The sequence below is a fragment of the Lonchura striata genome, chromosome 17, assembly GCF_046129695.1.
Source record: "Lonchura striata isolate bLonStr1 chromosome 17, bLonStr1.mat, whole genome shotgun sequence".
NCBI classification, from domain to species: domain Eukaryota; kingdom Metazoa; phylum Chordata; class Aves; order Passeriformes; family Estrildidae; genus Lonchura; species Lonchura striata.
Window position 1 is genome coordinate 14,800,621 of NC_134619.1, and position 60,183 is coordinate 14,860,803.

The 60,183-nt window shown below is 41.2% G+C and overlaps 3 protein-coding genes and 1 non-coding gene across 7 annotated transcripts; 3 read left to right on the top strand and 1 right to left on the bottom strand.

Moving 5' to 3' along the window:
• Nucleotides 1-3,174: 3,174 nt before the first annotated feature.
• Nucleotides 3,175-3,246, top strand: TRNAE-UUC (transfer RNA glutamic acid (anticodon UUC)). Its single transcript has one exon. It is a non-coding gene; the product is annotated as a tRNA-Glu (tRNA).
• Nucleotides 3,247-5,342: 2,096 nt separating this feature from the next.
• Nucleotides 5,343-36,138, top strand: RBM39 (RNA binding motif protein 39). The gene is made up of 17 exons (XM_021536661.3): nucleotides 5,343-5,635; nucleotides 8,779-8,841; nucleotides 10,687-10,736; nucleotides 13,631-13,825; nucleotides 19,228-19,293; nucleotides 19,399-19,449; nucleotides 20,821-20,938; nucleotides 21,536-21,688; nucleotides 22,248-22,385; nucleotides 23,865-23,930; nucleotides 24,958-25,162; nucleotides 25,378-25,455; nucleotides 30,956-30,988; nucleotides 32,007-32,082; nucleotides 32,234-32,339; nucleotides 34,978-35,056; nucleotides 35,146-36,138. Exons 2-17 carry the CDS (start codon nucleotides 8,791-8,793, stop codon nucleotides 35,244-35,246), a joined length of 1,566 nt encoding a protein of 521 aa, XP_021392336.1. The 5' UTR covers nucleotides 5,343-5,635; nucleotides 8,779-8,790; the 3' UTR covers nucleotides 35,247-36,138.
• A 1,346-nt stretch (nucleotides 36,139-37,484) lies between these two features.
• Nucleotides 37,485-40,006, bottom strand: ROMO1 (reactive oxygen species modulator 1). 4 transcript variants are annotated; one of them, XM_021536672.2, is made up of 3 exons: nucleotides 39,942-40,006; nucleotides 39,244-39,374; nucleotides 37,485-37,676 (listed from the first exon to the last, which is right to left on the bottom strand). In XM_021536672.2, exons 2-3 carry the CDS (start codon nucleotides 39,372-39,374, stop codon nucleotides 37,568-37,570), a joined length of 240 nt encoding a protein of 79 aa, XP_021392347.1. In that variant the 5' UTR covers nucleotides 39,942-40,006; the 3' UTR covers nucleotides 37,485-37,567. The 4 variants fall into 4 exon arrangements, with proteins under 4 accessions (XP_021392347.1, XP_021392348.1, XP_021392349.1 ...); XM_021536673.3 differs by having other exon boundaries at nucleotides 39,957-39,980; XM_021536674.3 differs by lacking the exon at nucleotides 39,942-40,006 and adding an exon at nucleotides 39,628-39,721.
• Nucleotides 40,006-54,074, top strand: NFS1 (NFS1 cysteine desulfurase). The gene is made up of 13 exons (XM_021536662.3): nucleotides 40,006-40,156; nucleotides 40,254-40,321; nucleotides 41,064-41,180; nucleotides 42,527-42,610; nucleotides 43,247-43,399; nucleotides 44,328-44,421; nucleotides 46,970-47,104; nucleotides 48,131-48,288; nucleotides 49,688-49,793; nucleotides 49,965-50,046; nucleotides 51,376-51,459; nucleotides 51,587-51,676; nucleotides 52,301-54,074. The coding sequence occupies exons 1-13, from the start codon at nucleotides 40,048-40,050 to the stop codon at nucleotides 52,362-52,364; spliced, it is 1,344 nt and encodes a 447-aa protein (XP_021392337.1). The 5' UTR covers nucleotides 40,006-40,047; the 3' UTR covers nucleotides 52,365-54,074.
• Nucleotides 54,075-60,183: the final 6,109 nt, after the last annotated feature.

Here is a 60,183-nt window from a genome sequence, read left to right on the forward strand (position 1 = left end):
TAGGCAAACCCTTTTGAAGGCTGTTCTGTGTTAGTTTTTTAAACATCTTGGAGATCTACTAAGCAGATCAACTCAACCAACAGGTTCTCATATTTTGAGTGCTGTGCACTCAGACTGGGTGCTGACAACTTGAACTTGTACGTCTCTGTCCATGTACCTCTGAGGCTGCTCATTGTGAACAGCTGCTGTTAGAGGAGAGTGTAAACACTTGGGATTACACCAGAGCAGTGTCTCAGGGGACTACTCCATGCAACCTGCAGGTAGTCCCCCAGAACAGCGCATCTGCAGAAGGTCACGGTCAGCCCCACCATGGTGGGGCTGTCTCATGGGTAGCCCAGACTGTTGAGCATGTCATAGGGATGAGGCAAGTCTGAGGTCAACCTGGAAAGTCAGTCTGCAGGCTGGGATCAGCATGAGGCCAGTGATGGTGACCAAGGACAGGCCCAGCCCATAACAGGTCTGTACTAACAAGGCAGAGCTGAGGTTAGGTCAGGCAGGCAGGCTCCAGCTCAGGATCAGAGAGACTCTGGGCTGGGCATGGCCATGGGCATGGGCACATTGGTGAGAGCACTGGAGACAAGCACACCTCAACACAGCTCAGATGGGGACTGAGGGTCCAGGGCTGATGTGAACTGGGGCTCCTGGGCAGGGCTGGAGTGCAAGCCCTAAGTGAGGCTGGCCTAAGGGCTTGTTAGTGCTTTTGGGAACCTGAGAACACCTTCACAGACAGGTGAGATTAATAGGATGAGAATGGGCAGTTGAAATAAAGCCAAAGTTCTGCCTCCCCAAGTCCTGATCTTCAGGGATGGTTAACAAAGGAAAACCTTTGCTCTCCTCTCACATGCAATTCCTAAGCAAGCAAAAGTGGAGGGGCGTATATGCAGGCACTGCTGCTCATATTGACATCTCACTAAGCCTTCTGGAAGGAGACAGAGATTCATCTAGTTCTGAAACTAGAAGAGAAGCTCAGAACAGGCAGGTTGATACATAGAAGAAGCTCAAATCTCTCCACCACCACTGTCAAGTCCTTGGGGAGCAAATTTCCCCCTCATGTCAGAGACAGACTGTTGGAACTCAAAATGTCTCTCAGACATTTTTAGACGTTCCAGGCCTTGGTCAGAAGCATTTTGGATCCCGGCCCGCAGCTGGAAACAGCTGTGATTTTGAGTTTGAGCCATGGAATGAGTTACCAACTTTGAAGGTGGAACAAGCGGTCACAAAGGGTTAGATAGTATAGTAAAAGTAGTTACAAAACAGAAGGAAAATTTTTTTTGTATTGTACAGGGGGCTTTTAGCACCTGTACAGGAGGGTTTTTACTTTGTACAGGGGGGTCAGAAGTTCTAAGATGGAGGAAAAGTGGGCTGATCCTGTTCTTCCTCCTTCTTCTTCCTTGCCTCCATGTTCTTGGTGATGCTGGCATTCACAGATTGGTTTAGAGTACAAAAGCACTTCGTAATATAGGTAGTAGGTATTGGGGGAAAACTGTAAACATGTTATACGTAACATATCATATAAAAGATAGCAGCAGCCCTGGGCGGGGGGAGAGAAGAAGAAGACACCGGACAGTCAGGGTGTCAGGAGTGTGTGTGTGTCTGTCTGGGCTGCTGATCAAATAGCTGCAGCCTGAGAAGACAATCTTTTAGATAACTCGCAATAAACTGCCTTGAGACGGAACAACAAGAGGCTGTGGAGTCTTTCTTTGGAAGCTCGGGTTGGAGGAGAGACTTCACCACCACACGAGACCCCAGACCAAGCCCGGGGTTCTCACAACAGACTAAGATCATGGTGTGCCAAAAAAGCTGGGCTGTCTGGCTGTCAGCCAGTCCTTGTCCATGTCTTTAGCAACCTCATGCAGGTCAGTGGGTTGTAATTTGGATCCATGCAAGGAAACAGAATCTGCTCAAATCTACCTTCTGTAGTTACTGTCAGATTAATTTGATAGTTTATAACCTATTCAGGATTTTCTCTTCTGGCATATGGACATGGTCCATATGCCACCTATGCCATCTTCACATTTTGAAGGGTGTTTTATCTTTAATTTAATATTTCCATAACCTTTTTTATGGTTCTTTGTAGCCATAGCTTTTTTCTTTGTGGTGATACAAGTGTTATGAGTAATTTTAGAATCCTCATGCTTCTTGCAACCATGGTATCATTTTGATTTATTCATTTTTTAATAACCTCTTGAGGTAGGAATTTATTTGTTGATGTTGTTCTTTCAATGTCACAAGATTTAATACATTATACTCACTGTTATGCATGACTGTTGTAACAGCCCTTCACACAACTCAGCATTAAACCCAATTGCTTCTTTTATGTTCTCCAACCAGCTGCTCCAGAAATCAAGCCTTTGTGATATCTAAATGTAGCAAGCACATAATATGCTGATGTGACATTTACTCACTTGGTGTGGGTGTAATTGGAGACTTTTCATAATGATGTTTTCTGCCTTGGTAGCAACTCTGACCTCCTAAATACATTACTGTCACCACCACTGGTTTTACACTCTTCACAATAGTCCTAACTCTCTCCTTTGCCTATTTAGGTGTGAATTTTCCACATATTCCATTTTTCACAGTTCAGTGTTACATATTGGAAGATTAAAATGGTTTAAGTACATTGATTCTGAAGTTTCTTCAACAATCCAGCATCACTCCTCCACATGCTCAATAGTCAGTTCTTCCTGCACATCTGCAGCCAGCCACTTCAGTGTGCCACCTGTTACCTGCATTCTACCAGTGTATGATAAGGTTGTTTTGACTACTTCTTGTAGTCAAAACTGGGTAGTGCAGTTGTTCTGCCTGCTTTTGTCGTTGCTCAGATTTGTTTCAGAGCACACCGGTAGCTGATACAAAGTTTCTGTGCCTTTTTAGGCCATACTTCATTTGTTCATCTTCCCATTAGCAGTTTCCTACTTAAGTTTTGTCAACCTCCAACCTCATCTTTTAACCGAGGGAGTGGCCCTGCACCCCCCACCCCAGTGCCTGATCCTGACCAACGGTGCGGGCAGAGGTCAACGAGCAGTGAACGGTGGTCAGCGGGCAGGGGGCAACGAGCGGTGGGCATCGCGCAGCACGGACATGCAGCGACGGAAAACGCAGCGAGCAGGGAACCACGCTGAAACGCTGCAATGCAGGAATTAGTGGGCAAAGGCCAAAACTAGTGGTGTGCGATCCCACATGGTCTAGCGGTTAGGATTCCTGGTTTTCACCCAGGCGGCCCGGGTTCGACTCCCGGTGTGGGAAAGTGTAGACTCTTTTCTTTTTTTTTTTTTTTTTTCGGTCGCCTTTTGGTTGTAAATTCTGCGCGATCCTTCCTACCCCTCGCAGCGCGGGTAATTACAAAAAACTCCCGCCCGCAACCCTGGCACCTTAGGCGAACGAACTTCCTGGCGCGAGTACAGAGCCAGGTTTAGAGGAAGGAACACCAGCGATAAATCGCCATTATGTCTCAGCACTGCAGAGCCAGTCTGTCCAGATCAAGCCATCCCACAAATAAGAAAACGTTTTTTAGGAAATGTGGTACTGAGAGCTTCCGCTCAGCTCCAGAAGTGAATCCAGCCAAACGTGTAGTGACCACACCAACAGCCCTGCGGAGATGAGTGTCGACAGCCGATGAGCCGGGGCATTGCTGTGATACACAGGGTCTGACAACAGGGCTGGACGTGCAGCTATTTGCTACTCCAGATCCCTCATTAGCAACCTTCACCTTCTCTGAGTACTGTAAGCGTGAGGGTGCATCTTTTCTCCCACACTGCCTGGGTGCCAGCTAAGGGCAAGTGGTGTGTTAGTGGAATATACAAAAAACCCCATGTCTGTGCACTCCTTCCAGAGCCTGGCTCCACAGGTAAATGATGACAAGAGAAGCCGTGGGTAAATCCACCAACATGAGCTTATGCACATACTTCAGTCGCAATCACAAGGTGAGGGAACAAGGGACATGGAGGTGGTTAGACCAGACCTGGTGGCTAACTGGAAGCCGAGGGGTTAAGGGAGAAGCAGCCAGAGCAGTGTATGGGAACATATACAATAAACCTCATTTTCTCTGTGAGAAGACTAGTAATTTTGTTTACAACCAAACTGTACAGAAATTATTAGGTTGGAAAAAAAACTATTATAGTCATGCTTGGTTTTTCATTTTAAACAGATAATTTTTCCTAAATGTTCCAAACTCTACTAGTTGACCACTTCATCTTAGAAAAACTTGGACACTCCAGGCAAGAACTCCAGGATCATTTTCTGCTATTAACATTTCAGGAACTTTGTTAGAAATTACATTAAATGAGACAGTAGACTGGGATTTTCAGAAAAATTATAATTTCAGGAGGAAAAGTTTGTTTAGAATTTCTCTTTACGTTGTTTCAGATTTCTAGAACAACAAAACACCAACCTAAAATTCCCCAGCAACAATTTATTTCATGCTGACTGCAGGAGAAAACTCACTTAATGCTTTCTGTCCTACCTTGAACAATTGCCCCAAATGTATTATTAAATTTAAATACAAATTAACCATTCTGTGAACTCTGAGGGAAACAAATCACTATTAATGAGACAAGAGGGGCTTTTTTTCACAAAATACAACTTCCCTTCTGAGTTAAGCTTCAAGGCTCCAGCAATCTGCAGTGGCTTGGGCCAAAAGCTGCACCAGAAGAGCAGGTCATTGACAGATTTGCTTGGAATTGAACTGGCTAAAAAATCTGCAAGACACTGCTAGCCCATGAAGGAATGTGTAGTTTCTGGCAGAAGGCACGACTGAACACCTTCGGGCATTGTTAATCTGACTGAACTACACCAAGCCCTCAGCCAAATAGGCGAAGACGAGACTGCAGACCCATTAAATCATCTCGTCAGCACAATCTCTGGTGAAGGAACACAGTAACTTCATCCTCCTCTTCACTCCATAACCTAATCCATTTTAGATTGCCGGAAACAAGAGCCTATGAAAGGCCTCGGCATGGGGTGCAGGAACGTCCTGAAGGATCTGGGACAGGGGTCTCCCACAGCTAGGGAAGGAACGGGTGCTCCGAACGCACCGGAATCCCACAAGCCCGCAGGCACCCGCGCCACGAAAGCACTTGGGCGGCGGCGCTCGGCGCAGCCCGCAGGGCCCGGGGCCTCTCAGAGCCACCCTCAGAGCCGCCGCCCGCGCCACGGCCCCTCCCGCCGGGCGGCGGGCGCGCGTGCCAGCCCTCGCGAGAGAGCGGCGGCGCGTGACAAGGCCACATGCCTAACCAAATCTCGCGAGCATTTGAGCCACTGCTTCCGGGCTCGATATCTCGCGAGAGACAGCGAGTCCGAGCGTGCAGGGGCTTGTTTGGACGTGCGTCTCGCGAGAGCCCCTGCGCGGTGCGCTGGTCACCCCCGTGCCGTGCGCGGAGCTGCGAGCGGCCGGACGCCATTTCGGGAGCAGCCTCGGAACCATAGACGGGGCCAGACCGGCACCGGGTCCGACTCACGGCCGCGCCGCCCCTCGCCGCCCGCTCCTCGGGGCTGCCTGAGCGCCGCCGTCCATCCGGACTTCTGGAGAAGGTGCTCAAGCCCTCGGGTCCGTTCCGCACAGCCAGGGCAGTGACGCCGGAGCCGCCGCTGCCGGATCTCGGGGCCCTAGCGAGGATCGCACTGCCCGCGGCGCAAGGTAACTGCGGGTTGGCCCTGGGCCCCGCCGCTGGGCGAGCGGCGGCCTGGTCCCCCGGGGGCTCCGGCCTGGGCGTCTGCGCCCCTCCCGCTGCCATGGCCGCCTCGGCCCTGCCCGCGGGGCCGCTTTGCGCCTCACTGGGGCCAGAGCGCCCGGTGATCCCCGCCCCGCCACCGGGCTCCGTGCGGTTTGGTTGCTCCCGTGGCCACGTCGCGGGCAGGCCCGGCTGCCCCGCCCCGGCTCCCCCCACTCCAAGCTCTTTCTGTCTTCCCGCGATGGCGCTGTGCGGAGGGACCGGGCGTGAGCAGCTGCGGGGCCGTTGGCGCAGCGAGACGGGGTGGAGGTGGGGGAGCGGCGGGCGGGGAGTGAAGGCCTTTGGAAGAAGCGAGGTGGGAGGGCGGCCGCGGCGGGGCAGCCAGCGCTGGGCATCACTGTTTCTGGGAAAGCGAATTCGCTCCGCTCGATTGTGTCAGGAGCATGTGAGAATTGAGAGAATTGGGAATTGCAGGCTGGGGACCTGCCCGCAGACATACGGGTCCTGCTGAGAGGTTAGCTCCCCTTCTGAGGCGTCGGAATCCTCTCTAAAGTTTACTGGTGCTCTTCCAGGACACCACATGCAAAACGTGTCGAATTGTCTGTCATTCGTTGGATTTCTAAAACAAATAATTTTGAGAACGGGATCCTTTAAAATTCCTTTTATCTAATATAGTACAGCAGAAAGAGAGTGATTTGTTTCAAAATAGAGATTAGCTCAGTTGCAGTAAATTTCATGTCCCTTTACATTTTCTGTAGATCCACGAAGTTTCAAATGTAGTTAATTCCTTTTTTAGCTTGATGTTTTGGCTTTTTTTTTTTTTTTTTTTTTTTTTTTTTTTTTGTGTGGTGTTTTTGTTTTCTTGTTTGGGTGGTTTTGTTATTTTTCCTGTCTACAAGCAAATTAGTCATATATAGCTTTTGTGAGAAAGCTGAAAGGCTTTTAGGAAAATTATTTGGAGCGTTCATGTTTAATGAAAGATACTTCAAAAACTGTCAGGATTTTCTAGTAATTTGAAATTATTAGCGCTTTAATTTGTGGGTTTTTTTAAAAATACTTCCAACTTTGTATGCATCATATGCATTACATGTATGCATTTCAGGGCTGTCAACAGGACTGTGTTATACCTAGAGAGAAGGTACTCTGATAACATGGTATTGCCCCAGTGGAACTGTTTTGTAAAGAGTACAAAGATTGCAGATTGCTGGGGTGAGGCCAAAGGTGCGTTCAGCTCAGCAGATTCAATGATGGTGGCCAGCAGTAAATGCCAAAAAAAGAATGAACAGCGCAGTCACACGTTGACAGTTCTCTCTGTGTGCACTTAGTTAGTTGTGGTTCAGGGTCACGAGGTGTGCCTTTGTTTTATGAAAACCTTTTTCTTTAAACTTTTATGGGTTTTTTGTTTGTTTGTTTTTTAACATTGTGTGTGGTTTTTCTTTGTTAGGATGCACAGTGCTCTTCAACAGCGAGTTCAATGGCTAAATGTTTTGTTAATAAGGACCATTGTTTTGAATCCACTGGATGATAGTTCATTCACTCATTATTTGGGTGAATGCAGTAATAGTCATTCCCTCTGCACTTTTGCATGCAATTCAGGATTTGATGGTCCCTATTATGGTCACCCCTCTTCAGGATGAAGAATTCCTCCCCAAGTTTAGCCCGATATGTTGGCTAAATTACACATCTGGAAATGTAATCTTGGGTGGGAGTTGTCACCGGTGGGAATTTTTTTGTAGAATTCTGGTTTTGCATTTTTCATGCCCTTAATCATACTGATACACTATTTATACTATGTACTGGTAGAACAGCTGTGAATTAAATCATGTGCACGTATGTAGATGGCTTGAAAAGCTGACTATAAATACTGTAGTATAAAGTAAAATTGAGCCATTACACTTAAAAGAAGGACAGTCGTATCTATAAGCAATAACATCATAGTTCAACAATTTGAAAATTAGGTTAGTGTGCCTCCCTTAAGTATTGAGTGTGAACTTCTGGTGTTGTGATCCTGCTTGAGGATGGTGTTTTATTCTAGAAGGTATCCCTGGGCCAGGGTCAGATGTGCTGCAGCGTTGGTAAAGCATTCTCAATTATGACATTATAAGTGACTGGTGTAAAGGATCTTGATGTGTTAGAGCATTTTTGTTATTCTGCCGAAGTTTCTGGACAGCACAGTTCTACTGCCTGTAGACAAGGTGCAAGATCTAACCTGTATAATTAAAAATCCATTTTATTTTGCACACACAAATTTTCAGTGTTAGGCTGTCAGGCTTGGATCTAGAGGACTGGCCATTCTGGAGCTGAAGAAAGAAAAAGAAGAGAAACTTCCACTTAGAGATTTGAGGAAGTTGAATATCTTAAGTTTAATGCCAAGAGTCTTGAGGGGTGCTTAATAGCATATCTGCATAGGGAAAGGAAAGCAAGTGTCAAAGTGATTCATAGTATAGGGGACATAAACTTATATTAAGGGGTTGAAATTGGAAAATAAGAGGAGCAGCTAAACCCAAAATGTCTTTGGTGTCAAGTGTTTTCTGGTGTGGTGGATGTTTTTGTTTTGAGATGTGAAGTTCCAGACTGGATGGACTTTGTGTGTGTTTTAGTAGCTCCTAGTGCTGGAATCATAACTGTTTTCCTGTGACCCCTGTTAGGGAGGAGGCTGCAGTTCTTAAAGCACCGTGGTGTCCACATGCTGAGATTGGTAAATGGTGGTGGCAAAGGCTAGGAGCTGTGAACTGGTTTGCCTGATTGTTCACTGTGCTTTGCTGAAGCTGTAGCACTTCTCAAGATGGCCACCAGAGCTGTGTTTCTCTGTCATAAATAGGCTGCGCTCTTTGTTTTGAAAGAAATTCATGGAATGCCTCTGGGTTTCCTCTGGCTAATGGTGTTCAATCACATTTTGTGTTTTGCAGCTATAATTACTTTGCACACATTCATTACCATCTCATTGGGCAAAACTTCATTCCAGTTTTTGTTGCAGATACCTACTGAATTTGTAAATGTGAATTAGTGAATTTGAGCTAATGCAGTGATGACCTCTTAAACAAAAGCTTTTGGAATTTAAAGTGCAAGGGTAAATTCCAACTCAGGTGGAATTTGCTTCTTCTTTCAGGTGTTCTGAAAAATGGCTGATGATATTGATATTGAAGCAATGCTTGAAGCTCCTTACAAGAAGGTGAGAAAAAAATATGCCAGTGAGGTCCTGTTTACCTTAATTTAGCATTATTCATGAAACTACTGCTGAACTGTAAACTAACATCCCTGGAGCCCTCATGATTTATCTTATTGGACATACATTACATGTAACTTTCAAGTTTATATATTCTGTTAATGTAATTATATTGTGCAGTAGTTTCACTTCAGCGTGATGAATAAATGCCCATCTATCTCTCTTTGTAGACTTGCCTAACGATATCTCACCTCTACTCCCATGAATTCACCTTTGATTCCAGTGTGAACTGTCAATCATAAGGTAGTAATTGAGTGACGTATCGCTGTACCGTGGTCCCCTAGGTTAAAAAAAAAAAAAAAACCATCAAACACAATCAAAACAAAACAAAAGAAATCCACCCAGAAACCAACCAAACAAAACCAAAACAAACCCCAAAAACCAAAATCCTAAAACTTCCTCTAAAATTGTGAAGTCTAGTTTGGTATAGCAACAAGGTGAATGCAGTGGTTTGGGAAAACAGCGGGGTTCCAAGAATAACCTTTTCACCAGTCCCATAGCAAGTAAATATTTGAACAAATCTGCTCAGTGTGAGAAGAGTGGGACTTGCTTTTAATGCAGAAGGCTGCTGGCATTAATCTTTCAACAGGGCAGATGAAAATCAATTGCTGAGTGAACGAATTTACAGAAATTCTTGGATCCCTGAATAGAATGTTCTTAGCAAGTAAAAGACAATATCACAGTCTGCAGTATCATTCTAAAATAAGCTCTTGTGTTCTTCTGTCCTAGTTGTTTAATTAGGAAATGTCAAATTTTCTTTGAAAGTTTTATCAATTAGCTTAGTGATGTCTTTCACTTAAACCAGCAGCAAATGAATACTGTCTTTTTTTGTTTTCCACCAGATGGTGGTGAGGTGTTAACAGACTGCATGCTTCAGCACTGATTTTGAAAGAAATGTATATAATTTTAAGTTGCCTAGGAATTGTACTTTTGATGTAAACAATGTGATGAAACTGTAAAGCCAGTATATAAGTTATACAGCAGCTATTGTTAGTCTGTTCTGCAGTGTTTATTACAACCATGTCATGAATTTTGGATGAGCATTTGTAAGTTTCAAGTGGTATATTTAGTTAATGTAATACTTAGCAGTTATGTTTACATCTTGAGGAGAAATTTGTGAACTGTTGTGTTAAAATTTTTGTGTCCTGGCTTAACATGGATATTTTCCATGTAAACAGGTATGGAAATAGGGAATGTTTAGGCTGGACTGGTGGATTATTGATGGCTTTCTTGGGAGTCGACGTTACTAAAGCAGTGTGAATCCCTGTTTGCTTCAGGGCAAGATGTGTGACAGAGGTGACATCAAGCTCTTACAACCCTTCAACGAAAATGAGTGAAGATCTCGGGAATGGCATCGGTCACAGGAAATCAATAGTGGCTGGCTGCTAGTGTAGCCACGGGGCTTAGGCAGAGATATAGCCTTGGTATTGATCAGAGGGGCTCGCAAACACCTCAGACTTCCTCCTAAACTTTATAGAAATAACATTTAGTCACATGAATGCTGAATTCTACAGGATAACTTGCTCTCTAAACCATGTAAGGAAGTATCTACAATTTAATACACACTCTTAAATGATGTAAGTCTTGTATTTTGTAATTGTATGACTTAAATTTAAGCAGCAAAGCGGTTAAACATGCCTACCTAAATTTTCTAAAGCTTTCCACATTAAACAAGTAATTTAGTATTAAAATTTTTGTTTTTTATTTTCTTATTCCTATTCCCATTACCCTTTGACCACTTGAAATATTTCCGCTTCGTCCTCACGATGTTCTTCTATCAACTCTGCTTAGGATGAGAACAAATTGAGCAGTGCCAATGGCCATGAAGAACGCAGCAAGAAGTAAGTATTTTCTCAGTTGTGTCTATTTGGGTAGAGGCTCCTGATTTTTGTGGATTTGTGAATCCATGTCAGTGGTGTTTAAGGAAATTGGAAAAAGTTTCAAATTTGCAGTTGCAACAATTTGGAAATTTTGTTTACAAATGTAGTTAATACCCTTTGCAAGTGATGTAATCAAAATTGCGGAAACATTCACCTAGCATCAGGTAAAAATACAGACTTAGTATATTCAGCATATTTAAATTATTTTAGTTACTTTAACTATGCAATGAATTTTGCATTTTAAAAATTATTTCTTGTAGAATTGTGGTTTGGAGCAGTGGAAAGCAGTTAAAGACACCAGTGCTTTCTTAAAAGTGTTTAGGGTGTTGAATCGCCTTGCTCTATTTTCTGTGTCCCTGCCCTTTGAAGACATCTAAATTTATAATACAAGTTTTTAAAAAACAAAAGTATAAGCCCACCTTTCTCAGCAAGCATAATTCCAGGGTATGTGAACACCTGCTGATACCCAAAAGATGTGTAGTCTGTAAAATAAATTCCTTACCTTACAAGCATAATTTGGTGAAGAGGTGGTTGATGTAAGAAGAAAAATTACGAAGTTGACAAAACAGTAAAAAGTTAGCTGTGTATTACAGAAATGCACTAAAGTCAGCATGTATGCTGTTGTCACCTTCTGAAATCATACAGATGACATGCTGAAGTACTCCGAAGAAAGTTTTTTCTCAAGTCTATAAATATTTGGGGAATTATAAATCCCATTTCAAGGTCAGACTTAGGTTGGAATCAAATTATCTAAGATTGATTGTACCTTTTATTTGTGTTCTAAATAATACAATGAAAATAATTTTCATGCTAACTACTGAGACCTCTAAAACTCCATCAAAAACAGCTGCTGTCAATATTCTTAAGCCCTAGAAGTTAATTTTGGATTAATTCTTGTTCCCTATAATCTTTAGATAACTATTTTGTTTGTGATGTGACAGTGTATTCTGTCAATGAAGACAAAGGTGTATGTAGGTTTGCAAGATGTCTTGCTTTTCTTTAAATAATTGAATTGTGTCCAAGTGGTATTTTTTACCTACTTCAGTTGGGCTAATACTGAAGTAAGATTCAAACTGTTAGGAAAATCTGCAGCAAACATCAGCAACTTGAAAATAAATTACAATATGCAGCTTTCAGTAATTGTCAAATCATACTTAAGTGTCCATTTTATTAATTGGAAGAATTAAGGATCTGCATTTTTACTGGATGTCTATACTGTAGGTCCAGCTTAATTGTGATTTGAAGGCAGAGCATGGATCTGGACTGCTGGGAGTCCTTGTCTGCGAAGTAGGTTTCCTCTGTTGGATAGGGAGCAGCTGCTGTCATTGGTGAAGAGTGGCTACAGTTACTAGTTACTGGTACTGGTCAGTATAGGAGCGTCAGGGAGTATTTTTCAGAGCTATTTTAATAGTGAGTGATTTAGGGTTTTATCTTGGGGAAATGTTGGTAAATTATGGATCCTAGAGGAGAGGGACAGTGTGTGCCTAACCACACAAACTGCATTACAGCAGGAAGTGTGGTTAAGTGATTCTGATGACACCACACAAAAATAGGGAACTATCATAAATTGTGAAGCTTCTGAATATCAGGTTTTGATGCAGATGCTTCTCTGTCCATACAAAAATATTAAAGAAACTAATGGACTATGGCAGATAAGGAAAAAAAAAAAAAAAGAAATGGTGTTTAAAACGTAATTGCAAAATGTTTGTCTTCAGAGATAAATACCAAGATAGTTTGAATGGGCCTTCCTAGTTGGAGATTGGAGAATAAAAGCTATTAATAATTGGTTCAGTTAGATGTGGCAGGTGAGAGATATTTTTACTTCAGAAATTGAAACTGACTAGAAGTCTTAGTTTATACATGGCCACAGAAAGCCACAGAGAGGAATCTTTTGTAATCCACATGGCCTTTTAAAAGAACTTTTAAGAGTATGAGTGACCATGTTGAGAAAAGATTATATCTGCAATCAGAAGGCCCAAAAGGAGGAAGAGGAAAAATTCACTGACAAAGGATGTTTCAAACTTCGAAAGTTTAGCAGCAAAGTTCATTGTTTTGCTGTCTTAAGTAATGGCTTGAGCACCTGGTTTAACATGTATCTTTTATATATGTACATACAGATATATTTTAGAAACTAGGAGACTAAGCTTTGGTGGTCTGAGGCTGAGATGGAGGAAAAAATCTGAACAATCCAAAAATGCAGTAATGGAACAGTTGCTCACTGTACTTATTTTTCAAATATGAGGTATAATTGACATACAGATTTTAGAAGATTCAATTTTCTAAGTAAATTGGTAAAGTTACAAAAATCTGCAGTTTGCCCCAAACCTCTAACAGTCAGACTTAAAAAAGCAAGTGGCTTATGAGTGGGAGTAGCAAGTAGGAAGCTAAACTCTTAAGCAGCATGTTAAAGAGTATTGGCAGGGACTATTAAGCGGAAAGAGCCTTCCTTTCCTCCAGACTTGCCTCTTTCTTTCTTTTATTATTGTGTTTTGTTTTACTTTGCTATATAATTTATTCTTAAAATCATGAAGTATGTTTGAACACCAGATGAAGTATTGCAACTGCTGTGTACTAGGTCTAACCTAGGAAGTGGGTTTTTAGTCCTTTTACTCTTCTGAAAGCATTCTCTAGCAATTAAAAATTTTGAAATAAAAATGTGCTGTTGCGGACTTTGTGGCTCATGAAAGGAGATTGCTGACATGCTTAACCACTCATTTAACAATAAAAAGCAAAAATACCAACAGTAACAACAATAAACTTTTCCCATCAGTGTTTGTGACATCAGAGGAACTGTGGAATGTGGGTAAATAACACTGAACTATGTGTGTAACTGAAGTTGCACTTTTCTTTGTCAGGAGAAAAAAGAGCAAGAGCCGAAGTCGAAGCCATGACAGAAAGAGGAGCAGAAGTAAGGAACGCAAGCGGAGCAGAGATCGGGAACGGAAAAAGAGCAGAAGCCGGGAAAGGAAACGGAGCAGAAGCAAAGAACGCAGACGCAGCCGGTCTAGGAGTAGAGATCGCAGATTCAGAGGCCGCTATAGAAGTCCTTAGTAGGTTATTTGTTCAGAATTGCATGTGTGCTCTTCACTGTTACAATGTGAAAGGCTAAAGTTTCACTCTCTGCTTTCTAAATTGGTCAATAATTATCATAGAAAAGAAAGTGAGATGTTAAGTTTGAAGAATGTTAGTAAACACAGAGTGTAAAAGAAGATAGTAATATTCCTTTTCTAGTTTTCATTTTTGGCCAAACACAGAGATGGGAAAGCAAATGAAAGAATGTGTACTGAGTGGAAAACTTAAGTTCATCACAAAATCAATAGAGCAACCAAATTCTCTCCACGTCCTGAGTATTTAAAGTATATGAACTTGATGGTTTAACTGTCAAAAAATTAATAGTAGTCTGTTAATTTGGTTACAGGCTCATACTCTTGGTTTTTTTTAGGTATTACTAAATATTTTTACTGTCTTGCTGTTCTTGAACATTAACTCCATAAATGGATAGTCACACAAATATATTCCATGTATATGCATCCAGACTGGAGCATCTTGTCTTAGTCATGCCCATGTGTTGCAAATTTGCCCTGCTTTTTTCTCAGACTCGTTTAGAGGCTGACAAGAATTCTTTAGTTGCACTCAGCTATTTAGCTTGCTAAAACTCCAGTAATAGGTAGTTCCAGGTGTTTGTAAATCAATTCTCAAAAGCTATTTTTTCATCAGTATAATTTCTGATGGTTTGTACCATGGCTCTCCCCTTTGCTTCCCATCGCGTCTTTCTGCAGAAACTCAGTGAGAACTGGGCTGTATGCTTGACTGTCATTGATTACCTGAGGCTGTTGTTTGTCTCTGCTGTTGTCCAGGTCTCATCTCTGTTGTCAAATCTTGAAATGCAAGATAATTTTGAAAGAAGGAATTTGAAAAGGATGTATTTTTTAAATCATGACATACAATGCCATCCATGATAGAGAAATCTCTCAAGATGTTTGAGCAGAGTGTTTACCTTCTGCTAAATTGTAGGCTTGTGCAATTTTTTGAACATGAATGTTTTTCTTGAGGCTTTTTGTACTCTTGGACTACAAACTTCCTGAAGTCTCAGGATCTCTCTCTGCTAAGTCACCTGGATGTTGGCATTTTCGTAATGAAAACCTGCTGCAGTTCCTGGCTCCTCCAAGGTGCAGTGGCATCTTGTGCATCATCAGTCCTTGTGTATGTGGGGATGATAATATATCAGCCCTGCTTTTCTTTTGTCTTGAGTATCAGAACTTCTGTACGCTGCTCTAGACTTCCGCTGTCAAGATTTCAGCAGTGCAGAGTTGTTTTCCTACAATTCTATCGCATGTGTAAGATTACAGTAGCTGGTTGGGTTATGCCAGTGCCACTGTTGTGGCTCAGAGTACAGAGGACCTTGATCAAAAACTTCAGCCTTCTGTATATGGAGCTTGCTGTTATCCTTCCCTCCAGTGCAGTGTTGTGTGGAGAGGATGTCCTTTGTTTAATCTTGGATGTCCTTTGTTTAATCTTGCATTCTTCCAGCTATGTCGGAGGGTTTTATTCTTTGTTTTTCTTGTTGTCATTGGGTGAGAAGGTTTTTCACCTGGAGAAATTTTGGAGTTCCAGTGTCCTAGTCTTCCAAAATAATTTCTTCAAGTAGAGGTTGAAAGTATTGATGTTACTACAATAACCCATGCCTGTTTTAATGCACTGAGATATATTATCCAGAGAGATAAGTAGTTGTGAGGGGTCTTTTTTGCTATCCTGACACTCTCCCATAGCTGTTCTGGATGATTGCTCTGGTGTTGAGACGCAGTGAACAAGAAGCAGTGATAATGTAGTATGCTCTGAGGATACATAGTTGTCCTTATTCATTTGATAGTTTGTTCACTGCTTCAGTTGGCAAATCATTGCTTTCATTTAACCAGGTAGAATTCTAGTGTCTTGAGATGGTTTTGTGGAAATTTTTTGTAGGGCAAGGACATGTGTCCCAGAAGCTTTGGTGTTGACTGATGGCAGTCAGCAAGCAGTTGCTGTTATTCAGTTGTAGATTATGAATGGTCCTGTTAAAATGATAAACATGCTGATGTGATTCCAGACTTCGAGTTTTGCCTCTAAATGTGTGAAAGAGAAGGGATTGTGAAGAGTTCCTGTTCAAGGCTCTTAAAATGCAGGAACCCACCTTTAAATGTGTATAAGAGATGCTGAATTTCAGGGAGATGAAAACTTTGGTGATAAAGCCTCCTGCATTACCAGGCACCTTTGGATCTACCAATATTGAGCTTTTATTTGAAGAAGTTGTCTCTGTATCAGTGGCATAAGTTCAGTGTTTCAAAAGTGACTGCCAGAGTACTTTTTCTGGCTGGAGCATTTATTTCTGGAATCTCTCCTTGTGAGGCTGTTTGGGTAGTTTTGGGTTGGAGTTACTGCTGACAGGGTTGTAACTGACTGCAGTAGCTAGATAAAATTGCTTAATGGCTTCTATTTTATTTTATTTTTTACTCTTCCTCCTCCTTGTGATCTTTCTTACGGGCTTTGTAAAGGCTCATTTTTAAGCTGATTATCTGTAAACTGAGATGGTTTTGCTGCTGGGAGCAATTAGGAGGCATCTCAGCAGTAGTGAGAAAAAAGTTTAGGCAATTCTGAAGGAAAAGGAAAGTGCTACATACAACCTGAAAACTTCAAGTTTCTCACTTTAGGCTAGAAATGTGGTTAATCATGGTTAACTGCTTTAATTTTTAAAAATTAGGTTAAAATTAGGTGAATGTCTTGCATTGCTTAGTGCTCACAGGGGTTTTTTTCTCATGTTCTTTTCACATATGTTGTCCCTTAAGCGTTACATAGCTGTATCATTAGGTCTGTTAGGAGAAAGAACTTGATTGAGTAGCCTTGCTTAGACATGTGCTGGGCAAGTGCCAGCTGCTGCTAACATAAAGTAGAAGTCACTTAGACCATCCTGTTTCTATTCTGAAACCACAAATTTAGACAAAGCTGTTGGGAAAACAGGTTTGTTACAATGATGACTGAAAGTTTCTTGTTATTCTCCTGGACTTTGTTAGCCAAAGTTTGCTTTGTCCGACACTTTTTTGTTGGCATCTTGAATATGAATGAGCAGGTAAAGGCCGATAATTTGCTGGCTTTCTTCCGACTTGGCCATTGTTGGGGCATGTGGCATCTCGTAGGTTTGATATGTGCTTGCTTTGGCTGCACACAGAACTTTGGCTTACAAGGTAACTCCTAGACATGGAGAAATAATGGTTTGTGACTTGGTGTTTCCGTACAGGTTAGCAGGAACTGGGCAACAGTTGTAGAGACAGTAGAAGCAATGAAGAAACTTTACTTGAGATCTACAGCTTTACAAGCAAGTCTTCTTAGAAAAACACAGGGAGAATATTGTTGAAAAGGGTATACTGTTGATTTTGAGAAGGTAATTTGTGCTCTCACCTTACCCTAGGCAGCTTTCTGCTTGGCCTGTTCCAGTGGTCTGGGATTTCTTAATGTTGGTTTCCTGGAGTTCTGTGAATAAGATAGTGCTAGTCAATAAGGGAAATGAAGATTTTTGGAGTTGTGGTGGGTTGTGGGTTTTCTCTGCCCTTTTTTCCTCTTCCCTCCATCTGCACTCCCACTTTGTGCATGTATTTGAAAACTGTTACTTCTCAGTCGTTTGTGTGTTAGTTTTGTTATTCATTAGATTTAGATGAATACTTCAAATATTTCTTTCACTATTTCTTTGAAAACTCATGGTCTTAACTATTTATTATTGTTTAGTTGGTCTGCATGTTAGTGTTCTGGAGTCACTTTAATTGGTTTGTCTGGCTGCATTTGAATTAAAATGGAGAGCACCATGTTTTACATCTGATGGGTGCAAGGTAGTCCCATGTCTGATAAGAAGACAGCCTCTGAAATTAGTACCAGTATTTCCAGATGCATCTTTTGGCAGTTGTTCCATAGATACTGAAGAACCTGAATGGACACTCCCAGCAATAATTTGGCTGGACTTGAGCAGGAAATGACGTAATTTATCCTAGGCAAAAAAAAGACTAGTTTTGATCAATTGTGATCTCATCTCAACATGTGCCTGTGTTTTATGTCTTATTTTCTCTCAGTAAGTAGTTATCTTCTCTTCATAAGTAGTTTCTAAATGGTCTTTTTTCTTTATTTTTTTTCCAGTGTTGTACAGGGGCATATTTCCCTTGCTTTAACCTGGCCAGCACGGTTTTGGATCTTGGCCCACTACTTCCACCTGTGTCATGACATGCTTAAAAAATGGGCATCCTTCTCCTTGTGGTGGATGCTGAGATTTAACTATAAACATTTCTGCTCTGTGAGGAGCAAGAAGACGTTTTTCAGACAAATTGCGTGTCCAAATGGATTTAGTGAAAGGCTACTTAATGTTTTCAGCCCACCATGTCTTTTGGGGTGTTTACATCAATTTGTAGCAGCAGCAGAAAGAATCAATTATGTACACATGGAAAGCCAAAGCCCAGTGCACAGCATTCAGTCTGTGCAGCAGTGCCTGTGCGCTTGCTGAAGATACAGGAAGAATGGTAACAGGTGTTGTTCTTTGCCTTTTGAGCAGCTCTACCAGGAGATCAAATTCAGGGAGAGCACGATAAGATGAATCTTAAGTGTTCATGTCACACTTTGTTCCTGGGAGCTCCATTAACTAGCAAAAGGACTGTCCTTAACATAAAAGCAAGGGGCAGATTACAGTTTGTTCTAAGAGACTCTGTGATGCCTTGAGAATTAAATTAGATTCAGTGAAGAGATTGGATTCCTTTTGTGGTTGTGTCTGTATACAGCTGACTGCTGGGTTCACTGCTTCTGTGGTTTGATGGCCATTAGGAATTCTAAGGAAGCTTCATTTACTTATTTGCAGCACTTAAGTGGTTAGAGCCAAGACATCATTAGTGAAGTTGTCCATTGCAGGTGTCTGCAGGGAGCCACTTTGGTTTGCTCTTGCATCTTAAGTTTCATGGAACTTGTGATTTGAAAATGTTACACTCAAGCAAGTAATCCTGCCGCACCACTTGACATGCAGCTCTGAAGTATGTAGAACTCTTGAGTTCCAGGCCTTGAATGTCATGCTTTGCAGTCATCAGTATGTAGAATGTGTGGACAAAAAAACAGGTGAAAATGGTTATAACAGTAGCTGTATCTGTAGCTTAGAATAGTTTGCATATACAAATGTGCCATGACTGACTGTCTCATGAAGAGTCCTGCATATTCTGGGATTTTGTGATGCAGGTGAAAGTGGGAGGGGATCATATTCTGTGCCTTATGGTCTGAAGTGCTGCATGTATTGATAATTAGCCGATAATATTATGCATGCTGTGGGTGTTGCTAATGGAAATGCTGACAAGTTCAGAGGCAAGGGTGGGTGAGTGCTTGGAGTGTAATGTAAGTACAGACAGGAAATTTTGAATTAAAGTGCTCAGGTGTCTCATCTTTTCTCTTGCCATAGTTCTGGTCCAAAATTCAACAGTGCCATCAGAGGGAAGATTGGTCTGCCCCACAGCATCAAATTAAGGTTTTTGACTTTTCTCTGTTTTTCATTACATCATTAATAGGTTTTGTTTAGGAGTGGTATATTGGAAGGTTTTCTTGTAACCTTGTTGATCTTTCTTTTTTGCAGACGTCGCTCCAGAAGCAAAAGTCCTTTCAGAAAAGACAAAAGCCCTGTTAGGTATGACTTTTTACATGTGTTTGGGTTGGTTTGTTTTTGTCCAGTTGGAGTTGGAAAAGCGATGGTGAAATAATGTATGACTACTTGCTCTCCAGCTCATCACTCATAAGTGATGCTGGAATTCATTCAGAAAGCCAGTGAGAGAAGAGCATTGGTAGTATGTTGCTTTTTCCCCATGTCATAAAGGGTTGTAAATAATGTTGGTTTGCAAAACAAGTCTTAATTTGTTTGGTTTTTTTTGTGTTTCAGTATTCTCAATCTTTTCCCCATTAATTGTGATTTAAATTAGCTTTTCTGCTAAATTGTGCTTAATAATCTAGAGTATGGAATGGGAAAATACAAATGTTTCTTTTTGCTATCCAGTATTTATTAGTGTTATTTGTTGAGAGGCTATATGCCTTTGCAATCCAGTAGCTGCTTATCCTTCTTAGTCTTCTCATTTAAGGGAATAGGATTTAGATAGCTGCTAATGAGATTATTCTCTTACATTAATGCAGTCAAATTTAACCAATCTCATTTTATTTTTCAATGGCTGGCAAACTCTTACTGAGATAATTAGGTTTAAATTTTTATTGTGTTTTCTAAGTGATTAATATCTGTGTGATTAATTTAATAAAGATGCATACAGCATGGATAGAAGCTCAATCCAGGATCCACCATGCTACTTCCTATATAACTTGCACTTGAGTACAAGTCAGATTTTTTTAGATTTGAAGCTTTAATATGTTAACAATGGTGCATCGAATTTCAGCTAATAGTTCAGTATTGAAATAAAATTATTCTAGTTCTTAATGTGTCAAGGATCAAAGTAATTAATTATTAACAAGCTGAAACTATGAAATGAGGATCAAGAGTTCTATTTACATTGATGTCAGTCTTGTTTTATGCAGTGGCTGTAGTGACTCCAAAGTGGATGGGTAAATGGAAGATGTGAGTTGGGAAAGCCTAGCCCACAGTACTTGTCTGAGAATTTGGAGAGCTGGTCTGTGCTAGGTTGCCCGGTTTGCTTTTGTGTTCTTGTCCTTCCATCTTTTTCGTGAAAAGGACATTAAGCTCCATAGTGGTACCTGGTACCTGTTCTAGACAGTAGCAAAATGGCACCGCAGTTTATGCTTTTGCACATAAAATAGAATTTTCCAGTCATATTTGATGCTCACAGTTGAAATAGGAAATTCAATCATGTTATAACTTAACATGTTAATGTTTGGTACTCCCTTCAGTTTTTTACTCTGCCTTTTTTTTTTTTAATACAGCAGGCATTGTTTTTCCTATCAGACTGTGAAGTACTGATTCTTTAGTGTATCATGTGTGGTCCAGAGATGAGTTATTTTAATTCACTTGATTTTTTTAGCTGAACTTTATTCTTTACAGAGAACCTATTGATAATCTTACCCCTGAAGAGAGGGATGCTCGAACAGTGTTCTGCATGCAGTTGGCTGCAAGAATCCGACCAAGAGACCTGGAAGAATTTTTCTCTACAGTAGGGAAGGTAATTGATAAGGAAGTTAAAATTGTCCTGAATTTTGCCTCAAGCTGTCCTAGTACAACTTCGTACAGGTTTGATAGTTTTTTGGAATTGTAAGCATGTGGCTTTCTGGAGCTTCCTGTACCTGTGCAAAGAGGGATTAATGGTGAACTGATTATTAAAAGATTTGAGCTTGAAAATGTAGTTTCTTAGTAGTTGCTTGTTCATGTGATGTAAGGCAAAACATGTTGACGCAATTCTGACTCAAACAACTTCATTTTTCATATTTTCTTCTTATTTCAGATTGGTCGGTCAGTTATAGTGTCATTTGAAAACTCATGTAACTTCTAAGTTGGAAAAACTTAATTTAGTCTATCAGCTGTAAGGTTCTGGTATAAAGCATTAGAGTGCTGCAAGTTCTGTCACATACAAAACGAAAAACAAAACAGCGGCTTTAATGCCAACTTGCCTCTGGGATATGTTTGTTACAAAAGGTGTATGCTGCTGTAGAATTAAAGCTGTTGGCTTGGTAAATAATTCTCAGTATGTGTCAGAGAAATAGGCTGCATTGGGTTTTTTCCTCTTTCTCTAAAATATTTCCATACTGTTGTTGTCTTTCAGGTTCGAGATGTGCGAATGATTTCGGATAGAAATTCCAGACGTTCAAAGGGGATTGCTTATGTTGAATTTGTTGATGTTAGTTCAGTACCCCTGGCAATAGGACTGACTGGACAGAGAGTCCTGGGTGTACCTATCATAGTACAGGCATCACAGGTACGGAATTGTAAACCTCATTTTTGTTCATGCAGAGTTATGTGTCTTGTATTTTGATGAGAAAATTAATGTTTGAAAATTTGGCTACCACTGGATGTTTGGAAAACCTTAACAATAAAAATTATTTAAGCTTGTGATAATGGACTTTTGTTTCCCATAGATAACAGGCAAATTAAAGTGATTCAAAGTTGTGTAAAGGCATTAGGAAAATACAGATCTTAAGCAAGTAACAGTAAAGAAATTGTTAATAGTGTTACAGAAGTGAAGGCTATATTGTGTATGCTTTCCAGATAATCTACTAGGTAGAAGCCAGAATTCTGCATGAAGCTGTTCAGTTTGAACAACTTCAGCTTTTGGAGTATATTGTCTCTGTACTTGGTCATGGGCTTGGGTTTTGTAGCTCTTAAGTTCAAGTCTGATGATTAGACTGCAGATCAAGCAACAGCTTCTGTATGTTTGGTGAATCTTGTAGTTTAGGTATGAGAGATATTTACTTCTTATGTTAGGGTTTTTTTTTTTTATTAATTTCTTATCAAAGGTGAATTTTTTTTCTCCTTAGGCAGAGAAAAACAGAGCAGCAGCAATGGCAAATAATCTGCAGAAGGGCAGTGCTGGTCCTATGAGGCTCTATGTGGGATCATTACACTTCAATATAACTGAGGATATGCTTCGAGGAATCTTCGAGCCATTTGGCAGGGTAAACTTTAATTTGGCGTGTTGTGTTAGAGTAGTTGATTTGAAAAATCTAGGTTTGTTGTAGAGCTATGACAGCTTCTGGAAATAATTCAACTTCATACTCACAAAACACTTGTGGTTTTCTTTTTCTTGCACTGCTGTGCCCATGCATTCACAGGTCTTAGGTATGTGGGTAGTGTTGGAGAAGAGAACTTAGATTTGTGGTGGTGTCCAGTGAATTTGAACAGCTGGTCCTAGAAAGTTCAGAATTCAATGAATACCTGAAATTAAGGAGCAGGGGAAAAAAACCTTGAAACCAGACAAATTCTCTGTGTTGTATCCTTCTCTGGCAGCTTGTATCTTTCCCTTTCAGGATTGTGAATGGGAGCCCCATTTCAAGGGTTAAAGCACAAAAAGCAGAACTGGGCCTGAGGTCTCAGAATAGTACTGTCATCTGTTTCAGATGAGTTTTTGCTGCAGCTTTAGCTGATGTTAAGACCATAAACTAGCTGTATGCCCTTTACAGCTCTGAGTTGGGCCCATTCTCACTCCTGATCATTGGGCAGCAGGATGCAGCACAGTAGTAAGATTATGTAGAGAGAATTATGGCAGTGAGCAGATAAAAGAAGTTTCCTGTGGAGTTATAATACATTAGCCCTACTGCTGTATATATCATTTACATAGGGGAAAAGTTAGATATTCAGTATGCTTCTTAATGGGTAAAAAGAAGCCAGTTAATGTTTGAGGTTTTTGCCTACAGTGTTTGGGTATGAACTCTGCCTCATATACATATATGCTTTTCACATGCTTTATTCAGAGTCAGTATGCCTGTCCCTTTAAATCTCTTGCACAGAACCCTGGAAAATTGCTACAGTTGATTAAATTTAAATGTACATGGCTGCTCTTCTGGTGGTTTGGGGTTTTTTTCTTCCATCAAGTTCTGGCAGTAGGATTAAGGTAGTTTAGGAGGCTTACATGGAGACCTGTGAAGATCTTTGCTTCTTCCATATACTCCAGTCCTTCCCAGTGCTACTTTATGGCTAATGGGTAACTCAGTGATGTGTTTTAAATTCAGTAATGGTAAACTTCTAAAGTTCCCATGTACCAAGAGTTACTAAAATACACAGGTTTTTCTTAAAGGCCCTTGTCAGTCAGGCATACTGCTTTTCTTATTTTGTAAAACAGTTTCTCAGCATATGAAATGTGTTTCAGTTACAATCTGATCATGTCTGTATGCTTATTCTGCCAGAATTCTGCATCAAGCCTCTACCCATAGATGAGCTCAAAACCCTCATGTTTACCTGCTTCTCTTACTATCCAAATACCTATTTAGCTGTCTGTATACTAATTTTGAAATTTTAGGAAGAAATAAGAAACTAATTTTTAAAAAGTTTCACATTCACGTATGTGTATTTGACAGGGATGTTTTCATGTTTTGTTCTGGTATCTTGGGGTGTGTTCCAAAATGTGTTCTAATAAATAGCTTTATTCTTATCTTTAGATTGAAAGTATTCAGCTCATGATGGACAGTGAAACTGGACGCTCAAAAGGATATGGATTCATTACGGTATGACTAGAATTCTTAGGTTTCTAGGATGATTTCTGAGTGTAACCTTCCTGTGTAGGAGAGTATAGCTGTATGTGAACCTTCCTGTGTATATCTGTGTTGTTATATAGTAGCAGTATAAACATAATGAACTAAGCATAATCTAAATTTGTTACATACTCATGGGAGGTACTAAATTTCTACTTGATAACTATATATCTCATTTCAGAAGTGTCATGTTGCAGGATACAGCACTGGATTTTTTAGTTTGTTTCTGATGGTTGTCTGCGTATTGAGAATGCGTAGTGAATATGTTTAGATGGGAATAGTTTTCTCTGTAGTCAGTGCCTGCAAAAACAAATTATGTCTTCTGCAGACAAAGACACTACTAAAGTCTGGTGTTTTTTATAACTGAAAATAATTGAATTTGAGGTTTTTAGGGGAAATAAAATTATAGGGGCTGAAACTTTCAGTTGAAAACTTCTTTCCTCTTTACCCTCAGGTACACAGTTTTGTGAACTTGAGTTTCTTAACTGACCTGGCAATTTGTCATGGGGAAAAAAGTCTCGGCTGGGACCTCTGGCACATGGACACAAACCAAACATACTATATAGTTCATACTTAATGGTTTTAACACTGATAAAATGTTTGTATGTTCATTTTGATGTTTCGCAGCATCAAAAGCAGAACATCTGTTTAGGAATAACTTGTAAATACCATGGCAGTTGTAAGGTTACAAAGGAATTGAATATCACTCTTGAAAGAGAACCACAGCCATGACTTCTGTTGATTGCAGTATCTAGATGCTATAGCTTCAGCAATATATTTTAATATATAGTACCTTATTATGAGAAAGTAAATACCAAAACATGTGTGTATTTGATTTAAATGAAAAATTCTGAGCACATGTACATTAGCTTATAGAGTTTCTTATATTTTCTTCTATTGTCTTAAAGAGTTTCTCCTATTTGTGGATACTACATATTGCAGAAACGTTGCTGAATCCTGTAGGCAAGTATTACTGAATTTGTGTTTTTCCAATCTACAGTTCTCAGACTCTGAGTGTGCCAAAAAGGCCCTGGAACAACTCAATGGATTTGAGCTGGCTGGGAGGCCAATGAAAGTAGGACATGTAACTGAGCGTACTGATGCTTCCAGTGCTAGCTCATTTTTGGACAGTGATGAGTTGGAACGGACTGGAATTGATTTGGGAACAACTGGTCGCCTTCAGTTGATGGCAAGACTTGCAGAAGGTGTGTGCAATGTTGGATAACAAGTGTGTGAAGAAGTTTGCAGAATTTGAATTAAAACACTCCACAGAACTGTTAGGATAAACGTATGAAACATTTAAATGCATGGTATTTTTTTATCTTTTGATTGACAACAGGAAGATTTCTGATACTTCTGTTACTGCATCTCTAACTGAATGAAAGGGCTTGCTCTAAGCTCTCTCTGTGTTCTGTTCCAGGTACTGGTTTGCAGATTCCTCCAGCTGCACAACAGGCTCTGCAGATGAGTGGATCTTTGGCCTTTGGAGCTGTGACAGGTAAGAAATGATGACCTATATATTTAAAATTACTTCATAAACTTGAGACAAGAGGTACTTAACTGTTTTTTTGTCTTTTAAAATGAGGTATTGCAGCATTTTTTACAAACTGTAAAACACTGCAAAACCATAAGCAAGTAACTAATGACAGTATATCACAATTTGGTTGGGTGTGATTCACTTTGCATGTTTTTGCAAATTTGCTGGTTTTCACCCCAAACCTTCATCTCTTCATTATTCTCTGTGCTAGTGGGTATTTGTATGTTGTACTGTAGTATACATGTTGACTATTTAAAATGGCAGGCTCAGAAATGGAAGGGGATTGACAGCTGTAGAAAAACCAGAGCTTTATGAGGGGCAGGAACATTATTAGGACTTTATGGGGGGAAACATTATAAAGATGGCAGCAGCGTTTTTACAGCGTATGTCCTCATTAAGAAAGACGTTTTTATGTCGGGGAATGTGTGTGTTGCTTGGATTTGGCTATAGTTGTATGTGTGTTCTTCAGGTGGGTGTGCTGGAATGAGGCTGAGGGATGTGATTCTGCTGCTTAGTTCATAGCTGGTCTGAAAAACAAACTATTCATGGAGTCTTCAGAACTAGAGCAGGGAGTAACCTCCCCGAAGGCTGCTTTTTTTTTTTGCTACTTTTGATTAATACTATGAACAAAGGATATGAAACTGTCATAACAGTAGAAAGGACCTGAATGTCACAAATAACCAGATGCTGGAATGTGTGGGAAGAGTCAGGAAAGTAGCAAAGAAAAGGTGGCATTGTTGTTTTCCTTCCAGTAGAGCTTGTGATGGAAGTGATTCAGACTTAATAAGATAGGTCTGAATCATGTTTACTGATGGTCAGGTGCAGTCTTAAGAAGAGCATACATATGAAGCTGTAGACAGTTGCTAAAAGAATAAAATAGAGTTCTAGAGATGTGCCCTCGGAAGGGAAAGGAACTGGCCAGTGACAGAAAAATGTCAGTTGCCTGTTTGAGAAGGATGAAAAACATACAGTAGCAAGGAAAAAGTGTGTCTAGTCCAGAAAGAGAAGGAAAGGTAACCACCGCTGAAGTTATATCAACATTTATGTAGGTTATAAACTGGTGTGGCAGTCTCATGTGTAAACACATGTCACCAATTAGAAATGAGAATAGTGTTTTAAAACAACAGTAGTCCTTTTCCTCCTCCACATTTGAAACAGAGTCAAAAAAATCCGAGCTCATTAAATCAAGATGGCCAAAAATGGCTGACACAGCTGCATGGTGCAGGTAGTATGGAATCAGTATGAGAAAACATGGCTATGGAGAAATAAATGATGAGGCCAAATACAGGTGTTAGAAGAAGATGCATGTTTAGCAACTGTAGAAATAAAGATGGTAGGGTTATCATTGTTCATTCAACTTGTACAAAAGGACTAGTGCAGACATACACAACTTAAGTGACTTTGGAAAAAGATAAAGCTTTTTGCTGCCATAGAGTCATGAGCTATCCCCAAAGTGAGATTTGGTTATGGATTAAAGATCTCTTTACTCTTGTTAGAGAAAATTACTACCAGGAATTATGTCATTGTGGGAGACTTTAACTTCCCCGATACAGATTGGAGAAGAATTGCTAGTAATAATGGTGGGGCCCAGATATTCCTGGATGTGATATCCGACAAATTTCTTCATCAAACACTCACTGACTCATGAAGAGGGGATGCTATTTTAAACTCAATTTGGTAAGTAATGAAGATGTTATGGATGAGAATAGAAATGACCATTGACTTGAGGGATCATGAGTTGCTCACATTTAAATGGAAGGATACACAAGCAGGTCTAACTGATGGTTGAAGAAACAAGGCAGTTAAGTCATCTGGTCTGAGCAACTTGGGTGTTTGAACAGGCAAGATGTGAAAAGTTTCTTCTGTTTCACATTGCTAATGCTGTGTTGGATCTGTATTCTACAGAAAGAAGAAGAAGTTCTGTTAGTGTGGGCTCCATGCTAAACCTGGGTGATCAGCTACCTCAAAAGAAATAAGGGATGATCACACAGCCTATGAAGAATAGGAAAAAGGACTGATAATAAAACAATATTTTCATTTTGGGAAACAGATAAAAAGATAATTGTCTGCCAATAGTCAGATTGAGTTAGACGTTTTTAAATTAATTAAAGCAATAGATAAAGGTTTATCAACACTTGAAGAAAAAAAAAAAAAAAGAAGTGGGACTCAAGTGAATGAAAAACGACTCCCAAGATGTTTATCTGTATTTAGTTGCCTCAATTTGTAGTGGGGGTACTAGTCATAAAGTTTAGAATTTGAGGAAGGTAAGCTAGGAATATGTAGTTCAAAAATAAAAAAGAAAATTACTCCCAGGGTAGAAAGAAAGCTAAAAGTAAGAGGCTAATGAAGACAGTTCAGAGGAGCAAAACTCCCATGAAAAGAGTGATTGAATACATGTATGAAACATGAGGTCTCATCTCTGGTATTGCCTGTAAACATTTTAAGTCCATGATATGGTATATTGCTGAAACATGTGACTCTAAATTACCCTTGAAGGACATTTGAAGGAAGAAGAATGTGGTATGGCCAGATTCTGGTCCTATTACTGAGTAGGCTTTGCTCCTTCAGAAGTCATACTAAAGAAGAACAAACTGGAGAAAATTATGAAAGTATAGTATACTTTTAGAAGCTGTATTTAAAGATCAACTGTCATTGATTAAATTGCCTTTCCTTGGCAGAGGAGGAGCAGCTTCTTGCTGATCTTTAGACTTGTCATTTGGAAGTTATTAAACTGGAGGAGTAGTATAGGAAATACAAGGTGTGTGAAGAAGCTGCCTCAGAGAAGAAAGGATTTTTTTACAAGTGAAAGTTGGAGGCTATTGTTAAAGCCAAAATTTGGATGTTGGGCTGGTCTTGTGTAATATTTACATGAATGAAAATGGTCAGCAGTAGTTATGAGGTAAATAAATGTATAGGTCCTGTCAACGCGAAATTATTGGGGTGTTGTATATTGTTCACCTCTTCAGGGTTAAATCAAATTCCACTCACATAGTCTGGGAGCTTAGCAATGGAAGAATGGCTAGGGAGGGAAAAAATACTTAAATGCTTCAGTTTATCAGTGCCAGAAGCATGATATAGCATTAAAATATTAGCTGTGTTCCTAGAGGCAAGTAGGCCTAAAGCATCTGAGGTGTAATATATACATTTGCAAACACTTGTGATAATCTGTGTTTAAGAGGGAGTCAATCAAACTAAAGGGAGGGTAAAGAATTAGTTTTAGGGGATGCCTGAGAATTTGGCCATCCAGCGGGAAAAAGAATTAGAAGCTGAACAGTGTACTCCCTGTTCTCTTTCTGAACATAGGAAATTTAAAATAATCAGCCTATAGAATATTCTTCTAATGTTTTGTGGGACAAAGTCTTCCTTACTTGTGGAAGGAGCTGTCTGTTTATGGCAAAAATTGACATGGTGTGCTGCAAAAGAGGGAAGGGATAGGTATCATCCTGGAGCTCTGTTTGGTCTCTGTTCGAAGTAATGACTCAAGACACTGGGCAATGCTTGGCAGGCTTTGGCCTATTTAAAGCTATCAGGATTTCAAAATAAACTTTATTTTAAGACACAAAATGCTTTGATATGTCTGTATTTCTGCTTTATCTGTATACTAAACATGTACTCCCATCATGCTAAACTTGCTGCTCTTACAGGTGTTATATAAGTATATACTGAAAAAGTAACTTTGATCTGAATTGGACAGATGTATTCATTTTGTTGGTGCATACTGTTTAAAACTATGTTTAGGGAAACATGAATTGACAGTAAAGAGTGACAGTTAATTTCTTAATTCTGAGTGATTTTAGAACTGAGAGGACAGGACTGTTTTTCAGTCAAGAGCAACAAGATAATCCAGTTGATAAAAGATCTGGTGAGCAGTGGTTACGTTCCAAACGTTGTAGATAATTAATCTGAGAAACTGTTGCACAAGATAGTGGTAGGTGACTTTGCTGTGTTTAGAACAGATCTTACTTGTTCCTGGACAGAATTTGCATTGATGATACGTGCAGGTTTACCACGTTAGGTGCAGGAATTCTGGAGTATTTGCCTGTAGAACCCTAGGTTGACCCATGCAGACAAGTTCAGCCAGACATGATGGATTGGAATTGCAGCAGGAAAAGTGTCTGTCCTCATCTAAATTAAAACTTTGGATATTTGCTGATTTCTTTAAAATGCGTTTGTTTTCAAAAGAGTCTGAGTATTAATTAACTAGGTAATTAGTTACAGATTTGGCCAAGACCATGCAGTTTCTGCAGAGACTACAGGCTAAGGCAGCGTTTGCTATTGTGATATTTCTCATTCTATGGAGTTGAGGACTTTGTGGGTTCAGATCTGGATGGAAAATATGCTAAACATGGCCAGCTCTTTTTACAACTCAGCCTTCAGAGCTTACTCCTTCCAGCCCTTGCTTTTCGGTGTGGTTCCTGGTACATGTTCTGTGCAAAACACTTGGAAAGGCACATGAGGAAAATCTAGAGAGAAACATTTATTCCTGTTGGTTCTTCATTGTCATGCAGGAAGTTTTATTAGAAAGGGGAAAAGTATGTTGATACCTGGTGCCTTCAGGTATTTCCAGGTAAGCTTGGAAGCTTACTTGGTGCTCATTACTTGATACTCTCTAAATGAGTGAATTAAGGTGATTGTTTGCTTCAGTCTTCTCACACCTAGTATATGCTAAATGGAACCATGATTGAAGGGACTTATGCTTACAGTTCTTGAATTCTGAAGTTTTCTGTTCAAAGATGTCAAGTATTGAAGTCATATAGTTGGAAATGGCTAGAAAGTGCATTTTTTTGTTTCCATCACTTTGAATTGGGACAAGTGTATGTTGTTAAACTTGTAAATAGATGTTGTAAACAAGTAAAGAGATGTTGTTAAACAAGTAAAAAATGTTTTCTAGGCAAATTACATGTTCTGAACACTGGAAATTATTTTGAATTTGAAAAATAACAAAGTTACTTGTATCATGCCATCTATATGAAAGCATAGCAGATTAAGTATTGCCTTATTCTACTTGAAATGAAATTTGATATCTGCTTTAAGCATGTCAGGTTTGTATAGCTGTCTGCTTAACTGCTTTCTGGTAGTAAAGATGTTGGTGTTGACAGGCACCTTAATGTGTGTCAGAATTGCTGTAATTATTTTCTCATGGAGTAGAACGTGTCTTGTAAAGACCTCAATCATAGCAAAAGCAAGTTGAGAGTGATGCACTGAATTAAAGGACATGGTCATGTCTGCTCTTTTAAGGTATTGTTTCTCTTTAAAATACTTTGTTGTCACAGAATCTGTCATATACAGAATACTCTAGTAGAGAAGCTGAAATTAGCGAAACTACTCACAACTAGAGTGGAACAGTGATACTGGAATAAGCTCTTAACCACAGAAATACAAGCTGAACAACCTGGCTGGCAGGTGATGATACAGTGATGCTAGCAAGCATACTAATTAACTTCTCTGTATTTTTCTTTAGACTTGCAAACAAGACTGTCCCAGCAGAATGAAGGTAAACTAGCATTTGCTATGACTTGTAAATCATAGATTTTATTTCAGGTGTCTGTAGGGGAAATGCTTCTGCCTATACCTGAGAAATTGTGTTCTGTTAGTTGTCTGTGGGGAATCATGCTGTGATTGGTTTTTTGACTGAAAATTCTTGGTAGCGTTTTCTCCAGTGCTGGTAGCATTCCCTAGCCATGCACTAGTCCAAGAAAATGTGTGGGCTGGTATTTGTGGTTGGGTAGGAGTGTTCTCCCTGCGTTAGAAGGGTTATTTGAGAATCAGAAGTTTGGGTTTACTGTCTTTGAGTTGCTCCTTATCTGACTGCACAACCCCTTAATGTTTGAAGTATATGGGGAAGGGGGATGTTATTGCAGCTCCATTGTCAGAAGCCTGAAGCCTGTGGCAGTGCAGCCTGTTGGACAGTGTTTAATACAATGTACTAGCATGATGAGCAGCAATAAATTACAATAATTTCACAATTATAGGGAAAGAGCAATTTCAGGTGTCAAATGTTTCCTTCAGTCTGTGTTTTCAAGGAATGAAAGTGCAGGTACACTTCTGAAGCATAATTCAACATGCTTAAAACAGGTTTTAAGAATTCCTCAAGGTTGTCTGTCCTTTGCTGTGCAGTCAGCTGGGGTGGTGCTGTCCTGAGCTGCTGCTGGGCTTCCATGAGGGGCAAAGCATTAAAGGTGCTGCTGACATACAACTGAGGCAGACATTTTAGATGCAAATGAAAATGCATGCTTTTTAATGTTCAAATGGAAAATCTGCCAAAATCAATGTGTACGATTATATTTTCACTTTTCAGGTTCAACCGTGCTTTATAGCGTGGTGGTTTTTGTATTGATCAGTTTAAACATATCTGTCATCAATAGTGTCTGGTTCTGAGTTTTGCTTTCTCGCCTTCAGTTTCTGTTTAGTCAGAGCCGTTTCTATGATTGTGAATAAATTAAAGCTGTACATAGGAGGTTCTTAGATATGCTAGTCTTTTTGTTTTTTTTTTTTGTTTTCCATTACAATAGTTCTGGCTGCAGCAGCTTCTGTACAACCACTTGCAACACAGTGCTTCCAGCTTTCCAACATGTTTAATCCTCAAACGTAAGTGATTTATCATTGTCTGTTTGGCATTTGTCAATTACCTTAACATGTAAGAAAGAAGTCTGAATGTTGCAGGAGTGCGTTTAATGGGTTTTGGGGGTGGATTTTTTCTGAATGATATCTCTGTCCTGTCTTTCCTTCCCTTGTACAGTGAAGAAGAAGCTGGCTGGGACACAGAAATTAAAGATGATGTGATTGAGGAATGTAACAAACATGGAGGAGTTATCCACATCTACGTTGACAAAAACTCAGCTCAGGTATGCAGATGTTCTGTTGCTCTCTTTTTTCTAGGGGGAGCATTACAAATATGAGGCTTTTCCTAAACTGTACCTAAATTTCTTACTTTGTGCAGAATGTAGGTGGTTCCCTTGTGTATAACTTGGATGAGCAGCTTTCTGGTGCTGCTCTTGCAGGTTTACCCAGCTGAAGTTGCTGTAGAAGACTAGTAACCAGTTCAGGCATTTGGCATTTCCCTTAAATTGTGCCTTTCTCCCAAGTTAGGGACTTCAGTTTCTTCTTTCTAGAGCACAGGCTTCAGCAGAAAGGGCCCTTGCTCCAACAGAATTACAATGTACAGGTAAATGTGTGCCTCATCCCATGCTTAGAAATAGTTGTGGTCACTCATGACATTAAAGCCTTGCAAGGGGCAGTCTGAGGGCATGGAGTTAAAAGAGGGAAGAGAAAGACTGCTGCTGCTGACTGAATTCCATATTAATGCCTGTGTCTTAAACTGGTGAATATATTCTTCTTCTGACTTCACCTTGTTTGCATAAACACTAGACTGGTTACTTCTTCCTTGTATTTCATTTCTTGGACTGTATAAACTCTGGAAGGTCTGTAAATAGATTAACTCTCTTGAAACCTTTTTTTTAAAGAATTCACAGCCCAAACAAAAGTTCAGTGTCAGTTTTCAGATGGCTTCACAATTGGGTTAATTTCTATCCATCACATCCTAGAAGTGTCATTTTGTGTTCCATGGCAAGGTACAAGGCTGAAACCTATTTTCCTGTTGGTGTGCTTAGGTGGGACTGTTCTACCTGGTGATCCACTTGGCACTCAACCATTGCTTTCTTTGCAGCTGCCCCAATATCACATGAAACCCTTTCTTGTGGGTTACAGAGAGGTTAGACAGGAGCTGCAGTCTAGCACATAAAACAATGTGCTGCATTACCTGGCATCTTGTAATCTCCAAGATCACACCTGTGATCTTGGACTGTTGGACTGATGAGAGGCAGAAATCTTCCCCATAATGTGTTTGTTATTTAGAGAAAATGAAGTGTTCTTTGACATAAAAAAATCCAAAGCAACCAACAACCCAGAACACTTCCCACCTCCAAAAAACCCTCCCAACAATTAAACACACAAAAAAAAAATCACTGCACAACCCCCCCCAAAACCACCACACCCAAAACTACACCAGCCGTCAAGATACCTCACATAGTTCTAAGCCCATGGAGCTGCAAAATTCTGTTTCACATAAGCAGGTGGATTTAAAAGAAAAAACTGTAACATACTAAGTAATAATGTTTCATAAAAAATGAAATCTGTTTTGTCATGATAGCACAGCAGTGACACAGATATAAAATATCCCCTGATAGAGTTTCCATTGTACCATTCTGTTTTCCAGGCTTAGCTTCTGGACCCCTTCAGGGCTCTGTCCCAGACTTCCATGCTGAGGACTGTCAGGGGTTGGCTTATGAGGTTGTGATTTGTTGTGGATTAAACAGTTGCAGTCCCAGCTGAGTGCATGGCTCATGTATCACATCTATCTGTGCTGCTGGGCATTAAGGAAAACCATAGCTTTGTGTTCCTGCACCTTATTTGGCCATTTAAGCTGTTTAGGTGCCTTTGCAGGGGGGAGGCTGAGAGCAGAGCTCTGTGTTAATTGATTGCTTAGTGCCTTAAACACCAGCTCCTAAGCTCAGGTTCGTCACATAAGAAAGGAATGAGTTAGCTTACAGTGGGAAGAGTTAATACAGGCTGACTAAAGCTGCTAAAGAAAGGCTGGAGTCTATTTTTAAATTACTATTTTCCTGAAAATCTGTTTCATCTAGAATTAATCCTCTTAGGTATTACTGATGGTCAATTTTTAAGAAGGCAGCCAGAAAAATGCGACACATTACTGTGGGCATCTCTGTGTCTTGGAGTTGTTGGATGTGGCTGTTGTAGTTCTCTTGATTAGGGAGGCTCAGTGCTTGATCTGCAGATGGCAAACTCCAGGTGTCTCTGGTGAAGTTCAGTCTGTCATGCACCTTGGGAAGCATCTCAGGCTCTTCCTGCCCTGCGGGGATGGGATTTTCCCTTTACCTCAGTTCTTGTTCAAGTAAAGACACACATACTTACGTTTATATAGGAGAATTTTTATGGTATATGTCTCCCTTGAAGTGGTGCTTCCTTCCTATGTGGGGGAACGGGGAGTGCTTGGTTCTTGTGGAATACAGGCTGTGAGCTTTGCATGTTGAGTGAAGCATATGTGATTGAGGTTAGTGGCTTATGGACTGTGGCAGCTGGACTGCCTTGGGAGCAAACCAGACCCCTTTGTGCTCTTCTCTTTCACATGGTGCTAATGATTAGGAGTTTTTAGATCCTCTTTCTAAAAGGCTCTCAGGAGCAGATCAGCCATCCATGGCTCAGTGATTACTGGTGAAATGTGTGTTTGGGCTATCTTGAAAAATCCTATTTAGAAAAACTGAAGGTTGCAGTAACTGCCACAGTGGAGTAGAGCCTGTCAGTACCACTGTCCTCTTTTGTGCTCATTCTGTGTTATGGATTAATGCCAGTGGGTGCCTGGTGGAGCAGGTGTGGTTCTGTTACAGCCAGGTCCAGGAGTGGCTGAGGAACATCACTGGGGAAGCGTCTCTGACTCCTCATGGGCCACATTATTCTGTCTTGCAGGGCAATGTGTATGTCAAATGTCCCTCCATCGCTGCTGCCATTGCAGCTGTCAATGCTTTGCATGGGAGGTGGTTTGCAGGTGAGTGTTCCATGTACACACCTACATTTAGTCATCCTTTACAGAAATGAGCAGACACTGATGTTTACTTTTTTCCCTCTTGTGATTAGGTAAAATGATTACAGCAGCGTATGTACCTCTTCCAACATACCACAGCCTTTTCCCAGACTCTATGACTGCAACCCAACTACTGGTTCCTGTTCGACGATGAAGATTAATTTAGTCAGTTTTGTACATAGGTATTTTTTGGAGGAAGATTGAGTTATCTTTTATTTAGATAAAACTAAAGGAAAGGATTTAATGTCATTTTGTGTACACTTCCTGCTATCTTTAAAAATAAAATGAAGTAAGCAGAAATGCAGTGTGTTCATTCTCCCTTACTAGCATTTCCACTGTATACAAAGCTGTTGACTTCTTGTTCTGCCTTGTAATTCTTGTACATTGACAAAGGTGATCCGTAGGAACTGAGAAATAGCTCACAGATAACAAGTACTCTGTAAAAGGCAGATGGGACACAATGACATTTTTAATGTTTCATGAGTCTTTCTTTTAATGCAGCAAAGGCATTTTACATTTCACTAAATGTGGGTGATCTGCTCAAGGGTAGTATCTGAGAGAGACTGGATGAAGGGACATATTTAGTGGTTTTGTATAAATGGAAAATCAAAAAAGTTACCAAATGCTGACTGCAGACAGCTACTCAGCTTGCTTTGTGCTGAATAATTGGTAATAGGAGGATTGGAGGGTTTTATTTCTTGATAGTAACTTTTGATTATTGTATCTGTATAAGTTTCTTTGTAAATACTGTGAGGTGTGTCTAAGTTTCCAAACAAAACATCTCTGCATTTCCAGATAAGTTTCCACGTGTGCAGTGGGGCAGAGCTGGAGGATTTCAGCCAAGTCTGAAAATGGGTAGGAAATACAGAAATGTGTTTTGTTCTGGTTGCATATAATCTTTGCTCTTTTTAAGCTCTGTGAGCTCTGAAATATATTTTTGGGTTACTTCAGTGTGTTTGACAAGACAGCTTGATATTTCTATCAAAGACTTTCATATTGCAACAATCTTTGTAAGAACCACTCAAATAAAATTCTCTTAAAAAGGCCTTCATGAAGCTCTATTTCTCTGCTCTTCCACTCTGACTTTAGGCAGCGTGTGCTTAGGCCTGGAGGTGAGTCACAGATGCTGTGCAGTGCCCAGTATGCTGGTACGCCATGGGATATCATGTGCTCAGAGAGTACATGCAGAAGCTGTTCCCGGCCCTTTGTGCAGTGTGGCCATGGTTGCTGAGGATCTGGCACAAATCTTACCTTCCTCAGGCACACTTAGAGTTCATTCCAGAGACAAACCCCTCCTGCCCACCTCCACTCCCATCCTTCAGAAACAGTTGAGAGTCCCAGGGCTGGAGGAGTCAGTTTTGTTTGCTTTAAATCTGGTTTCTAGAGGGAACTTGCCCCTGTGCTTTGCCTTTTCTACCCCTGTTCCATCTTCCTGACCTCCTTAACCACTAAGAAAAGACCAAGGGAGAGAAAGTAGGGAGAACAGAACATTCCTCGGGAGTGGGTAGAGGTGGGGCAGGCAGCAATTCCTGTAGTATTGTGGGGGGAGGACCTGCTCTGCAGCCTTCAGGGCTGTAGTTGTCCTTGAGCTGCAGTGGGGCAAGGGCCTGTCCTTAATCAAAGAACTGGGAGCAAGCAAAAGGCAAAGGTGGAGAGGGCCTGGGAATATAGCAGGATCCTGGGAATAGTAACACAACTGAAGAAGCAGAGCTGGCTCTCTAGGTATGCTTCATATGAGAACAGGCTTTATGTGGTGAATTTGTTTTTCTGCCTTAAAAACTGAGGGAAAGGCACTTGTACCAGGTCCAGGTTGTACAGGTGCCAGTTGAGGTAGTGCTGTTGCTCAAGTCTTCCTTACATGGAACTAAAGGAGGAGCAGAAAGAGGCCTTATTTCAAAAGGCAAGTAATGGAGGGATTTCCTAGGTTAGTCTTGGCCACCTTGAATTAAAGAAAAGGCTTTGTTTCTGGGAGCACAGCTCTTACGGGAGCTGCCTGAATCCTGGGGTCCCTTCCTCTGTTGAGAGCATCTGCCCCATGACACTTGGAACTCAGAAATGGACCAGCTTCAACCCACCTATATTTTCAAGAGGACAGAAATTTGGTAATTCATCTGAAGGTACACATCATCTAACTTTCCTAGACTGAGGAACACATGAAGGAGCAGCAGCTCCACATCCACATCAGCAATGTGAGCTGACCATATACCAATGGGAGAAACTTGTGTGGTGTACTTATATCCGTAAAACAGGAACTTAAATATAATAAAAATTATTACTAATTCTCATTGTTTTGGGAGAAAATGATGGGAAGAAAGTAGAAATTTTGTAAAAAGCATGCTTACAATCTGCAGAGCACAGAGGGTAGGACTGCTGTTTCATTAAGAGCTCTCACTTCCAAGTATCTAAAGATTTTATTATTGTACAGTAGAGGAATGGCTGGATGGGGGGACTCTGAGATAAATCCCAAGCTCCAGATTAGCAGCGTATTCCCATACCAATGGCCATGAATGTCCCAAATGTCCCACCGCTTTGCATCATCGTTTTGCCAACTCCACCCATCAGCTCTCGTCCTCTCATGCCAATCCTGTGATAAAGAAAATCACAGGGATTATATAAAAGATGAAATATGACAGGTTCACAGACATACAGCAGAAAACATCTGAGACAATCAGCTAATGGTTGCAAATTGAACACTTCTTCAGTCTAAATCTCTTCAATTGTACAGCTGCCTCCCCAAAGACTGGCTACAGTGCCCTGGGCTACTGCAGGGGCTCTTGGGTGGCCCTCAACTCACGTGGCCCGTATGTATTTTTTCCTGAAATAAAACTTTCCTGCTATACTTTAGCAGGAACAGCTGTGCATCTGGTCTCCCAAATACCCTTAATACAGTAAAAAAAATGCTGTCCAAGTATTTTGCTTGCCAGAGTACAGAAAGAGTTGTCTGAGCTGTTGTACTGCCATCCTCTCTAGCTGCAGTGGCAGTATTTTTAATATCACAAATTTAAAATGAACTTTCTATTTATTACTTACTCTGTTTTTAGTATGAGACACCAGAAAGGCCTAGAAACTTCAAAAGATGTTTCTGTTCTCCATTTTTCCCTTACTGAAGGTCAGACTAAAACAAAAAGAATTCTGTCTCAAGAAGCTTTTGTAATATTTGACTTTTAAACACTGCAGTGACTTTAGGGTCTAAGGAATTTCATGCACTTCGTTCTTAAAACTTGAGATTTTCCTTCAAAAATGGAGCAGCAGAAGTACTGTAGCTGTGTCATTCAAGTATGGCAGAACCACTGTCACTAGTTCTTCTAAATGCCCTTAATATGTATTTTCTGCCAGCATCATGCTGCTTACCCTCTGGGAACTGAGAGAGATTAGAAAACTTCAAACTCCCATTGGATTAAGATTTGTGCCTTTTCCTCCTTCACCGCACTATCAAATCATCTCCTATGTTTAATCACAGTAAAAAACATCAAACAGCAAGAGTTCTGTGAAGTATGAAAGAGCTGACTTCAGTGATTCTTTGTCATAGATGATGTGCAAAGCCAGTCAGCAGTACCAGAGCAAACACGGAGCTACAAACACAGCTTCTTTTCATGTAAGCATGCTGAGTCCTAGGGGAAGATGGAATATTGTCCTTCTCCAGTGCACAGTGGGACTGTGCCAATGCCAGCCATGAGTCTACCCATACTCCTGCCATTCACACTCGGGGTCAGTTTGGTAACTGCTTCTGTACAGGGCATGGGACACACAAAGGGACCACGATACAGACACTGAGAGCCTACAGAGCACCCCAGAAAGCTTTAGGGCCAGGAGAGGGCTGAACATGTATCTGCAAAGACAATTCATCTGGTTCCTCCTGGAGGTGATCCTCCACAGCCTCAGCTTCCCAATTAACCTCCCTTACATGAGGCAAGAAAAGGTGTGTGAAACTGTGACCTCCCTTCATGCAGGGCACCCAGAGGTGATGCCCTGCCAGCACCAGACTCGCATATTGTAGGCCAGGGGCTTACTGCAGTAGTTGAGTCATGAAGTTCCACTCTTGGGGCTGGCGCAGGACTAGATCCAATCCCTTCCCAACCCCATAACATGACCCTTCTCTCTGGCTATCACCCTGTCACCACTTGTCTGTGGAAGACATTTCCTTGGCGTACCTGAGGCAGGAAAATGTGCCGAACAGCGCTCCTGCAGCCATGCCCACTGCAAAGCCCATCATGAAACCCATCTTTATTCTGTCAAAGCAGCTGGGCTGCGACTGCCCATATGGGCCCACGGTCACAGGCATCTAAAAAAGAAAGGACAATACCCACATCGATTTACTGCTTTATCTAACAGACTTCCATAACCAAAATGGGCTGGCAGGCCAGGCTGTGCAGCTCAGAGCTTCTCGCGCATGCAGCTCTGGAGGTTGTGCTGGCTCCCAGGCTTGTTTCCTTGCCTGTTAAGTAGGAAGGACAAGGAGGGAACGACGGCCTTGTTTTCCCTCAACAAGCTCCTGCGAGCGCCGCCGTGGCTGCCGAGGCTGTTTCGGACCTCACCCTGTGTGCTCTCAGTCCCTAGGGAGCAGTGCACGCGGCACCTGAGATGGAGCCTCCGCTGCTGGTCCGACGATCCCGCTGGCCACTGGTCCCGGAGGCAGAGGAGCGGGCAGTGAACTCACCCTAACGGAGACCGGGGCGAGGCTGAGAATTTAGTGCACAGGCTCAGGCCGTGGACTCCGCGGGAACGGCGGCTATCGCCGTTGCGAGGCGGAAGAGTTCTCGTGGGCGAACTGGGTCCTCAGCACTCGCTTTATCTCACCAGCGCCCCGCCCCGCCCCGTTCCCGTTCCCGGGTCCCTGCTCCACCCGTACCTCACTAGGCCGCACCTCGCCTCCGTCTGTCTGAGGCCCCGCTTCCGGCGGTCGCCGTGACGTACCGGAGGAGGCGGGCACGGCCGCGCTCTGTCCGTCGGGCGCTATGCTGCTGTGGCGGCGCTTGGCGGCCCTGAGGGGCGAAAGAGCCCCGCGGCGGCTCCGAGCGGGGGGACCGGGACCGGGACCGGGACCGGGACCGGGTCCGGGTCCGGGTAAGGCCGCAGTCTGGCAGAGCTCCTGTCCGGGAAGGGACAGCTCCCCCGCTCCTGCCGGCCCCTGACATCAGCTTTCCCCCTCTTCTCCCCTCAGGGCGAAAAAGCGATGGCGGCGGTGCTCCTCGGCCGCTTTACATGGATGTCCAGGCCACTACCCCGCTGGTAAGGGCCGTACCGAGCATGGGAAGCGGAGGGGGGTCCCCACACTCCTGGTTCTCTTGCCCGAGCGGTCGCGTGCGTCCCGAGCCGCCGTGGGGGTCAGAGGCGGCGTTCGGCGCTGCCTGTAGCGACACAGGCTGTTCCTGTCACCACAGGGCAGGCCAGGCATCCTCCGGAAGGGCTGTAGCTACACTGGGGCAGCTCCCTGGATGGGCAGTCTGCAGGGCGGCAGCGTGGCGGAGCCACTAAGGGGCTCGCACCGACCCCTGCGGGAGTGGAGACAGTTGAGAGAAGCAGGAAGTGAATTCATCCAAAATACTGATCTGACATTTTTGTTAACATTTGAAGACCTTGTATTTTTTCCGCTCAGAAGAAAGGCCAGGTTGGATGGGGCTTGGAGCGACCTGACTTAGTGGAAGGTGTGTCCCTGTCCATGGCAGGGACGTGGAACAAGATAAGCTTTAAAGTATTTTCCAACCCAAACAGGTCTGTGATTCTTTTTTCTCAAATTATGTTGTTCTTTAACCTTTGGTGCAGATCAGGGTTACATGCACAGAACATAACTGCTGAATACTTGTGTTACACGTAACATGTAATAGCCTCAAGTTTTCAAGGTCAGGCCTAAGCTAAAGCAAGACACTATAACACAAGTGCTGCTGATACTGTTGGCAAGGGGGCATGCCCAGAGAGAGCAGATATAGTTTCACTTCTCCTTTTCTAAGGCTGGCTGGTTTGTGTTCCATAGGATCCCAGAGTCCTGGACAGCATGCTTCCATACCTGACAGCCTACTATGGCAACCCCCACTCCAGGACCCATGCCTACGGCTGGGAGAGCGAGGCTGCCATGGAGAAAGCGAGGCAGGTGAGTCTTTGTCTCTTCACAGTTGTGTTGGTTTTCTTGCTGCTGAGGAAAATCAGGGTCAAAAGAACCTAACAGAAAAAGGAAGAAAAAAACCCCTGTTTTCTGTGGGCTGGATTTAGCAGCTTCCTCTTTGCTTAGCTATACTTCAGTAGATTTATTGCAGGAAAAGATAGACTCATAGAATACTTCAAATTGGAAGGGACCCACAAGGATCATCAATTCCAACCCTGGCCTGCATGGGATGCCCCAACAATCGCACCATGTACCTGAGAGCATTGTCCAAACAGTCCTTGAACTATGGCAGGCTTAAGGCTGTAACCACTTCCTTGGGGAGCCTGTTCCAGTGCCTGACCACCTTCTGGGTAATAAACTTTTTTTCCTAATATCCAGCCTACACTTCCTTGACACAGCTCTATCTGTTCCCTCAAGCTCTGTCGTTGGTCACAGAGAGCAGAGAGCTGCCTCTCTGATGCCCCTCATGAGGAAGCTGCAGTCCCCAGTGAGGTCTGACCTCAGTTTCCTCTTCTTCAGACAGAAAGAATCAAGTGATCTCAGCTGTTTGTTTTACAGACTCTCCTCTAGGCCCTTAACCATTTCATGGCCCTCTGGATGTTCTCTAATAACTTAATATCCTGATATAGGTTTGCCCCAGACTGCCCCCAGGACTCGAGGTGAGGCCTCCCCAGTGCAGAGCAGAGCAGGACGGTCGCCCTCTTGCTCAGCCGGCAGTGCTGGGCCTGATGTCCCCCAGGACAGGGCTGGCCCTTGGGGCTGCTGGGGCCCTGCTGGCTCCTGTTCCACTCGCCCTCAGTCCAAACTTCCAGGTCTCTTTCTGTGGTGCTGGTCTCCAGCCTCTTGTTCCTCAGTCTGTCTGGACTCCCAGGGCTCTCCAGTTCCAGGTGCAGAAGCTGGCACTTGCTCCAACAGTGAGATTAGAATAACTGAAATGGCAGAAACCAACACTTTAAGTGCCGCAGTATTATTGGTTTCCTGAAGTCACTAGCATGTTGCTGCAGTCATTGGACTACATATCTTATCATTCTTCTAATCTTAGGCAAGGATGTTTGGTTTTTTTTTTGAAGTAACATATAAGGGGTTTTTGTCCACTTAAGCTTTTATCTGTGTTATAACAGGTTAACGCTTAATACACTTCTAATGACTGTGGATTCCTTGTGTGTTTTATAATTCAGATATTTAGACTATTCTTAGCATAACTTTATTAGGTACCAGCTGTAATCCTTTGAAGTTCAAGGGAGTATTCTTGAAAACATTTCACATGTATTTTGCTGTAGTGAATTTATTGTATGTTTTCTTAACAAGTCAAATTTGTATTTCTTTTTAAACAGCAAGTTGCAGATTTAATCGGAGCTGATTCACGGGAAATTATATTTACCAGTGGTGCAACAGAATCCAATAATATGGCAATTAAGGTAAAAAGGTTATACTGATTCTTATTTATTATAATTATGTATTTAAGAACTGTATGCATCTCTCAACAATTTAAATGTTAATATGTTGGAGTAAAACATATTTTCATTTCTGGATTTACTTTTTGTGATAGTCTGTTACATATGTGGACGAAATACATGGATGAGTGATTTGGTGCCCGGGACATGATTTTGAAGGCAGTGTAAAATATTTGATGTTTATCTCGAATGCACTAAATACATTCCTTCTGCTTATGTAATTAAAATCTTTATTGTGAAGTATAGTGGACACGTGGATTAGAAACTTTTTTCTGATGAAGACTACGTTGTGTACATAGTACGTAGTTGTTCAGCCTTTCAGTGTTTATGACTCCACTGCAAAAATTTTCAAAAAAATGCTTTGGTTAATGACTTCTACACTTAACAGCAATAAACATTTTTACAGAGTTTTTGAGAAGTAAGATGCTTTGAAAAGCAGGTGTGGATTATGTGTCAGTACCTTCTAGATTCATAACTTGGGTCAAACAGGGAAAATATAAATGAACTATATCTAAGTAGTAATTTCTTATTTCCAGTTATACTGTGTAATGCCTGCTTTCTTCAGTGGCTAATTTCTTTTTCATGGACTGTGCCTGACAGGGTGTTGCAAGGTTCTATAAATCCAGAAAAAAGCATATCATTACTACGCAAACAGAGCACAAGTGTGTGTTGGATTCTTGTCGTTCCCTGGAAACAGAAGGTTTTCACATCACGTATCTACCTGTTAAAAAAAGTGGGCTCATAGATCTGAAGGTAGGTTGTTACTGACAGAAACAAAAAAGAAGAGGTTTTTGCTTCAAATTGATGCTCAAAACCTTGTGTCCTCTGGATGAAAAAGAAGAAAGGATACTAAATATCACAAAGTAGAATGAGAATCATAGTCAAATCTGTCATATCTGGAGAAGGATTTTGTGTTCTGTCTAAAGTCCTACACTTTTTCTCAACCAGAACGTCCACCTCCTCTCCCACTGTTCAGCTGCTGCTGTGCAGGTGGAGCTGATGAGTACATTATAAGGAGCCCAGTACTTGAGCTGTTGTTTCAGTGATTACAGTACTTCCTATGGCTGTCCATGAGCCATCCCTTCTGTATGTACTGGCTGCAGCCCTAAAATTTAGAAGTTGTATGGTTTTAGTTAATCATTGATGTCCTGTAGCACAGGGCAGCAACAGTTTTATTCCCAGTTGCTCACCTGCCATGGAGAGTGGTGGTGTGTGTGATGGGACTGAGGGATCAGCCTGTGGGCACAGCAATGAGTTGTGTTTTCTGAGCATGTTGCTGCAGGTGTGATGTGACTTTTGTACAAAAAGCAGTTCCTTTAAAGTCAACCTCACCTTGGCTAGAGGAGGCTTAAGCTGTTCTGTGAGTGGTTAATTCATTAAAGAAAATAGTTCAGAGATATTTATGGGATATAGCAAAGCCTGTTGAGATTTGATGCAATCAAGTGGGGTGCCAGGTTCGTTGAAGGGTTAGGACATGCAGAAACACAATTGATTTGCTCCTCTTCCCACAGGCATTTAATGTTCACATGAATTAGTGTTCTCTCCAGGGCTGTTTGTCAGAAACCCAGGTGTTTATTACAAATGAGGAACTAGTGGTTGAGTTGCTGGTAAATTGAAGATGTGCATAGGAATCCTGCTTCTCTGTTAGTCACAACTTTTGTCCTTCTGAATCTTTGACCAGGAGCTGGAGGCTGCATTCCAGCCCGATACAAGTTTGGTTTCTGTAATGACTGTAAATAATGAAATAGGAGTAAAGCAGCCAATTCATGACATTGGTAAGTACACTGTGGCTTCTGCATGTCAGCTAAAATTGCTTCTGCTTCATTTTAGATAATGTTTTCCTCCACAAATGGTACTGATGCAAATGATTAGGTGTAACATAGATAAGGAAAAAATCATAACATAAATATTTTGAAATAAAAAAATGTAATATAAATAAATAATACTGCTGTCCCAAATAAAAACTGATTTCAAAAGGGAAATGAGAATGAAATTCAGTACCTTTATGGTGAGCATTTCAGCAATCATTGCTGTGGACAGATCAGCTGCAATTCATTAGATTATATGATGGATGAAAAAATTGTACAGAATAACTGGTCAAAATTGAGCTTATATACTATAATGACTTATTGAGCACATGTAGTGTTTTAAGAGGAGAAATGTGCATTTGGAGTAGGAGAGGATGGTGAGCACCACACTTGGACAATCCTTCCCCCAGTATTGTTGTATATAGTAATGAACAATTGCTTTGTAGGCCAAAAGCCCACTGAAGAGCTACACTTCTGGAACAGGAGGTAGGGAAAGGGAGAGCCAGTCTTTGAGCCAGCAGGTGGAATGACAGGGACCTCAGAACAGATGAAGGGAGACCCTGGAGAACCATGGTTGTTGGAGTGAGCAGGGTGAGCAGGTGCCTCCCTGATGATCCTCCAGATCTCTGGATTCCAGATGATTTGTTGATAGTTTCCTGTGACAGTAGCAAAACATATACACATACCCTTTCTGACCTGGCTTCACCCCAGCTGGCAACCAAGCACCTTGCAGCCATTCACTCACTCCCCCCAACAGCAAGATCAGGGAGACAATTGGAATGGTAAAAGCTAGAAACCTCATGGATTGAGATAAAGACAGTTTAATATGGAAAGCAAAACCCATGCACACAAGCAAAAAACAAAGAATTCTACACTGCTTCCCATGGGCAGGCAAGTGTTCATCTACATCCAGGAGAGCAGGGCCCCATCCCATGAAGTGGTCACTTGGGAAGACAAACAGCATCACTCCAAATGTCTCCCCCAACCACCTTCTTTCTCCCACTTTCTACTGAAAGTGTACAGCATATGTCATACGGTCTGAAATATCCCTTTGGTAAGTTTCAGTCACCTGTCCTGAGTGTGTCTCCTCCCAGCCTCTCACATACCCCAAGCCCCCTTGCCAGCATGGCCATACGGTGGGCAGAAGAAGCTTAGGCTCTGTGCAAGTCCTGGTCAGCAATATCAGAAACATCTATTACTACCCCTGTGTTCATCACAAATCCAGAACAGACCTATACTAGCCATTGTGAAGAAAGTTAGCTCTACCCCAGCCAAAACCAGCACATCTTCATATTCAAGATACTGTTTCGTAAGATGTTTGAGTTTTTAGATAATATTTTGGCTTTGGCTCTGCTCTAGAGTACATGTTCCATAGGGTATTGTTTTCTTAGTCTGTGGCAGGCATCTTGTTGTGTACCTGGTTTTCTTGCTTAGCTGCTGCATTTATTTCCTTCTTCATTAAGCTCAAAGCAGCATTTTTGCCAAGGTTTTTCAAGATTGGTTCTGTTTCTTCATTGACAAGCATTTAACCATCAGTGAGTTGCTTATAGGCCCAAGGATTCTTATTTTCCCCCTGTGCTTATATTGTCAAGATCCCATAGTAATGGTCCCGTGTTTAAATGCCAGAGACAGCTGATGCCAGCTCTAGTTTCCCTTGTATATTCTCATAACACCTTGAACGTCCAACAGGTCAGGCCTGAGGCCTTGCAGAGGGAGCCTGAGGCCCTGTGACAGTGTGGCCTGTGGCCTGACCTTGCTGGACTACAAGGGGGTTACTTATCCTGTGAAGTACCATGTTGAACCTCTTGTGCAGAGGAGAGGTCTTGGATGCAGCTGTGCAGATTCTGTGGAAGATGTGTTGTGATTTTTTTGATGACACAAATAAGTAATAGTTACATTTACTGCCCATGAACAATACATTATTTTTTCATATATTTTAGCCTGGTTACAGGCTCAACTGACTTCATGTGGTGGTAATAAGTGTGTGTGACAATTCTGAGAATGTTTTTGAAGCTGAATGTTGGAAAACTTGGAAAATAGAGGGAATTACATAAAAATACATGTCAAGTACAAACTTGAAAGGAAGTCTGGCTTGTACTGGACATTGAAAAGAAAAAGAACTAAGAAAAAACAATTTTTTCCAGCTGTGGAGTCATTTCTGTGTGGAGACTTTGATATTTCATGCAACCACTTCTTCTTAAACTTGTTACTTGTGTGTTTGGAAATAATCTCAGTTCTTAACAGTAGAAGACTTCTGAACTTCTCAACTGAAGAAATTCACTGTACCTGTCTAAACCCGTGCCAAGGCATCAAGCTACAACAGCCCCTGCTCAGCTTTAGCCGCTTCACTGTAAAAGAAATATCACAGCCCCCATTTCTACCTTTGTCACCTCAGATACCTCAATAACTTGCTGTTCATTTAGATTCAGTTATGCTTTAGATCCATTGCTAGAATCTTTGGGATCATAGCAATTAGTTAAGGTAAACTGATTTTAGTTTGGTGTTTTTATTACAGGTGAGATCTGCCGTGCACATAAGGTTTTCTTCCACACGGATGCTGCACAAGCGATTGGTAAAATACCTATGGATGTCAACAACATGAAAATTGACCTAATGAGCATCAGTGGCCATAAAATTTATGGGCCTAAAGGTACTCACTGAAGTGCTTTATAGGGAATTGTTGTTTCCATACCTATCTTAAGGTGTGAAGTCAAACCCATAGCGTCATTTACTTGAGCTGTAGAAAACTGTTCTGAATGGTGTTGGACAGACTTCAGAGTAGCTCAGGCACTGCTGCCACCATAGAGATGCAGTAAGTGGATTGTCAGTGCTAGATGGGTTAAGGTGGCTTCACTGAAGCAAGAAACAGTGCTGTATGATGGTGGCAGCATTGCAGCAGTAGGTTTTTCAGGACTCATCTGCTTGGTGTGAAGCAGAATTAATGCCCAAATTATTGAAATGAAATCACTTGGTTATAGGGCAAAGTTTAGACCAGAGTGTGATTTGAAAGGAGACCAAAAGGTAACTGACTGGTGATTTTTGATTCTTTTCTGCTTCCAGTGGCTCCATTCCCCCAACTCCATTTGTGCATTTTCTTTGCAGAATAGGGTTAAGTATCCAGCTATGCATTTTCTGGTTGACTGACAAATACTAAAAATCCAGCTATTCTGTCAATTTGGTTTGTGACAGTGGGTATTAAGAGAACTAGAAATCAGGTTTACTGTATGCTATATCCTATTTGGAAACAAAAGACAAAATTCTTATTTTTCAACAAGTTTTTTTTTTTTCTGTATGAGTTCTGCTGAAATCTGAAGACATTATCTCTGGACAAGGACTAAGTTTTCAACTAGTAATTTTGGACAGATGACAGACATAAATTTTCACTATTTGTTATGTTTGGAAGTTGCACCTGTCCTTCCTGTGGTGACAGTCACTCCTTAAGTGTACCAGGGCACTTGAAGACATGAAAATTTGGTTCTGTGAGCCTTAACGTGGTTACTGGAGACAAACATAATTTCCTAGAAAATAATACTGAACTTGTTTGCTTTATTTTTCTCCAGTTAAGTGTTCACATGTGTGTTTGCTCTGGAAATAAGGAATGTTACCAAAGATTAGAGTCCCTGTTCATAATTTCAAAACTCTGGGCATATGGTAAAACAACTTCCTTGCTTCCAAGGGGTTGGTGCTCTCTATGTTCGCCGTCGACCACGCGTCAGGCTAGAGCCCCTGCAGAGTGGGGGAGGCCAGGAGAGAGGACTGCGGTCTGGGACTGTGCCCACACCTCTAGCAGTGGGACTGGGGGCAGCATGTGAAGTGGCGCAGCAAGAGATGGAGGTATGTACAACAAGATATTTGTCCTGAGTTCCAGAAAGTAGTGTAACAACGCCATTTAAGTATTGGATTTCTTAGGTCTTTTTGCATCCCTGTAACTGAATTAAATTTGATTCTCATGTTTTAGCATTAAGTGAACGTTTTGAGAATTTAAGGGATGTTTTTGGGTAATTGTAAGTTCGTTCTAAAGTTTCTTTTTTCTTGAAGTCATAGTTTTCTGCAGCAAGGCTATAATTGACAGTCAGTTTTAGTAAAATATGGCTTTTATGTGTTGTATTTACTTCTCCGTTGTGCATATGTGTATTAGCAAATCTTTGAAATGGCTGTCATGTTTATGTAATGTATATTGAAAAAATAAGACTTCCCAGTCTATGTATTGTACCTATTAAGTATAAGTTCAAGTTTACTACAACTTTGCAACTAAGAATTTATTTTCTTTTTCTTCCTAGCTTGGACAGTAAAGTTTACTTGCTAGGTCTGGTGTTTGAGCCTCTGTATGCTGCTACACTGGTTTGTGGGCGTCAATGCCTTCCTTACAGCTATAATATAAAAAATACTTACAGTTACAATGGGATGCATAGGCCAGATATCTGCACCTAAGGATCAGGCTTTTTTCCAGGAGACAGGCAGAATTCCACCATTTGAGCTGTGTGGTTATGGAAGTTGAGTCTAGGGAGCCTGCAGAGTCTGAATTCTGCACAAACCTCAGATCTGGATTCTTCTCCTTGCCTGGCAGAGTTATGGCATTTTAAAACCAACTGGTGTTGAAGCTAGCCTGGTTTTCTCTTAAGTTTTTCAAGGTTAAAGAAGCATGAATTGCATGTGTGCATGTGGCCAGTCCTGTGTGCCAAAGCTGATCCCAGACCTTACTACTTTCTTGGTATAAGTGACCTCATTTTTCAGCCCAGAACAAAACAGTGCACATGGGCAGTTCTCACCATGCAGGTTACTTATTGTAAAAGCTGAATTCATGTCATTTGCAAGTCCATGTCTTTCTGTGGTACAGTTAGAGAGTTCCTGAGAAAGAAGAGACACTTGTTGTAGTAGGTACCCTTTCTTGTATGCAAAATGCATTGTCTTCTGCACTGTCTAACTTGTCTTTAAATCCAAAGAACTCAGTGCTGCTATGGAAGTCAGTTTGGCAGCTTGTGTAGGTAGATCTTTCTGAACAGTTTGAAACATTTGTCAAGACTGAGCTAGCTGGGAGCCAAAGGGATATTCTCTTTTAAAACAGTGTCTAGAGCAGGCAAAGTTTGACAGTTTAAGTTTTAGCTGTGTTCATTCCCTTGTCTGGCCAAACCCAGTTACTTAATTCTGCTTGCAGCTGGTGATACGATGCAGTTTGAGTGAGGTCTGACTGTACACTGTTTATAATTTGTGTCTTTTCTGGATTTTCTGTTAGTATGACCATAAGCGAATCTCACAATTGGCAGAACGACTGGTTACAAAAATAATGAGTGAAGTTCCTGATGTGGTGATGAATGGAGATCAAGAGCATTGCTATCCAGGTAACTCAAGCAAAATTCTCAGCCTGTTAGTCCTGTCTGGCCCCTTGGTGTTAATGGCCATGGCTGACTAATGCACTTGAGGACATGATGCAAATCCTGCCTTGCAGGGAACAATTTGCCTGAGATTTCAGTTGATGGATTCTTTTTTCTATTTTATTTATTTGTATGTAGGATGTATCAATTTGTCTTTTGCATATGTGGAAGGGGAGAGTCTTCTGATGGCTCTGAAAGATGTGGCTCTGTCTTCAGGAAGGTATGTGCAATCTATGTGAAGGATAGCAGTGTATTTTTGAGAGAAAATAGCATCTGCTAATGAAGGTAAAAGCTAAGTAGTAGTTTCCTCTGTGCCCTGTATTTGCATATTCAGTTAATGAGTCAGCCTGGCATTGATTACATTCTACAGTGGTGTTTAAGTGACACATTTCAACTGAATGTCAAATTTATTTATCCTGGAAATAAAAAACAACAAACAAAACTAAACAAAAACCAACCAAAAATATCCTAACAGAAAGACCCCCCACAAAACCCCAAAAACTAACTCAGAAATTCCTACCTACTAGCCTTGCAAGCTGGTTATCTGAGTAGCTGTAATGTCTAGTGGTGACACTTTCATTCCAAAGGCCACTGAGATTTGAACAGCTTCTGTCCTTTGGCAGATTTTTATTGCAGTTAGTGAAGCTGGGCACGTATCTGAATTAAATCAGCGTGTAGTTCCTGTGTTAAATGCAAAAGCGAGAAAGAAAATTGCATGTGTTTTTATGGAGCTCTCCTGACTACAGGAGTGACGAGTAATATTTCAGTTACCAAGACACACCTGATGTTCATGATTAAATGAATGGAGTATAAAGGTGCCCCTCCTTTCCTTCTCTCACCTTTGAGAACAAAGCTGTCAGTATATCCTAATTAGAAACTAGTTGGCACTATGAGCAGGAAGAGCAAGTCTCCACATGACTGTCCCTGAAGCCAAATACTTCTGTAATGTGAAGATCTCTTTTGAGTGTACTTTGTGCACTGGGGAGCTGTTTACAGCTCTCCAATTGGTACTACATGTTGCTACCTGTAAAAACTTGAGGCACAGCATTTAACCAGTTCTGTATACTGCTATGCTCTCTCTATTGACAACTACAGTCTTCTTGCTCTGGATCCCTCTATGCACTGTTTTTCATTTATTTGTTCTGCTGCCAAACAGCAGCTTGTGAAGTCTTTTCTTTTTTTTCCTTTTATGTTCCTGGTGTGTTGTCTTCTCTGGACAGCTTCTGTCTTTGTCTTTTTTTCACAGCCTCTACTTCAACTACCTCTTAGTCTGCATTCCTGCTGCCTCTGTGTGGCATTGTGTTTATTCTTGTATATTACCTGTATTCTTTCTCCTTTCCTTATACTCCTAATCTATTACTCTCATTTCTCAATAATGCCTGCTTCTTGTATTCTTTTTTCTTCAGTAGCAGAAATATCACTTTACTTGCTTGTGGTTTCTAGGAGGCTGGGGAAGTTGATACACGGTGTTGTGAAGAGGTAAGTGACCTGTTCTTTGTTGGAGGAGATTAAGCAAAAGTCTGACATTTCCCTGCCTACCCTTTTCCAGTGCTTGCACATCAGCTTCTCTGGAGCCTTCCTATGTTTTGCGGGCAATCGGAGCAGATGAAGACTTGGCTCACTCATCTATAAGGTGTGTGGTGTGGTCTGCCCTTATGCTTCCAAATATTTTTCTTTCCCAATAAAAATAAATGGTAGATTTGTTCCACCCCCTTCATATGCTTGTTATTCAGTTCCTTAATAATTTTCTTTTGGTTTAGATTTGGCATTGGTCGTTTCACTACAGAAGAAGAAGTGGATTATACAGTGCAGAAATGCATACAGCACGTGAAGAGGCTGAGGGAAATGAGGTGAGATACTGTCTCATTGAACACAAAGACTTCTTAGGTATGGTAATCATGGGAAGAATTTGATTTATTTAGTTGAAAATAATAGTTTGCTTCAAGAATCTGGTGATGTTTCTCTATATCAGCAACAGTGTCCCCTAGGTGGGTAGGAACCTGATTTTAACATTAGTGACAAATTTCTAAGGAAACAAATCTGACACCAAACCTTTTCCCAGATCCTGCCTTTGTCAGAGAAAGAATATGAGTAGGGTAAGTACATAGGGCAATACCTAGGAGATTTTAAGCAAGAGATGGTATTACTGAGTTACTGTATTAGTAAGTTGTTTTATTCTGGTGAAACTGAAAGACTGGTGACTAATCTGGACAGGAGAATGCTCGGGTTCAGTCTCAGAGACACCAGTGCTTTATGCTGAAAGTGGGAGCAGGAAATGAAGTGGAGCATCTGCCCTCTCATCTCTGGTATTTTTGGTTGAGAACACAGTTGAGGGCTGATCACCTGATGCTCACTGACTTCCAGAAGGGCGAGACATGCAGATAGATATCTCCTAATTCCTTGTGTCATTGATAAAACCTGTTTAATTGTTGTTGATGATGTCCTGTGCATCAGTTTTCTCCTTTTCTTTACAGCCCTCTCTGGGAAATGGTGCAGGATGGAATTGACCTCAAAAGCATTAAATGGACTCAGCACTGAGAAAACATTGTTATCCATGGACTAGATATAGATTAAAATGCATTTTCCTGTACAGTCTTGAGCAAATTATGCAGCACGTCTGTTTTCTGACACTTGCAATTTGACTGGAGAACTACCCTTTCAGACCACAAAATCTAAGAAGCCAAAAATAAAACTAGTTTTTATCATGGAGAAAGCAGGCTGATCCAACACCCACTGTGTTTTTATTGACACACAGAAATTTATGCTAAAACATAGTTTACTCAAATGTATTTTATAATGAGAAAATTAAATCAGTGTGTTACTCCCAGGCCAGTGAATTCTGGCAAGAGGTTGCTTCTCAGTGTAATTCATCCCAAGTCACTGTTGTGTTTGCACCACAATGTTGCCAATTTGTTCTGTTTGAGGTGGGTGTCCTGCAACATCAGCTGGGTTTTGCCTCTCAAATGCCTTGTACTGCAAGAAATTCTCAGACAGAAGGACACTTAGATCTCTAGAGGAAAATAATGCCTCAGTGTGGCTATGTGCCTTCACAGATAAGTTTTATGTGTCGTTAAGAACAATTTTTTTCTGAAATTTAGTATTTTTGGCTTATTTTCCTTGGTTTTTGGTGTGTGCTCTTTTTGTTTTGTGTGTGTATTAGTTCAAAAGATTATTCTGTTTTCCAGAGTTTATGATCCAATCATGATGCACTTTACTGTCCTCTCCATTGGGTTTTTTCCATGCAATTTTTTCTCAGCGAGGATAGAAAACTTGAATGACTGGGGGAGGGGATAGGCAGAATATGTCAGCTTTGGTGGCAGCACCAGTTTGGTGGGAGCATGAGTAGTAGAGGTGGTGGGGAGAACAGATAACAATGCAATGTCTTAAGGCAGTCTGGGGCTTTGGGGGATTTTTCTTTTTTTTTTTTTTCTCCCCTTGTCATGAGACCTTTGCTGTTACATGGTTTCCCTATGATCCCTTGGTTTCTGTTGCTGCAAGGAGTCTGCTCAGCTCAGTCAGTATATTTTGTCTGGAGATAAGAAAGATAAGAACGCCTGGCACTGAAGTTTTCTTTGTCTCGCAGACTGTACTGTCTGACTAGAGATTCACATGGGAATCCATTCCCTGCACATTTTGGGGGAAGTATCTGTTAAAAAGGGTTTGATGAGATTAATTTGTACCAGTGTTTCTCCTTCCTTACCTTTGGTGATCTTTACAGTAAGAAACCAAACCCTCTATGGCAACGTGCCTTTTTTCAGTGCATAAGCAAAGAGCTTTCAAATTAGTTGTGTTGATTGATGGATGCTGTGTTAACTGCGAATATGATATACCCCACAGACAATATGTTCACCTTCAGTGTCGGATGGAGTCTACCTTGAGGATCAGCCGTGTCATGTAAAAGCTGAAGCTGAATCTCACAATATGGATTGTATTACAGAAGCTTGTGCATTTTTTGTTATTAAGGACAGATTTAATTGTTTGTAATGCAAAGCTAATCCTTGGTTGTTCTATTAGAAATTACTAGCTTTAGCAGTTCTAATATTGTAGTGCTGGCACCTTATATTTCATCACGATATTTTTTAAACTACCGTATGCATTAATACATTTTAGCAGTGTTGTATGTACTCTTTTTGGTCCTTGGGCCATGCATGATAACATGCTTTCCTAGCATGTTTTAGAAATATATGTTTATGAATTGTTCTTTGTGTTTTGAGAGTGATAAAAAATTACAGATAAAAATTAAACTTGGCTACTGTCAGTCTTTTTGGATCCACCTTTTTGGGTGAACCATTCAGGACAATCACTAAGTTGCTATATTGCAACTTTCATTAGGCAACAGAAAAGGGTAAATGTTTCTGTGAACATTGTAAGAAATTTGCCATCATTGAGTTGACATTTGACTTTTGAAGAATCATTCTTCTCAAACTCAATGCATGTTCTGGGCGTTTTTTTTTTAAACTCAAATAGCTTAAATTCTGGTTATTTTGACAAAAGTGTGAAAAACGCCAATCACTTGGCTTTTAAAATTTTTAAAGTTTAATAACAATAAAATGGTTATAAAAATAATAATACAATTAGAGTAATAATGTTTAGAGTTAGGAGAATTACAAGACAATAAAAAACAAAGAATTACAGACATCTGGATGCTCTCAGACACTAAGTCATGAAAAGCATGACTTGTGAACAAAGGAATCACCCTTAAACCAATACACTTGTTGCATATTCATACATCTTTTATGGTTATGCATACATTCTATTCTAAACAAGAAACTCTGTCTGTTGTATGTCAACTGTTTCCTTTAATCCCCTGGCGTCTTCAAGTCTGAGCAAGGCCTGAAGAAATTAGCTTCTTCTGATAAGAAGCCATAAATTCCTCTCATTTGGAAGATTTAGGTCTTCCTCGAAGCGAGTATATCATCCCTAAAAAAAAAAACTTCCCTCACATACATAGTCTCTATTTTAACATTGTGTTGGAACCTAAAGCTACACTTAACACAATACATAAGAGAATTGATACAGCATAACTTTCTAACATTACACATATAATATTCATTGCAACATTTGCGAAAAGCCAATCATCAAATATGCATTTTTCACAAAAGGGAGCCTCAAATCTTGAAGATTCTGACCACCTATTATATTATAAGATTTAAAATAAAAATTCTACTTGTAATGTTTAGAGAAACTCATTCATACTTACAATAAATGTTTATTTGAAATGTTTATGGGACAAGATGAGGAAAAATGTATAGTGGTGATACTTCCCCCATGACAGAAAGTAATGCCAAGGATGAACGTCTATCTGTACCTCACTGAATGCAGTTAAAGCCTTTGGGGGATGGAACTTCAGTCTTTCCCACTCTTACCAGTTAGATGCCAATAAATGGTGGTGCATCGTCCCCCCGCCTGGGCTGCACTGTGATCTGAAAAATGCTCACAAGGCCTTGGCCTTGAACAGCCCTTGGATTCAGCTTCTCTGGAGCTTATCAGGAAAACTGCTCCAGGAACTGCTGCCATCCAATGAGCTCCTGGTTTTTTTGGGGGTTTTTTTGGGTTTTTTGTTTGTTTTTTTTTTTTTTTTTTTGTTTTGTTTTGTTTTTTGTTTTGTTTTGTTTTATGGCAAAATATTCTTGTTCTCCCACATTCAAAGAAAGTTGCTGACCTGAAGGGCTAGGATGAAACACTAGTCACTGTTGTGACTAAAGCCCATCTCTTGTGGCCCTGTAAACAGTGGCCCTGAGTGAGACTCTTGGTGGCTCTCCTGGGTTGCAGTGATCTCCCTGTGCTGGGGCCTCTCCGAGCTGGGGACTCTCATTTTCTGCCCTCAGAGAATCCCCAAAGGATGGGTCCTGGGCCAATCCTCCTACTCTTCAAGGCTCTGCCCTTCACACAGTGAAAAAAACAAAGGCATCTGAAGTGAGAACCGTTTCAGTTAGAATTGTTCATTTGCCTGCAGGGCTGTGATCTTACTAACAGCAGGGAGATGTGTTGTGACTGGAGGGTTGAAATGGAAGGATACAGGCAGGGGAGAGGAGAGGCAATGTTGCTCTTTATGCCAATGACCAGCAGAAGTGCATGGAGCTCCACCTGGGGATGAATGAGGAACTGACTGAGAGTTTAGGAAGTCAGGCTTAAATGGAGGTCAGGGACTGGTGACATCATAGTGGGGGTCTGTGCAGGCCACCCGAGCAGGAAGATGAGCTAATGAGGGTCATCACAGACAAACAGGAAATGCTGCAGCCCAGGCCAGGCCCACTGGGCTATAGGTGTGAGCTGACGGTGCTCTTCTGGTGTTCAGTCCAGAGCAGGTTTGAGCAGGACCAAAGAAAAGGAAAAGCCACAGTCCAAGGAACTTCTTTGCCTCAGCTAGTTAAAACTAACTAAAAGCAAAGGAGAGCTTTGTCTCACTGTCTGGCTGTCCACAGACAACATAGTGTAGTAGCAGGAATGTGGAGGAGGGATTGCAGTTTCTGAAAACAAACTCTGTGTTTTTTCTCCCCCCATTTTACTCTTGGAACAAGTCTTAAAGGTGCCAAACTTATTATTCAGCATAAACAGAACAGATGATTGGGGAAAAAAAACATCATATAGTTAATTTAGGACATTCTACCTCTTATCTCTATATTGTTAGCTTACTACTAAAGCTAATATATATATTCTAACTCTATAATCATATACATTATACATCTAATATATAGTTATACACAGACAATGGTAATAACATTTAGCAAACAGTGATATTTACAAACAGTTTTCACTTAATAATCAGATTTCTTTGAGGTATACATTGTGTTCTTATATATTTTTGCATTATCTAATATGTGTCACTTGGTTTTTGAGCAAAGACAACTTTATGAATGGGTTTGTATTTGAGGTAGAATTGATCTACACTGGGTTTTTAAAATAAATTTTTGACATATACTACTGGGACTTTGTTTTTATTTACTACATGTAAAGGCCCAGATTGGGTAGGGCTTACTTGATTGGTAGAGTTTTGGGTGTTAACTAACTAGGTGGTTTTTGCTAGATGCTGCTCTTAATTTTTGAAAGATCTACTTAATGTTTTTAAGGTGTTTTTTAACAGTTTATTGTACTTTTTCATTTTGCTTTTAGTTGGTGTATGGTAGGGAATATGGTATACTTTCTTAATGCTATGTTTTCTAGCTTAGGTGTTGATAAGGCTGTTCTTGAAATGAGTCTCATTGTTTGACTTAATCTTTTTAGGGGTACTATGCTTTTAAAGAACTTGCTTTTTAATGCTTAGAATGGTGTTACGGGTTTTAGCATGAGGTAGAGGGTAGGTTTTTAACTCCCTTGTGGTGGTTTTTACTATTGTGAGTACATAATGCTTGTTTTAGTGTGTCTGGGGTAGTGTGATGTAGTCAATCTGTAGGCCCCACACTGAGCACCAATAAATGTATTTGTCTTGGTTCAAGGTTAATTTGGGAGAGAACCCTCAAAGGGGTTCCTCTAGAAAGCAGATTAAATCGGACCCTCTCTTTAACTGGTTTGAGAAAAATACTTCTTTGGAGAAAAGCAGGAAAAAGTGTTTATTGAACAAGAAAATTTTAACAATATTAAACAATAAAACTTCTTGCTGCTCTAAAAGAGAGACAAACTCAGAAAAATCCCGCCCCGGACTGCAGCTTGGCTCACTCAGTCTCTGATCAGCCCCTTTGGCCCTGGAAATGCCACGGCCCAGGCCCACTGGGCCACAGGTGTGAGGTGCCAGTGCTCTTCTGGTGTTCAGTCCAGAGCAGGTTTGAGCAGGACCAAAGAAAAGGAAAAGCCACAGTCCAGGGAGCTTTTTTACCTCAGTGTCCTAGTTTAGGGCAAATATGGGAAAAAAACCTCTGGAAGGAGCCCCCAGAAAACAAACCCTCACGGCCCCTCCATCCCACCTGGTTTGGGCAAAATTTTCTCAGAGAGAAGTGACAAAGAAACTGTTTATTTAACAGACAAAACACTCTCCAGCACCAGAAAATTAACAACACGAGATGACAAAAATACTCTTTCACCACTCCAAAGAGATGACAAATGCAGAGAGTCTCTCTTGGGAATGATTGCCCAGGTCTGGGTGCTGGGGGTTGCTCTCCAGCACTGGGGATGGCTGCTGCAGATAACAAAACACAGGTTCTCGGTGTTTCTCAATGTTTCCCAGGTCCCAGTCCAGAGCAGGTTGGGATGATATTCAGGAAAGGGAAAGGGAAAAAAAACAGTCCAGGGGAAAAAAAATTGGACTGCTTAGCTAAACTAACAAGCAAAAGAAAAGGCAAAAGCAGAAGCAGGAGCAAAAGCAAGCAAGCCAGCCAGCACTAGCCTCTTCTAGACAACAGACCATGGGGGAGGTGAGCTGGCTGATAACAAAACAAACCTTCACTTTCAGAGCCAGTTCTGAAAGCACAGAACATAATATCAGACATAAACAGAACACACGATTGGGGATACAAGCACCATAACCTCATCCTAGAACACTCAGCTAGTTAAAACTAACTAAAAGCAAAGGAGAGCTTTGTCTCACTGTATGTCTGTCCACAGACAACAGAGTGTAGTAGCAGGAATGTGGAGGAGGGAGTGCAGTTTTTGAAAACAAACTCTGCGCTTCCCCCCGCCCCCCCACTTTCCCTCTTGGAGCAAGTCTTAAAGGTGCAAAACTCACTATTCAGCATAAACAGAACAGATGATTTGGGATAAAAGCATCATACAGTCAACCCAGGACAAGGAGACACATAAATTAGTGTGCTCCTAGTGGTTTCCTAGTGTCCAATAAAGGAAAATCCCATTCTTTTCTAATGCTTTTATTCCTCTATCAGCCTCCCCACATGCATGTTACAGGGAAAACACTGGACATTGAAACAGAGTAAAATTTAATGGGGTGGAAAATCCATCTGGATTTATATAAAGTGTACTGCATAGTAGCTTGCTAACATGAGTGAAATATGCTATTTAGTCTGTTAACTCTGCTGGGCTTGTAAAACTCTCCCAGCCAAGGAGAAAAGAATGCAACCTCCAAGGTGAAGAGATAAGAGGGGCCCTTTGAACTCTGAAACTAAAAAGAAAAAAAAAAAAAAACAAACAAAAAAACCCCAAAGTTGTCTGCAAAAAAAAAATGGACAAAGGGATTAGAGAGTTCTCTGTACAAAGGACCAACTGTAAATTGTAAGGCGAAATCAGCAGAATGAATATGCATAAACCTATTGTGAGATTCTATGTATATGTAAATTAATACGGGATAATAAAAAGGCTTGGGAATCCCCAAGGGGCACGAATGCCCTTTGAAGGGAAATCTCTTTGTGGGAATCCCCGTGTTAGTCCAGCTCTGTAATAAAACATACCGTCCCTACAAATCTGTATTGGAATTGTGGGGTCTTGATTTTCACCGCAATTCAACATGGTTAGATGATCCCTTGTCCTTTAACCTTCTGTCTATCAATGTTTTACTTTCCATAGGTACTTTCCTCCTATTGGTACCTATCATGCTGCTGACTTGTCTTTGGTACTCAGGGGTCCCTTGGCACGCTCCTAATGGTCCACACCGTAAACCTCACAAGTATCTTCACCGTACTTTTTTTGAACAAGAAAAAGTAATGTGGCGACTAATCACATTGCACAAAAGCTGAAAAGTCTTACTTTTCCTCTGACCTGGGGTATTCCAGCACTGTCCTTTTGTTATCCCACACTGTATCCCACTGCAGGGTGGCTGGTGCAGCTTGCGAAATGCTGTGGTGTTACAGAGTGAAGCCCTGAGCTGCAGATTTTCCTGCTACTCCTGACATGTCCTAGACAACCAGCTCTCCAGGGAAGCTGGCAAGCCTCGCTGATGCCTCGTTGATGCCTCTGGTGACTTCAATCACTTGCTTTTCTGGGCTATGTCAGGGTGCATGGTGACAGCCAACCCTATCTATTGTCACTAGTGCTATAGAAAGGTGAATTACTGGATACTGCCTACACTTGCCAAGACAAGAAGGAGATTTTAGGTTGGCAGAACTGGTATTTTCAGGCAATCTATAATCATAAATACCAAATAGAATACAAAATCTGAAAAACTGGGGTAAATAGGGAGAAGATAAGCAAGTGTGGGCTGTTGCCTGAGAGGGGATGAGAGTAGTAAAATAGAATTTGGAAGTAAAAAGAGGGGATATACAGGAAAACAAATAATGGAGTGGGCATTACCGTGCTGCTGAGCAGCCCCACACTGGATCACTCTGCCTCAGGAGAGCACAACCACGACAATCTGTTGGTTTTCACCCCTTAAGAGAAATCAGGGCCAAAGGTAACCGAGTTGTTGAACTCCAACATTCACTGCAAAAGCGTTTGCAAAGGGAGGCAATTATTTATTTTTATCCGTTTCTTGCAG

What these genes read in the sequence shown, in the direction of transcription:
- RBM39 (XM_021536661.3), top strand. Translation starts at nt 8,791, where the DNA reads ATGGCTGATGATATTGATATTGAAGCAATGCTTGAAGCTCCTTACAAG. An exon ending in AAGGATATGGATTCATTACG is followed by an intron (nt 23,931 to 24,957) that starts GTATGACTAGAA and finishes TCCAATCTACAG; the next exon opens with TTCTCAGACTCTGAGTGTGC. An exon ending in GATGGCAAGACTTGCAGAAG is followed by an intron (nt 25,163 to 25,377) that starts GTGTGTGCAATG and finishes GTTCTGTTCCAG; the next exon opens with GTACTGGTTTGCAGATTCCT.
- ROMO1 (XM_021536672.2), bottom strand. Translation starts at nt 39,374, where the DNA reads ATGCCTGTGACCGTGGGCCCATATGGGCAGTCGCAGCCCAGCTGCTTT. An exon ending in GGCACATTTTCCTGCCTCAG is followed by an intron (nt 37,677 to 39,243) that starts GTACGCCAAGGA and finishes TCTTTATCACAG; the next exon opens with GATTGGCATGAGAGGACGAG.
- NFS1 (XM_021536662.3), top strand. Translation starts at nt 40,048, where the DNA reads ATGCTGCTGTGGCGGCGCTTGGCGGCCCTGAGGGGCGAAAGAGCCCCG. An exon ending in TGGCGCAGCAAGAGATGGAG is followed by an intron (nt 48,289 to 49,687) that starts GTATGTACAACA and finishes ATTTTCTGTTAG; the next exon opens with TATGACCATAAGCGAATCTC. An exon ending in AAGAGGCTGAGGGAAATGAG is followed by an intron (nt 51,677 to 52,300) that starts GTGAGATACTGT and finishes TTTTCTTTACAG; the next exon opens with CCCTCTCTGGGAAATGGTGC.